At 35.4% G+C, this 55057-nt stretch overlaps 4 protein-coding genes and 1 pseudogene across 4 annotated transcripts; 2 read left to right on the top strand and 3 right to left on the bottom strand.

Moving 5' to 3' along the window:
* Positions 1 to 6476: 6476 nt before the first annotated feature.
* On the top strand, positions 6477 to 7943 carry LOC143580922 (pentatricopeptide repeat-containing protein At5g59600-like). Its single transcript, XM_077063828.1, has one exon. The coding sequence runs from the start codon at positions 6477 to 6479 to the stop codon at positions 7941 to 7943; it is 1467 nt and encodes a 488-aa protein (XP_076919943.1).
* Positions 7944 to 27757: 19814 nt separating this feature from the next.
* LOC143580913 (prolyl 4-hydroxylase 1-like) lies at positions 27758 to 32004 on the top strand. Its single transcript, XM_077063821.1, has 12 exons — positions 27758 to 27822; positions 29264 to 29311; positions 29388 to 29456; positions 29716 to 29768; positions 30244 to 30309; positions 30462 to 30536; positions 30631 to 30705; positions 30791 to 30861; positions 30954 to 31005; positions 31092 to 31181; positions 31262 to 31354; positions 31883 to 32004. Exons 1-12 carry the CDS (start codon positions 27759 to 27761, stop codon positions 31988 to 31990), a joined length of 864 nt encoding a protein of 287 aa, XP_076919936.1. The 5' UTR covers position 27758; the 3' UTR covers positions 31991 to 32004.
* A 6087-nt stretch (positions 32005 to 38091) lies between these two features.
* Positions 38092 to 39332, bottom strand: LOC143580921 (protein SHORT-ROOT pseudogene; annotated as a pseudogene).
* A 2363-nt stretch (positions 39333 to 41695) lies between these two features.
* On the bottom strand, positions 41696 to 43184 carry LOC143580911 (uncharacterized). Its single transcript, XM_077063818.1, has 6 exons — positions 43177 to 43184; positions 43136 to 43143; positions 42920 to 43049; positions 42676 to 42826; positions 42295 to 42429; positions 41696 to 42216 (listed from the first exon to the last, which is right to left on the bottom strand). The coding sequence occupies exons 1-6, from the start codon at positions 43182 to 43184 to the stop codon at positions 41800 to 41802; spliced, it is 849 nt and encodes a 282-aa protein (XP_076919933.1). The 3' UTR covers positions 41696 to 41799.
* LOC143580912 (uncharacterized) lies at positions 43143 to 45742 on the bottom strand. Its single transcript, XM_077063819.1, has 5 exons — positions 45640 to 45742; positions 45317 to 45408; positions 44638 to 44837; positions 43767 to 44048; positions 43143 to 43307 (listed from the first exon to the last, which is right to left on the bottom strand). Exons 1-5 carry the CDS (start codon positions 45740 to 45742, stop codon positions 43232 to 43234), a joined length of 753 nt encoding a protein of 250 aa, XP_076919934.1. The 3' UTR covers positions 43143 to 43231.
* Positions 45743 to 55057: the final 9315 nt, after the last annotated feature.

The following is a 55057-nucleotide window of genomic DNA, read 5'->3' as shown; positions in this document are numbered from 1 at the left end:
TAGTGTTTAATTGCATATATTCAATATTTGTGTATTGCATATGTGTAGTAGTGTTGTAACATATAGGAAAAACTCATATTTATTTTGGGCTAAAGTTGTCAACTTTGAAAGTTGAAGGATTAAAAAAAATATTCTTAAGATAAGTCATAAGAAAAATGAAAATAAGAAAAATAAGCATATTGTGTTAAGAAAATAAGAAAATTTCATCCCATATGCAAAATGAAAGAAAATGGAAACATCCCACCTGGATATAAATAAGGAAGTGAATTTTCATCCCATATGAAAACAAGGAAAGAAATGGAAATTCTTTATAAGAAATCAAGTTTCCATAAAAATGTTTTAATGTGGCTAACCACTCTCCATAGTCCTAACGGAGGGTGCGAAGCACGCGCACGGACACGGACTCGGGCGATGGGCGTAATGTGGCGTTTTAATGGCGCACTATGCACTTCACACGCTCGCATCACCAAGGGCCGCTTTAGTATATTTGGAAGTATTTTTGGAAAATGAAAGTATGATCAAGAAATGGCAAGTTATCAAAGACAACGGACTAAAAATAAAAATTTGAATTCTGGAACCCCCCAGACACATGACCATCGCGCTACGTGATGGTACTCAATTTCGGCTATAAAAGGGGAGGCTTACGGCATTCCATTCTCACACCACAAATCACACTTTTACACACACTAAGCCTCGAGAAGCGTGCTGACCTCGTGAAGCGTGCCAAGCTCCGAAGCTCTGACGTTTTAAACGGTAGTACGTGAAGTAGAGTAGAAGTGCTACTCGATCAGTTATAGGCATTGAACTCCTAATACCCGTGTGAGGTAGGGGTTATGTTTAAATATTATTTTATTATTATTATATTAGCTTAGACTATAGTCGGGGGTATAGCCCAAACCTTGATCACTGTTAAGTATAATATAACTTTTCATAAGCAAATGTTATAGTCAAATTATTGTTTCTTTATGATTAAGAAACGTAATCATTTACATGCAAATGGTATAGTTAAAATAATATTTCTTAATGATTAAGAAACACACTATTCATTTACATAGGTTATAGTTAAAGTAATGTTTCTTCTTGAAGAATAAATCTGGTATAAATGTTTCTTTCTGAAAAAGAAACCTGATATATAATTAATAAATAAACAAAGGGACTAAATGTCCACATGTTTTGTAAAAACAAATAAATTGTCAAGGTTACAGCTATACAGACTACGGGGTCTGAAGCTAGATCGTTGATCTAGATATTTATACAAATGTTAATCTCGTACTATAGATCCGATTTAACAGTAATCAATCAATCAGAAAGCTGAAAACAGAAACATGAATCAGTAACAGAAACTGACTTACAGACAGGGGTCAGTAACGAAACTGATCAATATACAGGAATCAGTGCCAGAAACTGAATACAATCATAAAAGGTGAATACGCCCCAAACTTTTATAACTCTTTTAGAGTCTGAACTGTTTACATAGGATTTATGAATCCTTAAAACTTTGTGTTACAATAATAAGAAACGGGCATACTCAGATTAAAAGTATACATGTGTCTGGATCCATACATACATGGTGACTCGGAGTTCCCCGAGGCCATGCATATCATCTAACATGCCTCTGGAAGTCTACATGACTGTTCAGAGAAAGGATATTGTGTATATGATTAATCGTACATATACTTAGGGTAATTTTAACCTAATTGAGTTGGGTGCCTAATGAGTATTGTCACAAAGGTATTATTATTGTTTATACAATGATATTATTGAGTCAGCGTCATTCACCGGCTGTGTGCCGACATATTTTTCCCCTACATTTCAGGGAAACTATAATGAATAGAACTGACATGCAAGATTGATAGAAGATTGGAGACATAGTCATTAGAGGTAATCTGATTTCTCATATATTTATTTAAAATAATTATAAAGAATTATATTTTCAAAAAGACAAGTATTTAAATTATCAAATGGGTATTCAAATCCGAGGTTTCAATATTATAATATTTTTTGAAAAGACTTCAGCTGATATTTTATTATACAATATTCAACGGGTATTCTGACCCGACATTTTTATATTATATTTTTAAGACTTCCGCTAAACAAACCCGCAACTCTGATATATGTTCACAACAGATACCAACTAACGGGCGTCGCACCTAGGCCCTAAGTCGGGGTGTGACAAGAGGTGTATTATTTGGAAAAAATAATAATAATAAAATAAAAGTCGGTGTAGTGCACATGTGCGTTAATGTTGTATTACACATACGTACTAATGCGTATTCAATGTGTGTATTAGTCTTATATTGCATATATATAATAGTGTGTATCAAATACGTGCAATAGTGTTGTATTCTATGCAATGCACACTATAATATATGTGCACTACACCGACGAGGTTACTAACAAGTTTTTTTTTTTTTTTGAACCAATGACAACATATAAGAATAATGGAAAAAAAAACTTCAAATTTTTTTTTAAAAAAAAATTAAAAATAATTTTTTTGGAGTTTTTAAGTTTTATTTTTAAGAGAAGTTTTCACTTTATCCCACACCCGAAGAGGATAACTCAGAGTCTCAACAAACTCAATATTTGTGATTGCTCAAGGAGATCCCATCTTTTAAGCATACATGTTAAATTTTATATGTTTAATTGTTCAAGTTTAGTGTATAAACTAGTATCTTGATCCTCGCATTGCGGCGGGTTTGTGTGTATACAAAGAACGTCTAAAGTGCTATTGTTAGTCCTTCTTGTTGGCGGGGCATCTCTAAGTACACCAAGCTAGAGCGAGTTTTGTTTTCTTGGAAGTGACGGTACTGCTAGTGGTTGTCTTAGTACATGACGTTGTTTAACCTAACCATCTTCTCCTTTCGATGGAACCAAAATGGAGGTCTCCTCCACATATTAAGCACGCATAAGAACAAATTTCATTCTTACATTAATATTCAAATGTTTGACTTGCGATTATTAAAAAAAATGGATACAACCTATAGAGCAGGATTCAGTATCCTGAATGGCAAGACCTAATTTGTTCATTTATATATATGCATTAGCTATGATCATATACAATGCATGATAGTAAAAACTCAAAGTGACCCAGATTTGGTGTCTGTATCAATTTGCAAGTCATAAACCGAGACTTGATTCAGTTGTGCTTCAATAATGACCCTCTCACTCATGTAACGCCTACAAAGTTGAGGCATGCCATAAACTCAAGCTGCAAGATTTCACAATTGTATTAATATTTTCATATATTAATTATAAACTTTTAAAAGTTAAATGTAATAGATCTGCGATTTCGAGTACTTACCGGCTTTTGGTTTTGGTGTTCATTGTTTTCCTCCATTTTGGCCTGCATTAAATCATGCCATGCTTGAATCTACCTTTAATAATGGACCTTAATTACCTTATAATATGTTTCAAATTAAAATGTATATAATGTGATATACATTCTGGTGATATAAAACTTGCCTGTGAATAAGCAAAACGGTAGCAGAGGAATCCATTTCTTTATGAGCCGTATCTCTATCTGCACAGGTTCATCACATTCCTTGATTTTCAAGACGGGTTTGGTAGACATTGGTGAGCACCTACATTTAGTTATTGGTAGTTAGCTTGTTCTTATTGTATAAAGAGTGGTTTGTATAAAATGTGTGTCCATTTTCGGAAGCCTCAAACATAACGAAGACCACAAAAAACAAACCTCAACGTCAAATGTTTTATTAGTTATTGAATAAACCAGGAGGCAATTAAAGGTGTCCAAAAAGAATTAACCTCTAACATTACATGAGCATAGAATTTAGAAACTAAACAATAACAATGACAGCTACATGAGTACAAAAGCATTCCATCAAAAACACATACCTAACAGCAAACTTTAAAAATATCCCATAAGCAATTCATGGAACACCTTATGAGCACGTTTGGAACAATCAAAATACATGATTTCATGTATTCAACGAATAACTTATAAGCATACTAAGAACAATTAAAATACATGCATCTATTTACAAAGACTAAGCGCACCGTACTGGCCGGGCCACCAGCGGCTCGCAAAAACTGCAGCTCGATCATAATTTTACAAATGAAATAGATTCAAACAAAGAAAAAACCTAATCAATCAAAAGATAATTTCACAAATAAATTAATCTGATTAGTGAACAGTAATCGATTATTACTGGAGAAGGCTGGCGTTAAAGGAAGGAGTTCGTCGCAGATGCTGCGGTAGATTTGTTGGAACCGTACTATGCGTTGAGAATGTTCACCGGCGTCTCTAGGGCACTCCGTCAACTACCACGCTAAACTATTGAATTGATGCATTTAGAAACAAAAATGAATTCAATTGACTGCTTTGCTTCTCTAAATTCAAAAGAAAAAGAGTTGGGTGTTGTGTGATGTTTACCTTCAGATATGTAACTTTGGAGGCCTAGTTGAAATCAACTGGCAACTCATACAGTGCCGAATATGTACAAGGAGCAGGGGCGGTGGTGGTCGATGATGAGTGTGAGGCCAGAGCTCTCGATTCTTCTTTGGATGAAAGAGACTATAATGAAGCACACGTGCTTACCCGGGTACAGAATCTTGTACAACCCACAAATTACAAAACCTAGTGTACAAATTAGTATACACAATGTACAACCTTTTATGCAACATAAAGTTGCAAATTGTATATATATATATATAATAGGCAGCCGATCCTCCCACACCACTTTGGATCTTCATACACCACATTTTTTCCTATACGGTCATATAGCACCTGAATAATGTCAGATTGTGTCGGAGATTGTCGTTCATTGTTTGTAGTGCCTATAGCCCTATACGATCGTAGGGGCGTATAGAGCTATACAGTCGTATAGACAATTTTTTTTGAAAATTTTAAATATTAATACGTTAATATGCCAGTATAGACCTATACGGGCGTATAGGGTTATACGGCCGTATAGGACTCGACGGAGAGAAGCTAGGGTCACATGGATGATGGATTGGATGATTCGCAAGGCGACGGAGGAGTGCATTCCAGTTCCCATGGTGCCGGATATACCTGGTTCACCACCGGCACCGGAGCCACAGGCGCAGGGGCCACCACCACAGTAGTTCTTATTTTATTTTCAGTATGTGCACTATTATGAACTTTATGTATATGAACCACGTGTTAAAAACTTGATGTATTTTAGGGTGAACTGTTTACATTTATGCATGTAGAACATGTGTTTGGAGCATGATGTATTTTGAGGTGCACTTTTATTTTTATGTATGTGGACTAGATGTTTATCAATATGTTTTGGCCAAAATCCTAAACGGCAGTGGTTGGTCAAAGGCAGGCTGACGTTTTCTGCAAAAGTTTTCTATACGGTCGTATAGCCCTGTACGACCGTATAGGTGTTATGGTGTGTCAGATAGCCCTATACGAGCCATTTAATACCTATACGACTCGTATAGGTCTATACGGTCGTATAGGTTGAAAAAAATTGTTTTTCTATACGGTCATATAGCCCTATACGACCGTATAGGTGTTCTGGTGTGTCAGATAGCCTTATACCAGCCATTTAATACCTATACGCTCGTATAGGTTAAAAAAACTGTTTTTTTGTCCCCCTGTCGGTAATGCGTAGCCTATACGACCGTATATGCCTATATGAGCCGTATAAACGTATGGGGGTGGTGTAGGAGGATCACATCCCATATAATATAGGCAGCAAAGTAAATACGGATAAGGTTATGAGTTCACTAATACCTCACAAGGACGACAATACATAATATAACACGATAACAATTAAGTTTTGAATCGGCTAATCTAATCCGCTTATTAAACGTATCCAAAACATGAATCGCTTAAGAAGAGGGTTGACCCCTTAACCCGTTAAAAAGAGTTTTAGGGATAATGACCAAAATGTCCATTTCAAAGTTACTGTTTTATCCATTTAAATCTGGTATCTCCAAAATGTTCACTCCAAATCTAATTAACCCGCCTAAATAATAATAATAATTACCTTACTAGATTTTAAACCAACCATGTCACACCAACTGTTACAATTTAATCGATATGTTTTTCAAAAATCTAGTCGAACCATCTGAATTTTTGTTGGCGGCCCGCTGTGTTTCAGTCATGCTGTCATGGATGTCCCTAGCGATCCGACGTGATAGTAGTAAAAAACCAGTGGCTCAACTAGATACCAACATGTGGTATAACCTGATTATTATCTAAACAAGCTGACTGATTTTGAGATGAACATTCTAAGAAAACCATATTTCAATCGACAAAATGATTTCATTAGCCCGTTAAATACTGGGTATTTTGGTCATTTTCCCTCTATAATAATAATCTTATATATCCTTTCAATTGAAACATTTGTCATCAAAGTATGAACTACCACAAACACATTTCATCTCGTCACTTTGCCAACTTATTACAAAAATGTTTGAAATCAAAATCTTTAAACCCATGCAAACAAATCCATGCTTTAATCCTAACATCAAACACCAACATGAATTCATTCTCTCTACATTCAAAACTAGTAGCTGTTTACTCAGCCTGCAATTGCTTCACATCCGCATACTCAATGTTTCAAATCACCCAAAATCTTAACATATTCGCATACAATTGGATCATATTCTCATTAACATTCAACGGCCGGTTCAAAGCAGCAATAAAGTTCTTTAATTTACTTCAAACATCACAAACCCTAGTTCCCAGTAGCTATACTTTTTCGTTTTTGTTAAAGTGTTGTGTGGGTATGAGGGATTTGGGTAAGGGTAAAGAGGTTCATTGTATGGTGAATAAGTTTGGGTTAGGCTTTGATTTGGTAACAGTTAATGGGTTGATTGATATGTATAGCAAATGTGGGTGTTTGGGTTATGCACGCCAACTGTTTGATAAAATGCCTGAACCGGACGTTGTGTCGTGGACGAGTATGATTTCGGCGTATTCGAATGTGGGAAGGGTTCAGAATTCGAGGTTTTTGTTTGAGAGGATGAAGGTGGCCGGGTTGGAACCGAATGAGTTTACGTGGAATGCGCTTATTACCGGGTATGCTAGAGTTGGTGATTGTGACGGTGCGAGTGAGTTGTTTGATAAGATGAGTAGAACCAGGTTGATCCCGGATGTGGTTACGTGGAATGCGATGATTTCCGGGTTTGTTCAAAGTCAACGAGTAACGGAAGCGGTTGAGTTGTTTAAAGACATGTTGGCAGCCCGGGTGAAACCCAACCCGATCACCATCACGGGTTTGCTCCCTGCGTTTGGGTCAACGGGCTCAGTTAACAACGGGAAAGAAATTCACGGGCTTGTTTATAGAACACACATGTATGCTAATGTTTTTGTAGCGAGTGCACTTATAGATATGTATTCGAAATGCGGGTTTGTTAAACACGCGAGAACAGTGTTTAACATTATGCCAGTTAAAAACATTGCTTCATGGAATACAATGATTGGGTGCTACGGGAAACACGGGATGGTTGATTCGGCTATTGAGTTGTTGGATAAAATGGAGGACGAAAACGTGGAGCCGAATCAAGTCACATTAACATGTGTTCTTGCTTCTTGTAGTCATGGTGGGTTGGTCAACAAAGGGTTGACTTTGTTCAAGTCAATGAGGGAAAGTCAACGGGTCGAGATAAGACCAGAGCATTACGCGTGTGTTATTGATATTCTTTGTCGGAGCGGTGAAATTGATGAAGCGTATGATTTGGTTCGAGAATTGGGTTTGGAAGTGACTGATTCGGTGATTGGTGCATTTTTGAACGGGTGTGTGGTTTATAACCGACCCGATTTGGCGAAAAAGGTTGGTGAAGTTGTGATGAATATGGAGGTGAAGAAACCAGGTGGGTTTGTTACTTTGTCTAATGTTTATGCTGGTGAAGGAGAGTGGGCTAAAGTTGAAGAGTTGAGAGATGTCATGAAGTTGCAAGGGGTTCAAAAGCAACCTGGGTTTAGTTCTGTATACAATAAATAATATATAGGTTTTGTTTTAATGTAATTTTGATTTTTTTTTTTTTTTGGTTTTGGATTTGTGATTTTGTTGTTTTACATTATTCTTTGTTGTTTAATTGGTTACTTCTTTTTTATAGACAAGGTCAATGAGCTTGGTTACTTAAGGTTGTCAAGTAACCCTTGATATGAGTTTCAGGTTAAATGGTTTGATTTGAGTTATAGTTTTGACTTTAACAAGACAAATAGGTGAAAATTTAATATTACAGGTCAAACTTTGTAATACTAATAAGTATTTTATCCGGTGTGTTCCGTCGGAGCAGATTGGTAAATTTCAGACGGTGGTAAAACTCAAGCGTTGTCGGTCTCAAGCGTTGAGATGGTAAGTCGACACGAATTCGGTTGGTTTCGGTTACGTGTGTTATTGACTTATTGTACTGGTACTAAAAAAAAATCTTGAGGTGGACCAATGGGGTGGAGTCAGTTGGTAAAACTCGAGCGTTGGCAACACCCAACCGTTATCGATTCCGGGCGTTGAGATGGTCAGCCTACGCGAATTCGGTCGGTTTCCCTCACATTCATTATGGTACCTAAACTAAAAAAATAAGCATTCGGTTGGTTTTCGTTACGTTTATTATAGCATTAGAACTGAAACAAAACACTGTGAGTTTATGCTAATCGGGTCGGTTTCCGCCACATTTTTTGCGATACCATAACTGAAACAAAATTGATTTTCGATCGATTTTGTTACGTGCGTTACGGACATAAACTAAAAAAAATACCACCAATAAGGTGACGCAAAGTGGCCCAACGAGGACTTTGCGGCTCCAAAGTTTTAAATTATTATATACTAGATTTTATCCCTCGTATTACGGGGGTTGTTTTACATTATTCGTTTTTAATATTTATATATGTATATTTGAATTTTAATTTTATTTATTGTAAGAAAGTTAATAATTAATATACTTGAGGTTTGATGATAAAATGGTTTCATAAATAATGATATGTTATAATCCGGTTTAAAAGCTATCTGGGTTTGGTGATACCCATTACCCGTTTATTTTCTTTATTATAAAATTGTTTTTTAATTATAAATAATATCTTTTTTTTAAAATAAAATAGGATATAATTTTTAGTATATCCCAATTTTATAATATTTTCATATCAAATATTTTATGAGATTAATTTTTAATATAATGAGATGTTATAACCCGTTTAAGAGCTATCTGGGTTTGGTGAGACCTTTACCTGTGAATTCAGGTCAAATGCGTGAGAAACCTTCATTTACAAATAAAGCAATCCGATGACTTGAGAGAATGGTTGTTTTACATTTTTTGTTTTTTAATATTTATTTTTTGGATTTTAATTTCTTTATTATAAGAAAGTTAATAATATATTTAGGGCGCGTTCGTTTCACAGAATTCGTGGGAATTCAAAGGAATTGGAATTAAAATCCCATGAAATGGCGTGTTTGTTTCGTTGGAATTGGAATCTTACTTTCCTTTTGATGCGTTCGGTTGTCAAGGAATTGGAATTGGAATTCAATACCTTCAAATTCCTTTAAGTGATGGGATTTTAAATCCTTCCAAAATGTGGAGGATTTTAAGTGAATTCGTTGGAATCTTTTCTCGAGTTTTTTTTTACGAGAACAACGAATAAAATATTTTGTTTTTTTACTTTTTTTTTTCAATTTATATTTTGAGTTATTATTTTTGAATATTTTTTTGAGGGGTTTTTGATCTTAATAGAAAACCCCTAAAAAATCATTAAAAAAATCATAACACAAAATATAAATAAAAAACAAAAAAATCTAAAAAAACTAAAATGTTTCCGCCGTTATTCTCGTTAAGAAAAAAAAAACTTTGATTCCAATTCCTTTGTCAAACGAACACACCAAGAATGGAATTGGATTTCAATTCCTATTGTAATGTTCAGATTCCAAATCATATCCTTCCAATTCCAAATCCTATGCAAATTCCAATTCCAATTCCATTTCATTCCGTGAAACGAACGCGCCCTTAGGGTTTGATGATAAAAGGGTTTCATAAATAAATGATATGTTATAACCCGTTTAAAAGCTATATGGATTTGGTGACCCATGACCCGCTTATGTTTTTTTACTATAAAATTGTTTATTAATTATAATAATATCTTTTTTTTAAATGGATATTAAATTTTAGTATATCCCTATTTTATAGGATTTTCATATCAAATAATTGGTAAGATTAATTTTTAATTTAATGAGATGTTATAACCCGTTTAAGAGCTATTTGGTTTTGGTAAGACCCATACCCATAAATTTGGGTTAAATTAATGAGAGACCTCCATTTAAAAATCAAGCAATCTGGTGGCTTCCATAAAATGGGGGAGCGACCACATCGCGACACGTATGATTTTAGGGTTTTCGTTTATATATATTATATAGATAATGATAATAATGGTAGGTTTGGTACGTGAAATTAAGGGTGACCAGTAATCATACCGTTAACTAAACCCGAACTGCAAATCGAACCGAAAGTCATCGAAAACTGTCTATCAGTTTTTTTACCCTTAGTTAGCTAAACTGAGCCATTTATATTTCATATATTTCTAGCCTTTTTAACTAAAATCCATAAATTCAATAATAATATTGGGTTCCAATATGTAGAAACATAGATATTACATCAATATAGCAGGTAGGCGGGCAACAAGTTGCGCCGCCACCCCTTTCTGAATTGCAAACCCTAACCTGCTAAAGACATACCCCTGCCCCTTTGGAGTCGACACATTGCTATGCACAACCTGTTGGACCCTGGTTAGAAAACGGATAGCTTCTGGTGCCAAGGAGCCAAATGTATCAAAAGCCAGAGGGACAAAAACATGTTGGTTCTCTTCGCAGGCTTTAGCATGTTTCTCCACCTTCTTCGTTTCAGCCCTTTTCATTGCTTGCCCAGCTACAAACCCATTATCCCTCAAACCAGCTAAGGGAGATACCCCTGTGAGGTCAACACAAGCGTGTTTTCCCCCGGCCCAACCAAAGACGAGCAAATCTGCTGGTCGTTTCAGCCCTTTGGAGTCGACACATTGCTATGCAAATCTCTTTATACCTCTATTTCATGTTTTATACCTCCATCTTTATGTATTTGTACCTCTCATCATCATCATCATCGTACTCAGCATATCCTGTCAATAGCAAAGCTATGGTAGGGTCTGAGGAGGGTAAGATGTAGACAGCCTTACCTTTACCCATAAGAATAGAGAGGCTACTTTCGGTGAGACCCCCGGCTCGATGTATTTGTACCTCTATTTTGTGTAATTCTAAGCAAAAACTTTAGCTCAACTTTGGTTTTGGTTATTAACCATAATTAACCGAACCAAAAACCATCAAACTAATCAAATAAACTGAACTAATTAACCGAAAACCAATTGGTTATAAAATAGATTTACCAATGACTTTGGTTGAGCCTGTTAACCAGGCCTTGCACATCCGTAGGTGAAATTCAGTGTAGTTGTAATTTGAATTCACTTTTGAATCTTGGTTAGCAAATTTTGTCATAACTGGAATCTTATTTAACTTTTAATGCGTTTGATTGCCAAATGATTTGAAACTGAAATTAATTCACTCGTTTATTTTAAAGATTTTAATATTCCTTTAGTTTAAGTCCGTGTCACTTGATTATTTTAAAGATTTTAATATTCATTTAGCTATTTAGCTTTAGTTTAAACCAAAGTGTCTTCGGCCTAGCGGTATCAGGATATTGGATAAGACTTTGCAGTTCTAAGGAATTGTGGGTTCATGCACCATCATTGTAAAAACATGTGATTTAAAAGTAGAATAACAAAGTGTGTTTATTGCCGTTAAGAAAAATATTCTTTAATTTAAAGAAACTCAAACAAAAAATTGAAAATCTCTATCAAATGTTTAAAATCTCGCTCATTGACTATCTAAATCTAGCCGTTTATTTCCTAGAAATGAAACTTGAACTCTTTTAGAACACAAGTCGTTGGTTCACATGGACGTTAAACATCGGCCAAATAAGCCCCTTAACACCCCAAACACACGCCGCACATGCTTGCTAAGGGATGGGGGAGCGTTATACTGGGGCACTGCCCTCTTTTCCCTTTTCTATTAAATCATTAACGCTCATGATACCAAATCAAGTGGGGTAGGCTCCAACACACCAATCAATTTTTTTTCTCTTTTTTATGTTAAATCACAACACATAGTTAAAACACTAGTTAGTTTATGAATTCAAGTGTAAATGACGTTAACGTGACACTTTAACAATTCGATATGAGAGTGATATGCACGCACGCAAGACAAATTGACCGAGAATCAACTAACGCTTTACTAGCTAGCAATAGCATTATTATCTAACTAATATATTAAAGCAACACAATTTTGTCCACATGTCATTCACCTAGGTTGTCCACATAGGCTTCCATGTCATCAACCTTCCATAAATATATTTTCTACATATTCACCATATAATTTTGATCAATGATATTGACTTTTATAATTTTGTAACTTATTAATGCAATTATGATATTAATTATTCTAATTATTGTTAGAATTATAAAACCTATTAAATTTACTATGTTTAAATTGTTAATCGTTTATTCTTTAAAAGGCACATGCTTCGTTCAAAAATAATAACGCTCCCCATCGTTTGTAAACAGATTCTTCGCCTCATCTATAACCGGTTCTTCATGATTTGTCGGTTTCATAATCCAAACAACATCAAATATGTTCATCGTTTGCAATTATCAGGTATGATTTATATTTTAGTGTTTAATCGATTTTTGTAAAGAACAACATCAACTTGATTCACTGTTATTGGATTTAGGGTTTAACTGCACAATTTTTTATACTAACCATTAATATATTTGATATTTAATCTATTCCTATTAATCGATTTATGTTTTAATCTACTTAGGGTTTAAAGGTATGATTTTTTTTTTAAATTATCGGTTAATCGATATGATGTTTAATATGTTTGTTACTTAAAATTATGTTTATATATTGTGATTTTTTGTTCATAATACGCCTTTTTCCATGTTTCACTGATATTAATTTATTTTTATGACTTATCAATTTAAAATTTGAAAATCTTATTATATATGGATAGGAACCTAACTGTTATAATAATTAAAATATTAGTTTATTATATTTAACACATTCCTTTATTTGGTATAATATTAGTTAAACAATAGTAATTGATTTAACGAGCATCTAATCTAACTAATATATTAAAGCAACATAATTTTGTCCACATGTTCTTCACCTAGGTTGTCCACATAGGCTTCCATGTCATCAACCTTTCATAAATCTAATTTCCACATATTCACCATAAAACTTTAGTCAATGATATTGACTTTTATATTTTTGTAACTTATTAATGTAATCATGATATTAATTGTATTAATTATTGTTAGAATTAAAAAATTTATTAAATTTACTAGGTTTAAATTGTTCATCGTTTCTTCTTTAAAAGACACATGCTTCATTCAAAAATATCGTTTGTATCAAATTCTTCGCCTCATCTATAACCGGTTCTTCATGATTTGTCAGTTTCATAATCCAAACAACATTAAATATGTTCATCGTTTGTAATTATCAGGTATGATTTATATTTCAGTGTTTAATCAATTTTTGTGAAGAACAACATCGAATTGATTCACTATTATTGGATTTAAGGTTTAACTGCATGATTTTTTATACTAACTGTGACATCTGACCCGATCCGACCCGACCCAGGTACCCGTTTCTCTGACCCGATCTCTTTCTTTTATGATTTAATATTTATTTATACTTATATTTTACTTTTAATAATAATAATATACTTTTCCTTCCCGCCTCTTTCTCTCTCTTTCTTTCCGCCGTTCCGTCCCTCTCCTCTCTTTCCGCCTTCTTTTCCCTCTTGTCGCCGTCCCGCCCTTACGCCTTGTTTCCCTCTTTTCTTCTAACTCTTTGCTTGTCCTTTGTCCCTTCCCGCCTAAGGTTGTCTACGCAGCTCCACGCGCCAGACCCCTTACAAGGAATCCTGCGTGAAGACCACCTGTTTCAGCGATACGCGAGACGAACTCTTCTCGCAGCGCGCTAAGGATTGTAATTCTTCTCGCAGCGCGCTAAGAACGGTAGTTCTTCCCGCGACGCGCTAAGGATTGTAGTTCTTCTCGCAGCGCGCTAAGAATTGTAGTTCATCCCTCGACGCGCGAAGAATTATAGTTCTTCCCGCGGCGCGCTAGGAATTTTAGTTCCTCCCGCGGCGCGCTAAGAAATGTAGTTCTTCCCGCGACGCGTTAAGGTTGGTTCTGTCTGCCTTCGCGCTCGCGCTCTCTTGACCTTCTGTGTCTGCCTTCGCGCTCGATGCCTTCTCGCGCTAAACCCTTTGAGTTTTCTTCTGTTTAATCTAGCCGTTGCTTTTGAGTTGTCTTATCTTTTGAGCTGTTGACCTAATCTGCTTTATGTCTGAAAAGTTACTTTCAGCGCAGCATGCGCACCAACCCCGTTGGTTGGCAGATAAAGTGACTGACATAATCTTTTGAGAATCTGCTTTTGCCATGCTTGACCAGCAACTTTATCTGTCCTCTCCCATGCCTTTTTCTGAATCCTGTCAGCCTTTTTCCCTTTTTCCCTGCTACCATATCTTTTGATATCTTTACTTTTCAGAACTTTTTACTGTTGATATCTTTTCTTTTACTTTTGGAGATCTTTTCTAGGGTTTGTGTCCCCTAGGGTTTGCCTATATATAGTACTATTTTCTTAACACTTCACACACTACACTTATTCTCTTCCTCCCTTTTTGCTCTCTGCCGTTGTTCTTCAGCCGCCTCCCTCCTCTCTTGCCTCCGTTTTCTCCTCTCCTCTGCCCTGTTTTCCGGTAATATATTATATATAATAACCTATTAATTATGCTAACTTATAATCAGGACTTAAAACAGATCGTTAAAACAATAATCTTTAATTATAGGTTAACTTGTGCTTGTTTAAAGTTGGTTCTTGCTTTATCTATCATCGCATCTTTATCAAGTGAGTAATCTCGTACCTAATCCCTTTTTGCTTTTAATGTTTTGGGATGTTCATGTGTTCATACAAACTTAGAGTCTTAAACTTGTTTATGAGCTTTAGTCGCGCAGTATCCCATGTGTTGAGGACGTTTACTTGGCTGTTTATTTGTATGTGTGTATCATTAACCGCTTTGTTCGGCCTATTCCGCAGTTTTCATGGATCCATTAGATGAACACGGGAGACCTATCGTTTACGGTTTTCTTTGTTTACACTTGCACAGATGTTTTTCTCGTTTTTGTGCTCAATTGGGAGCACGGATTGAACTATGAACTATGAGCTATGATCTATTTAGGCTTGATCACAATCTGATTGCACCCTTGTTAAACACCAGACATACGCATGTTGCGCGCAGATTTATTGCTATCTATGTATTGTATTAAACTTGATTTCTCACCAACACGCAAGTGTTTGACGTTTATTTTAACACATGTTCAGGTTTGCAGTAGCCGTTTTGGAGCTTGTGGACACATAGGACGTTTTTACTTTTGGACCTAGATTAAAATGTATCAAGACAAGTTATTGCTGTTCGAATATTTTGATTTATAATATATTGATTTATGTTGATTTATATTATGTGTTTGCTTTGCGCGTGCGCGAATGAATGTATTTATTAAATATTGACACCCAATAGTGTCACGAGTAATGAAACAATATGTGGCGCCCCGATGTATAATCCGCCTTTGGTCGGGGTGTTACAGATTGGTATCAGAGCTCGTTGACTTTAGGATAGGTGGTTAGACGTAACGGCCTAGAATACCTAAGAGTCCCTTCTCGCGCATGAGAGAAATCTCATGTTTGCGCGCTTATTGTTAATTACTCGTTATTTATGAATATGCTCGCGCTTGCGCAGTATATGATTTTATGTTTTATTCCGCGATATTTCGATTTTTGTGAATTTCGATTTTTATTGATTTTACTTACATATTCGTTTGTTGGGATTGAAAATCCGAAAAGTCATGGTGATACATGAATAGTTGATTTTCAATTTCCATTTACGATTATGTTCTGAGGTTGGAGACTTGAAAAGTCATGGTGATACATGAATCGTCAATCTCCAATACTCGTTTGCTCGTATATTTTAAATTGGGAATTCGGAAGGTCATGGTGATACATGAATTGTCGATTCTTGATTCGAATTTGTTACCTTTATTAAGTCTGCATTTAGGATCATTTATTTTACTTTAACTGTTGACTGTAACTGACTCCGTGAAACCAAGCTTTATAAGATTAAAACTTTGCGCTAAAACCAAGATATTAACTAAAATTAAAATTTTTATAGAATGCCTCCGCTATCTCGCCGATTTCAGAGAAGAGAAGCCTCGCGCATGCGTAGACAGCAACGTTCCCAGGAAATGGCCGCCGCGATAGCCCAAGCCTTGAGCCAAAACAACACCTCGAGTTATAACATTAAGTCCTTTAACGCGGGTAACCCTCCAAAGTTCACAGGTCTTGAAGGAGCCACCGTGATGCTCCAGTGGCTTGAGAAAATAGAAAACACTTTCCTTCACACCCAATGCCCCTCAGACAGACGAACCCTATATGCTTCCAGTGTCCTGGAATCCAGAGCGCTTACATGGTGGAATGGAGTAGCTCATGCGCGTGGCGCAGAGGCTGCTTCTAGCATGACATGGGAGGAATTCAAGGAAATTCTTACGCGAGAATTCTGCCCTCCCAACGAAATTAAGCGCCTGGAGGAGGAATTTTGGAATCTTAAGCAATACAGCGGTGAAGCGCGCGAGTACGCGACGCGCTTCCATGAACTAAGTTTGCTTGTCCCTCACCTTGTTACCCCTTCCCGCCGAGCCATAGAGAAATTCCTTGGGGGTCTCCCCATGGAAATTCAAGATTCTGTATGGGCCAGAAACCCAGCTACCCTCTCTGACGCCATTGAGTTGGCCGCTGTGCTCAGCGACAACCATGTCAGAGCAGGAACCCTGTTCCTGCGGGGAACTGAGAAGACCAAACTCACCAAGACTGCCCCTGAACCAACAGAAACCAAACCTGAACCCTCAAACCGTAACAACCTCAAGCGCAGGCGCAAGGCCTATGCGCTTACCAACCCGCCCATTGTCCAGCAACCCACCTACCAACCTCCAGTTTACGCGCCTAACCCACTGTCAGCCTACCCAACTCCCCCTGTAGTTCACAACTATGCCCTAACCAATCCAGCACTCCCTGCCCCACCAACTAAGAAACCTTACACAGGAAACCAACCCCTTTGCCCAACCTGTAGACTTCACCACCCAACTCAGACCCCGTGTCGACAATGTAACCGATGTGGCCGCATTGGTCACTCAACCGAATACTGTAGAGTCCCTCCCGCCAACCCAATTGCGCCAACACCACCAGTCTACCCGCAGAACCCACAATCAATCTACCAAAACCCACGACCCAGGTCGTGCTATAACTGCGGTGATCCCAGTCATTTCCGGAACGCGTGCCCGAGACTACAAGTGCAAATCACACAAGCGAATCCGGTGAACCAGATTTCAAACCAAGTGACGCGTGGACGAGCTTTTAACATAACCGCGCACCAAGCGCAAGCGAATAATGACGTAGTTAATGGTACATTTTTGCTTAACGGATTTTATGCTTCTATACTTTTTGATACTGGCGCCGATCGAAGTTTTATCTCTCGCGCCTTCGAGCAGAAGCTTGCGCGACCGCGCAACGATTTAAAAGAAAATTTTTCAGTTGAATTGGCTAATGGTGAAACTGTTTTAATAAACTCAGTGATTAAAGATTGTACGCTTAACCTTAACGAAAACGATTTTCTGATCGACCTCATCCCCATGCCTCTTGGAAGCTTTGATGTTATCATTGGTATGGACTGGCTCTCGAAGAATCGCGCCGAAGTTATTTGCGCCAAGAAATTGATTCGCATACCTCGAGAAAATGGTGATCTTCATATTTACGGCGAAAAACCCTCCAGTGGTCTTAAACTTATGTCTTGCGCCGAAGCCCAAAGACTCATGCGGAAGAAGTGTGTTGCATTCTTAGCCCATGTGGTTAAACCTGCTGAAGAGAAGAAGCTTCGCGATATCCCTGTTGTGCGTGATTTCCCTGAAGTTTTTCCTGATGATCTTCCTGGTATCCCTCCCGCTCGTGAAGTCGAGTTCCGTATTGATCTTGTCCCTGGTGCTTCCCCCGTGGCTAAATCTCCTTACCGTCTTGCGCCCGCTGAGATGCAAGAATTGGCAAGTCAACTTCAAGAGTTGACCGCTAAAGGATTCATTCGCCCTAGCTCTTCGCCCTGGGGTGCTCCGGTGTTGTTCGTTAAAAAGAAAGATGGATCGTTTCGCATGTGTATTGATTACCGCGAGTTGAACAAACTCACCATTAAAAACCGGTATCCCTTACCGCGTATTGACGACCTCTTTGATCAACTCCAAGGTGCCTCTTGTTTCTCGAAGATTGATCTCCGCTCTGGCTATCACCAGTTGCGCATCCGCGATGAAGATGTTCCGAAGACTGCTTTTCGAACTCGTTATGGCCATTTTGAATTCTTGGTCATGTCCTTCGGTCTAACCAACGCACCCGCCGTTTTCATGGATCTAATGAATCGGGTGTGTAGGCCTTTCTTGGATAAATTCGTGATTGTGTTTATCGATGATGTTCTGGTGTATTCTAAGACCAAGGCCGAGCACGAGCAACATCTTCGGTTGGTGTTGCAAAAGCTTAGAGCTGAGCAACTCTATGCTAAGCTTTCCAAGTGTGAATTCTGGTCTGATGAAGTACAGTTTCTTGGTCATGTTGTAAACAAGATGGGTATTCATGTCGACCCATCCAAAATTGAAGCAATCAAGAACTGGATTACGCCATCCTCTCCTTCTGAGATCCGTTCCTTTCTGGGCTTAGCTGGTTATTACCGGCGCTTCATTTCGAACTTCTCAAAGATCGCTTTGCCTTTAACAGCTCTAACGCACAAAGGTAAACCATATATTTGGGGCTCGAAGCAAGAAGAAGCCTTTCTAACGCTCAAGCGTTTGTTGTGTGAAGCTCCTGTTCTTGCGCTACCTGAGGGTAATGATGATTTTGTCGTGTATTGCGATGCATCCAACCAAGGTCTCGGTTGTGTTCTTATGCAACGAGGCAAGGTTATCGCTTATGCATCGAGGCAACTTAAGGTCCATGAAAAGAATTATACAACTCACGACCTCGAACTAGGTGCAGTTGTTTTTGCCTTGAAGATCTGGAGACACTACCTTTATGGTACTAAGTGTATCCTCTACACTGACCATAAAAGCCTTCAGCATATCTTTGATCAAAAGGAACTTAACATGAGGCAACGCCGATGGAACGAACTCATCAGCGATTACGAATGTGAGATCCGGTATCATCCTGGTAAGGCTAATGTGGTAGCCGATGCGCTCAGCCGAAAACCCTGCCAGCTCAACTGTATTTTGCCGCGCACGCAGCTTCACTTTGCGCCGATTCAGAGCAATCTTGAATCACGCATTCGCGACGCGCAGCGCGCATCCATCAGTAATGGTAACCTTCGCGCCGAGTTAGCGTGTGGCGCGGAAGCGCATTTTGTCCCTAATCTGAGTGGAATTCTCTGCTATCTCAATCGCATCTGGATTCCCTTTGATGAGAATCTTCGCGCTGATATCCTGAGTGAAGCGCACAAATCTCGGTATTCTATTCATCCTGGCGCTGATAAGATGTACAAGGATTTGCGCATTACTTATTGGTGGCCCGGTATGAAAAAGGATATTGCTGTGTTCGTAGCTAAATGCCTGACTTGTTCTAAAGTAAAAGCTGAACACCAACGCCCATCTGGTTTGCTCGAACAACCAGAAATTCCTACGTGGAAATGGGAATGTGTAGCGATGGACTTTATTACCAAGTTACCTTTGACAGCAAGCAAACATGATAGCATTTGGGTAATAGTGGATCGATTGACTAAGTCTGCTCACTTTCTGCCCATTCGTGAAAACTACCGTGTTGAGCATCTCGCGCAGCTTTATGTCAAGGAAATTGTCTGCCGCCATGGTACTCCTTTGAGCATCATATCCGATCGCGATGGCCGTTTTATATCTCGCTTTTGGAAATCTCTCCAATCTGCGCTAGGAACTCGCTTGGACATGAGTACGGCATATCATCCTCAGACTGACGGTCAGTCTGAGCGAACTATTCAGACTCTTGAGGATATGCTCCGATCTTGTGTTCTTGATTTTGGAGGTAATTGGGATTCGCACCTGCCTTTGATCGAGTTCTCTTATAATAACAGCTATCATTCCAGTATTGGTATGGCCCCATTTGAAGCACTTTACGGTCGTAAGTGCCGCTCCCCGATTTGTTGGAGCGAAGTGGGTGAAACTCAAATCACAGGACCAGAACTTGTTCAAGAGACAACCGATAAAATCGCCAAGATCCGTGATCATCTGCTGACTGCCAGAAGCCGACAGAAGAGTTACGCAGATCGTAGGCGGAAGCCTCTCGAATTTCAAGTTGGTGATCTTGTTCTCCTCAAGGTGTCGCCCTGGAAAGGTGTTGTCCGCTTTGGGAAGAAAGGTAAGCTTGCTCCTCGATATGTTGGTCCATTCAAGATTCTCGCGCGTGTGGGAAAAGTTGCCTACAGACTTGACCTGCCGCCCGCGCTCAGTAATGTGCATCCAACGTTCCATGTATCCAATCTCAAGAAGTGTTTAGCTGACGAGAACCTTCACATTCCACTTGATGAAGTTCAAGTTGATGAAACTATGCATTTCGTTGAGAAGCCTGTTGAGATTATGGATCGCGAGGTTAAGCAAACCAAGCGCAGTCGTATCCCTATCGTGAAAGTTCGCTGGGAGTCCAAGCGCGGAGCCGAGTTTACATGGGAAAGGGAAGATCAAATGAAGATCAAGTACCCGCACCTGTTCTCTGCGCAACCTACTTCGAGATAAATTTCGGGACGAAATTTCTTAAAGTAGGGGAGACTGTGACATCTGACCCGATCCGACCCGACCCAGGTACCCGTTTCTCTGACCCGATCTCTTTCTTTTATGATTTAATATTTATTTATACTTATATTTTACTTTTAATAATAATAATATACTTTTCCTTCCCGCCTCTTTCTCTCTCTTTCTTTCCGCCGTTCCGTCCCTCTCCTCTCTTTCCGCCTTCTTTTCCCTCTTGTCGCCGTCCCGCCCTTACGCCTTGTTTCCCTCTTTTCTTCTAACTCTTTGCTTGTCCTTTGTCCCTTCCCGCCTAAGGTTGTCTACGCAGCTCCACGCGCCAGACCCCTTACAAGGAATCCTGCGTGAAGACCACCTGTTTCAGCGATACGCGAGACGAACTCTTCTCGCAGCGCGCTAAGGATTGTAATTCTTCTCGCAGCGCGCTAAGAACGGTAGTTCTTCCCGCGACGCGCTAAGGATTGTAGTTCTTCTCGCAGCGCGCTAAGAATTGTAGTTCATCCCTCGACGCGCGAAGAATTATAGTTCTTCCCGCGGCGCGCTAGGAATTTTAGTTCCTCCCGCGGCGCGCTAAGAAATGTAGTTCTTCCCGCGACGCGTTAAGGTTGGTTCTGTCTGCCTTCGCGCTCGCGCTCTCTTGACCTTCTGTGTCTGCCTTCGCGCTCGATGCCTTCTCGCGCTAAACCCTTTGAGTTTTCTTCTGTTTAATCTAGCCGTTGCTTTTGAGTTGTCTTATCTTTTGAGCTGTTGACCTAATCTGCTTTATGTCTGAAAAGTTACTTTCAGCGCAGCATGCGCACCAACCCCATTGGTTGGCAGATAAAGTGACTGACATAATCTTTTGAGAATCTGCTTTTGCCATGCTTGACCAGCAACTTTATCTGTCCTCTCCCATGCCTTTTTCTGAATCCTGTCAGCCTTTTTCCCTTTTTCCCTGCTACCATATCTTTTGATATCTTTACTTTTCAGAACTTTTTACTGTTGATATCTTTTCTTTTACTTTTGGAGATCTTTTCTAGGGTTTGTGTCCCCTAGGGTTTGCCTATATATAGTACTATTTTCTTAACACTTCACACACTACACTTATTCTCTTCCTCCCTTTTTGCTCTCTGCCGTTGTTCTTCAGCCGCCTCCCTCCTCTCTTGCCTCCGTTTTCTCCTCTCCTCTGCCCTGTTTTCCGGTAATATATTATATATAATAACCTATTAATTATGCTAACTTATAATCAGGACTTAAAACAGATCGTTAAAACAATAATCTTTAATTATAGGTTAACTTGTGCTTGTTTAAAGTTGGTTCTTGCTTTATCTATCATCGCATCTTTATCAAGTGAGTAATCTCGTACCTAATCCCTTTTTGCTTTTAATGTTTTGGGATGTTCATGTGTTCATACAAACTTAGAGTCTTAAACTTGTTTATGAGCTTTAGTCGCGCAGTATCCCATGTGTTGAGGACGTTTACTTGGCTGTTTATTTGTATGTGTGTATCATTAACCGCTTTGTTCGGCCTATTCCGCAGTTTTCATGGATCCATTAGATGAACACGGGAGACCTATCGTTTACGGTTTTCTTTGTTTACACTTGCACAGATGTTTTTCTCGTTTTTGTGCTCAATTGGGAGCACGGATTGAACTATGAACTATGAGCTATGATCTATTTAGGCTTGATCACAATCTGATTGCACCCTTGTTAAACACCAGACATACGCATGTTGCGCGCAGATTTATTGCTATCTATGTATTGTATTAAACTTGATTTCTCACCAACACGCAAGTGTTTGACGTTTATTTTAACACATGTTCAGGTTTGCAGTAGCCGTTTTGGAGCTTGTGGACACATAGGACGTTTTTACTTTTGGACCTAGATTAAAATGTATCAAGACAAGTTATTGCTGTTCGAATATTTTGATTTATAATATATTGATTTATGTTGATTTATATTATGTGTTTGCTTTGCGCGTGCGCGAATGAATGTATTTATTAAATATTGACACCCAATAGTGTCACGAGTAATGAAACAATATGTGGCGCCCCGATGTATAATCCGCCTTTGGTCGGGGTGTTACACTAACGGTTAATAGATTTGATATTTAATCTATTCCTATTAATCGATTTATGTTTTAATCTATTTAGGGTTTAAAGGTATGATTTTTTTTTAAATTATCGGTTAATCAATATGATGTTTATTATGTTTGTTACTTAAAAGTATGTTTATATATTGTGATTTTTTGTTCATAATACGCCTTTTTCCAAGTTTCACTAATATTAATTTATTTTTATGACATATCAATTTAAAATTTGAAAATCTTATTATATATGGATAGGAACCAAAGTGTTATAATCTAACTAATATAATAAAGCAACTCAATTCTATCCACGTGTCATTAATCTTAGATGTTCACATAAGACTCCACATCATCACATTTTCATATAATTATTTTCCACATATTCATAATTAATTTTTGGTAACATTAAACTATTATTTTTTGAAACTAAAATCTTTTTTAATATAGTTGATCAATTAGTTATATATTGACTAGAAATTCGCAACCTTACAAAAATTGTTATTTTTAATTAAAACAATTCTACAACAACAATTTTACAAAAAAAAAAAACAATTAAAACAATATTACAAAATGCAAACCAGGAATTTTTTTCAAAGAGGATGGATCCACGGCAAACATTTCAATAAAAATAAAAAAAAACGGGGTAATTAAAACGGTTTCTAAATTAGTCAACATGTCAAATTGGTTTATTATTATAGTTAGATGTCTAATTTTTGGTAATTCCAAAAATCAAGCCCTGAATTTTTATTAGAAATTATATGCCGCATTTATAGGCTTATTATAGGGTTTTTGTAAGTCCTCCCGGGGCGTCGCCGATCGATACGAGATCAGCACGACGTCTAGGAGTGCGGAATCCTCCTAGACTCGTTAATGGTGTAGAAGATGAAGAACACGATTACACACAAACACATACACGAACAAACACACGAATGGGATAAACACATCTGCAGATCTTTTATATAATAACCAAAACACTTACATACCAAACATGAAAACAAATGACGGCCGACCCGAGGTGAGCTCTACCTCGGGCCGTCCCACACGACTCTCCCTCTCGGTTTCTCTCTAGACAAATAAACTGATCACTCAAAACTCCAACTTTCTGAATTCCCAAAAACCTAAACAAGACACACATATACATATATATAAACTTCGCGGGCTTGGGCTTGGGCCTGTAGGCGAAGTTGTTACAACTTCGCCTATGGCGAAGTTGTCCTAACTTCGTACATCATTTCCGCTGATCAGAATTGCATAGCGACGGTCACAAAATGCACCAACAGACTCCCCTTTGACCGTTGCTCTCAATTCTAACAAACACAAAAGATCATCTGTTACAAAACATGCACCAACAGACTCCCTCTTAACTGATGATCTTCTGTTTGCTCTTCAACCAACCGTGTCTGAAACTGTCTTGTAGCTTCACAAATCTACCAATCACCCAGCGTCTTCCATATCCGATCTCCCCTTCAGTGTAAGCTTCTCCGACTATATAGATTGAGGTCTTTGAAATGCATGCATCCCCGTGCCTAATTGATCATCTCAACCAATCACGTGAGTCCTTCTGACTTCACAACACGTGAAGTTGGGCTCCCTCCACAACTTCACCAACACGTCGGCATACGATAAGGTTTAATCTTCAACTACTCAACATCAAGTGATCAATTTCATCACAAAACCACCTTGACAGAATCTAACACACATGACCATTAATTAATCCGAAGCATCTTCAATCACCAGAGATAACGATCAAGAACATAAACACTTTAATTCCCGATTAAATCCAACTTGTTCCAGAATTTTCACTCTAATAAATAAGCATCGCGTTTCAGGATCTAATTCTCGAACGCCTTGAAAATAACATAAATAATATGCTCTGACCGCAATCCAGTAATGACAAAAACCTTCAGTTCAATTTGACTTTCTTCAGTTGGTCAACCTCGAACAACAACAATTTCATTGCCCACAAACACCCAAATATGTGTCAATATCCAGTTTCAATCAATATCCCATTCACAACCTCAACTCCATATCCAGAGTTGACACGTATTTGTTCACACGTAAGACCAAGAGATAACAAGTTTCACTCGTTGACGGAACAACGTCTTCGGTCTCACAATAATCGTGTACACCTGGCCATACAGACGAGAACTCCAAACACTTTTTTTTTTTTAACTTCGCCTAAAGTCAACTTCGCTCCTCCTTAACTTCGCCTGTCCATAACTTCGCCTGTCCAAAACATCGCCTGACAGATAACTTCGCCTGAGATAAGCGAACTTGTGAGGTAGGCGAAGTTGTGGATAACTTCGCTTAACCTTATATCTTCGCCGAAACCCTTACAAACAGTAGCGGCAACTTCGCCTGAACCCCATAACTTCGCCTGTAGCAGCTGTTCGGCCAGAAACGCATCAGAAACGTGCCAGAAACACCAAAACGCAGATCTCGAACCATAGCATAAGAGCCTAAGGCTCTGATACCACTTGTAAGTCCCCCCGGGGCGTCGCCGATCGATACGAGATCCGCACGACGTCTAGGAGTGCGGAATCCTCCTAGACTCGTTAATGGTGTAGAAGATGAAGAACACGATTACACACAAACACATACACGAACAAACACACGAATGGGATAAACACATCTGCAGATCTTTTATATAATAACCAAAACACTTACATACCAAACATGAAAACAAATGACGGCCGACCCGAGGTGAGCTCTACCTCGGGCCGTCCCACACGACTCTCCCTCTCGGTTTCTCTCTAGACAAATAAACTGATCAATCAAAACTCTAACTTTCTGGATTCCCAAAAACCTAAACAAGACACACATATACATATATATAAACTTCGCGGGCTTGGGCTTGGGCCTGTAGGCGAAGTTGTTACAACTTCGCCTATGGCGAAGTTGTTCTAACTTCGCCTATGGCGAAGTTGTCCTAACTTCGTACATCTTTTCCGCTTATCAGAATTGCATAGCGACGGTCACAAAATGCACCAACAGACTCCCCTTTGACCGTTGCTCTCAATTCTAACAAACACAAAAGATCATCTGTTACAAAACAAGCACCAACAGTTTTATTTATAGGATGTATGTTGCATTATATTGAATTCGATTTATTGTATTTATTATTTAATTAAAACGGTTTCTAAACTTACGGTGTTTATTAAAAATAAACATCTCCATATGTAGTATATAACATGCGCTTATAGATGCATTATCCACATTAAAACAATCTTCTGCCTTTGAAGCTTTTACAAAGTAAGTTCTTCAACTGTTGATTATAAATTTTATATTTAAACGAATTATTTTAGTAAAGTCTTTTATCGTTTGATTTAAAACAGATTACAATGGAGGTTCAAAGCTTTACAATGTTGGATGAAATTGATGATCTCAAAACATCTCCATCCACAATTAAGTTTAGAGTTTTGAGAGTATGGACCGTCAAGGATAACAAACACTCCAAACGAGGACTTCTTGATGGAGATGGTCCTCATGGATCAATCTGTAAGTTTTTTATTGTTTTATATTTTCCTTTCTCTATGCTACTCTTTTCATTAATTATCTACACATGTTTCTTCTTCTTCTTATTATTATTATTATTATTATTATTATTATTATTATTATTATTATTATTATTATTATTTCATGACAGGAGAATCGAATGCAAGCTACGGTTTTTGAACCCGACATTTTTTGTTTCAAAAGGTTTTTGAACGAAAACTCTACACGGGTGAAAATATAAGTTTAAACATGGTATGCATTTGTAAGCTTAGTTTTCAAATAATATTACAAAATCTGTTACTAATATGTTTTTTTTATTTTTTTCAGGTATAATGATTCATTTATGTTATATTATTCCTTATTTACTGAATTATTTATTTATAAAGTATTTTCTTTTTATCCTATAGACATAGTTTAACATATTTTGTAATATCTGTTGGTAAAAAACTTATGTCAAAATTTGTGTTGATTGAATATGTTTTTTACATTTTATATTGTTTCTTGATATGTTTTCTACCGTGTGTAACACGGGTTATTATCCTAGTTATTATATATAATAATTAAGAAGTTTGGCGACGTAATCACGTGATTGGACCACGTGGCCTCACGTGATTGGTCGGCTTTTATGTTTTATTTTAATTTGTTTTTCATTTTCAAATTTGCGTCTATTCGCCGCCGTAAAATACGAGTTTTTTTTAATTGTTGACAGTGTCAAATGATTCCGGTCAAATTCACGTCAGCTCAAGGTCGCAACCTAAGGTTTTTTTCCCCGCGGTTTTTTTTTGTCCGTCGATTCTAGACGAATTCGCGTCAGGTCACGCCACAACGCGTGCATATTTTTGGTTTTTGCCATAGTCTTTTTTATGTAAATATGTTAATTTATTGCATTTTAAGTGTTGTCGAATTAGCTTATTGCTTTAATTTCAGTGTCGTAACCTGATGCCAACCGAACTCGTGTTGGTTCACCACCAAAACACATGGTTTTCAGTGTACGATTTTATGGTTTGCTTTATTTTTGGAGCCGTAACGAGATATCAACCGAAGTGTCATCGGTTCGTAACCACAACGCGTGATGTTAATTTGTTGTATTTTTGCATTAACAAAGCATTGGGGTGGGGGGGGGGTTATTATGGTTTCGTAATCCGGTACTAGTCGAATTCATCTCGACTCGCAGACGCACTGCACGATTTGATAAGCCGAGTAATAAAAGCAAGCGTTATAATAATAGTAAACAAACAAACAAACAAACAAAGAGTAGAGAGAGAAAGAGAGAGTCAAATTTCAAGAGGCAGGCAAATCCCGTCCGATCGGCAACGGAACATCCGGCATGGCTTCTGCAATGAAAATCGTTATCGGTCTACTCACACTTGTCACTGCTGGAATGATTGTCGGTAATTAATCCTTACATCGTCACTTCACTATTGAAATCAATTAATTTCTCTGTAATTTACACAAACTAAATTGTAATAATAAGATTAATAATGTGGATTATGCTAAATTTAGTTCCTCGTATTGCGTTTATATCTTCAATTTTATTTTACGATTTTTTTAATTTTATTTTGTTGGTTGGTACCAAAAGTTTTAGGTCAAATCGTTAGTAATGGGGCGTGCACGGTTCGGTTCGGTTTGGTTCAGTTATTAGCTTCAATCAAATTAACCAATCGGTTATCAGTGTATTTGGTTAGAAATATGAATGGTTCGGTTGGGTTAATTTCGGGTACAGAAAGTAACCGATAGTCGATTTTCGGTTAATTCCGGTTTGGTTTACGGTTTTCGGTTCGGTTTTTGATAGGGGTGTGCACTGTTTGGTTCCGTTCGGTTTGGTTGTTAGCTTCAATCAAATTAACCAATCGATTTTCGGTTTATTCGGTTAGTTTTTTTGGTTTTCTGTTTGATTAATTTTGGTTAATCACCAAAATCCTATTTTTGCTAAAATTGTTACTGAAAAATACATGAAATGGACTAATGGAGATAAATATATATACATGAAATGGAGGTATAAAAGCTAGAATTATATGAAAATATTAATGGTTCGGTTCGATTAATTAACCGCAGGTACAAAAGGTAACTGATGATTGATTTTCGGTTAATCCCGGTTGTGTTCTGTTTGATTTTCGGTTATTGAAATCAAAACCGAACTGTCAAAAGATAAAACCGAACCAAACAGAGCCGTGAATAACGGTTTGGTTTCAGTTAGTTTCACGGTTTGGACGAAATGTAAGATCGAAATTAGCACGCTTAGTTTCATTTAAGGGTGATATATATAATAAAAATGTGTAAGATAACATATAAAACAATTTTAGCGTATGGCAATCTAAAGGTCCGGCCCGGTTTTATATGTGTTGAAATTTTGAGACTGACCGACAGAAAATTAAGAAAAAAAACTTGACAGTGAAACCAAACTGATGACAGGTTTGGGAGGTTTCATGGTTTCAAACGGTGAACACCCCTAGATTATTTTGCTGTTGTTGAGAGTTATTTTAATTCGTAAATGTTCATTTGATGGTAAAGGTCATAGTTGATGATTAGTGATATGTTCCTAAAAGGTTGGTCAACGTAGCCATCTTCTATAGAAATATTTTTGTAACTCCAAAATATTTCTATTCTATTGCTTTCTTATAATTCAATGCAGTTATCAAATTCTGTTTTACACTAATATACAAATTTAACACTTTTTCATGTGTATCTTAATGTGTATTTATATCATTTGCCAAAGCTGGAAAATGAAAAGTACAAGTTAGCCAATGGGCTGAATGTTAAACACTATAAGATAATACTATATAAGATGTAAATCACCGTGTATTTAATCTTGCTATGCTGATCGCAATGCAGGAGCTTTGCTTCAGTTGGCGTTTATTTGGAATTTGGAAGATTCACATGGTATAATATTATCTCCTTTATAAGATCTCAGATCTGGCATGCAGGAGTTTTTATTTTTATTATTTTTTGTTTGTAGGCTCCGCGTTTCCTTCCTTTAGAAGAACACTTGTGGGTCGGAATGTTGGTGGCAATCAGTTGCCTGCAGGTCGGTATGTTACATTTTATTTTTCGCAAGTATATACTTTTTGTGAGTTACTAGTATCGTGAATCGTTTATATTTTAGAATTTTGCAGTTAGCTTAAGTACAGTCAGTAATTTATTAGTTAGATCCTTCAAATGTCACCAGTCCTGCCAAATTATTTAATGTTTATATGTTTAATAAGAAAAATATAAACGGAAATAAAGAAAAATTCTATGCAATTATTCTGTCTCTGACTTTGTCTTTTATTCTCTTATGGTTTCAGTTGCATCTGGCTGGTGGAATGACACAGACGCTGCCATTTTACGCATCGAATATGTATGTTTTTCATCTAGATGCATTTTTACTAGTTTTATATTGCAATCTTATGTTAAATTAAAACCTCAAATTATTTGGAATTTTGGATGCTAAGCTAAAAATCACTGAGATCCACATTAAAGAAATATGCTTTCATATGCTGCAAAACTGTAGACAAAAAAGTTTATATACATATACGTTGAATAGATAACCATGAAGTTTAGCAAGAATTTATTTTTGTTAAATGAGTAATGCAAAGTTCAAAATTGCATGGATAATGATATAATCCAATTTATTAAAGTAGTGTTTTGTCAGTAATTATCTATAAAAATTTTTGTGAAATAAGAAAATAATTCATAGCTCAGAAGAATGAAAAGAAACAATGTAGCAGTGTTTACTCTAAATTTATACAGTATCATTTCATCTTAAATTCTTAATATATATTTTTGTCACATTTATATTATATTTATGTTTTTTGTTTTCATTATCTATGCAGGTTAAACCTGAAGTAGTTAGCTGGTCCCCACGTATCATTTTGTTCCATAACTTTTTAAGCTCAGAGGTACACAAATAATGTTTTTACATTGTTCACCATAGTTTTCTAGGTTAGCCAGTATTGCTGTGATTTGTTGAGTATTTTAATTTTATTTTTCTTACATTCAAAACTTGATAGTTATTATTGAAGTTAACTCCTGATTGTTGTGACCATTGTAGGAATGCCATTATCTTAGAGCAGTAGCCAAGCCCCATCTTCATGTGTCAACCGTTGTGGATGCAAAAACCGGGAAGGTATGTTAAAGATATATATAGAAGGGTGTTTTTAATTTAAAGGACTTGTAAAACAGGAATTCTTAAATTTTTATTTCTTTTTTGTCTTCAATAGGGAATTAAGAGTGACGTTCGAACAAGTTCGGGCATGTTTCTAAACCATGAAGAGAGGAAGCACCCAATGATACACGTGAGTATATATACATATTCTAATACCATTTATCATTTGATCCGTGCATTTGAATATTTTATATATTTTTTATTTGCAAAACCAGGCTATTGAAAAACGAATCTCTACGTTTTCTCAAATCCCCATTGAAAACGGAGAGCTGATTCAAGTGTTGAGGTGAGTGTTTTATTTGATGCGTTTAATCGGCATTAATTTACAGGAATACTAATACATTTTCAGCATTAAAACTAATATCTACAGAAGCACAGGTATGAACCAAATCAGTTTTACAGACCCCATCACGACTACTTTTCTGACACGGTAAACAAATTTATATATCCATCTTTCAATCTACCTAATTTGCCCTTTAATCCTTTAAAATTGAATATGTTATTATTTTCTTGTAGTTTAACTTGAAGCGTGGTGGTCAAAGAGTAGCTACAATGTTGATGTATTTGACTGATAATGTTGAAGGCGGAGAAACTTTTTTTCCTATGGTAAGAGTTGAATGCTCACCTTTAAATCAGATGTGAATATTATATTATTTTCTTGTAGTTTAACTTGTTTAAAATATCAGGCTGGTTCAGGTGAATGCAGTTGTGGTGGAAAAACGGTGAAGGGACTTTGTGTAAAACCGAATAAAGGAGATGCTGTGCTTTTCTGGAGCATGGTTTGTTCTTTTAAAATTGCTTATTTACCCTTTGATAATACTAAAATATAATTGACTAAGGGTGTAAACAAGCCGAGCCCGGCTGAGCCCAAGCTTGATTAGGCTTGAGCTTGGCTCGCGAGTTTTTTTAAAGCTCGGGCCCGATTTGTTTATTATTGATTAATTAAATTATATACATTTTTAATTATCTTTATATATTTGAGAAAAAAGTCAAAAACCTTAAACGAGCCTGAACTTGGCTTGAGCTCGTGTAGTATATTAAACTAGCCAAAGCTCGGCCGTTCAGTGTGAAATTAATACATAGAAGTCAAAAGGAGTTCAAAGTTAAGAGTACATAAAGCTTGAGATCGGGCTCGATAATTAAACTAGCTTTATTTGAGGCTCAGGGTCAGCTCGTTTCAAGCTTTTTATCGATCCAAGCTCGAGTAGCTCGTGAACAGCTCGGCTCATTTGCACCTCTAACTATAATGTTGCATAATGTATTGTTTTTGGTTTTATAAAAGCCTAAACATTTGTGAAACAATGCAGGGGCTTGATGGGCAATCGGACCCGGACAGCATTCATGGAGGTTGTGAGGTTCTCTCTGGAGAGAAATGGTCTGCTACAAAATGGATGAGACAGAGAGCTACTTCCTGAAGATTATTATTATTAGCATGCCAAGTTTATTGGTGATATTTTACAAATATAGTGTCTAGTTTTTTCTTTCTTTTTCTTTTTTCTTTTTAATTTATGAAGCCAATACAAACAAGTAAATTGAAACAGTCAAATTTAGCCTTGAATTTGGACACTTAAAGTCATGCAAAACTCGTATAATAGATGCCAAATTTTGTTTTAGCGTGATTGGTTGAAGGGCTTGGCGTACTAGCTTTTGTGACGATATTACTCATCGTGTTAATGGGGTTGATATGGGTTTAGGATGTGGTTGCTACTTGCTAGCAGGTAATGCTATTTAAAAAAGGGAAGGCAAACAGGGATGGCTTCCCTGTTGTCTTTTTATGGCGGTTAGTTTTACGATAGGCGAAGGCGGTGATGATGGTTAGGGGGGGCAATGGGTAGGTGGCGGTGGCAAACACCAACTGTTGACAAACATAAACTGATGGCTGTAATCCATTTGAGGTTTGAACACGTTTTAAACAAGCTATTCTATGTTAGTGACCCAAAACAAAAAATGAAACATTTATTTCATTTTCACTACATTCTTATCTTTGTTTTGTTTTGTAGATATTTTAGAAATTTAAATCTCGATTTCATTCATGTAAACTAAACATTCTTCAAATGGTGAATAAGCTCAAGTAACTGCTGTCGCCTACCCTGTTGCCAGTTGCTGTATTACTGCCACCATATCTGCCGCAACCGCCAATCACCACTATGACCGCCGTCTCTCCTTGGTTGTGATTAGTAAGTGGTACACACAATGGTAGATTCCAATTTTCTATTCAGATTGTTTTGTCGCCATCAGCCACTGGTTCTCAAACACCGTAGCCTCCGACCGGCTTGTCAAACCAGCAGGTCTCCGAGAATCATGAAAAATTTTTGAGCCGAAGACGAGAAAAATTGGGCCTTAAATTAAATTGTAACCCGAGATGATGAAGGGTGGCAATGTTATAATTTATTTTGTATACATACGTTATTTCGTTCTTACACGTTATATTACATTCGTCCTTGCGCGTGTGGGTGCCTTCTAGGCTGTTCTAGCGCGGGGTTATGGTTAAGAGGATTCTATACCACACCGATCAGGTTGGGTAGCCGGTAGCATGTCAAAACGAGGAAGCCTCAGAAATTGGCCCAATGGGTTAAATTGAAACCGAAACAAAATAGAGAATTAACCCGGTTAGGTACTTTAATAGTTTGATTGGGCTGGAAGCCTGGTTACAATAATATCAATATACCATGGGCCATGCAGCCTATGCTTTAGAGTAGAGGTGTGCAAACCCAATTTTTTTATTCCAAACCGAACCAGTTTGGTCAAATCATGGTCCAAACCGGTTTGACTCAAACCGTTCAGTTTAGAAACCGGTTTAGGAGCAAGAAAGGTTGAACCGGTCCAACTCAATTTGTTTCGGTTTTGAACCGGTTTAACCGGTTTGGTAGTTCAAAAGGGGATCCGGTCCCAAAACTAGCGGGCTATGTCGGTTTGGGACCCGGTTTTTTGTCAAACTGGGTCGGGTTAGTTTGCAGTGAACCGGTCCCAAACCGTTTTTTTACATCTCTACTTTTGAGTTTAGTGACTGCTAGCTTGCTAGGCTGCTATTTTGGTGTTTCCACTTTGTTAGCAAAATAATAATCTGGATACAGAAATTTATTAAATGTTTTTATTTTGTTAGTAAATATCATTTTCTATAAAAGTGCAAGCAACGCCAAATTTTTATAAAGAATGTTTTATACGTGCATTGATAAATGATAAATTTGCGATTATATATCATATCGTCTTTTTCATGAAAATAGACATGATAGTGGACTAAATTGTTCTACTTTAGAAAAAAGTTGTGTCTTCCACTAGGTCATGTTGGGAGAGGCATATATGTATATACCTGCCTATATAATGCTATTCAAGTCACCAGACAAAGAGGCAACCATGGGTTTGGGTTGGTATGTTTATATCGATGATCGATCATATATATGAATTGGTCTCATGGCCATACGCGGTCGGAAGCCTTTTAAGTTAAAAGCTGATAAACAAAGTACATGTTTGTAGTATGCTGCTTTCCTTCAAAGGATATTTTGTATTCAGACAGATGAAATTCTTAGCATTTGTTCGTTGATAGTAATCCTATACGTCGATCTATAGACCTGATCGAATCGATCCGTAACAAGTACTCCAACACTTAGATTTACTCAATGGTTTAAAGTCCTATTAATTTGTTAGCCTAAATTAAATGTTCGATACAAGTTTGTTATAAAGTTTAAGTCAGTTATGTAATTAGAGTAAAGTTTGTTTTTGTTTTAACTGAATACATGTTTACAAGAAAACAAACCCATCATATGGTTTTGGTGATAAGTTAAAAAAATGGTTGTACCTTTTCTTTTGTTTTAATTGAATACATGCTTTCTTACTATGCGTGTTGTAGTGCAAGCACAATCGACATTATTGCCGTCGAATCCAAAACATTGTAGAATGTTTTGTTGTTTTAGAAATTATTTGCCAACTCATGTTCCAAGTTGTTAGAATATAAAAAAGTGTACGTTAAGAAAAACATTGTTTATTTTGTGTCAAATTATGTGGTTCTGGAACTCTAATAGGCCAATGTAATTGTTCTTTGTAGGAACACGGCTGCCCTTCGCAAACTTTTAGTGTATGAGCATGGAAGCTAGCTAGACCTCAACATGTACCATATGAATATTAAATGCAAAATAAAATAGAAGTGTTACAATGAATACGACATATATACGTATGTAAGCACATGAAAAGACCAACAACGAGCATAGTGATATATTGTTTACGCAACATGTTTATTAATTGTGTAGAGTCTAATGACATTAGAGATTTGCAGTATTCAGCTATGCATTTTATTTTGTTGGACTAGGGTTGCCGGTTACATATGCTTGATTACAAAGTTTTGGTACACGACAAAGGGATGGTAGCGCCGTGCCATTTGTGAAATCTAAGAGAATGCGATTTTACATATGTACGTATGTATGATATCTATGTGAGCATGTACTATACATGTGTATGTATCTATATGCCATCGATTGATCAAGTGAAAGAGACATATTCCAAGATACAATATTTATATGTATATAAATGTTTTGTTATACTTTTAACTTTGTTTTAAGAAAAATATTTATATGCATATGCTTTTGGGTGGGGAAAAGTTAAAATGCAAAGCCAGACAAAAATAAAAAGTGTGAAAATGATTTGTGATCACACAAAAACATTTAAAAAAATAAAAAAATAATACTAAAAAAATCTTAACTCAAAATATAAATAAAAAACGAAAAAAATTTAAAAAAACAAAATGTTTCCCCCGTCATTTCCGTTCCAAAAAAAATCGCCAAAAAGACACAATGCCGAAAATCAACAAACAACACAATGATAAACAAAAAAAAGACACAATATGTCGCAAAATATAATACAACACCGAACAAAATATAACACAATGTTAAGTAATATAACACAATATCAAGAAAAAAAAGACACAACCAATAACGATAATAAACAAAAAATACAATGATAAATAGTTAGACACAACGATCTTTTTTTCCTTAACATTGTGTCTTTTTTCGAGATTTTTTTTTGTTATTTTTTATTTTTAGTGAGCGACGAAGAAGGTGGAAACATTTTTGTGTTTTTATATTTTTTATTGTTTTATTAAATTTTAAGTTATGATTTTTTAATATATTTTCATTATTTTTAAGGGTTTTTTTTTGTTTGCTACAACAAATCATTCACATTTTTCTAATTTTTGCCTTCTTTTACTATAGGACTTAAATCCAAGACCTCTTAAACTCTTTTAATCTAACGCGTTTAATTGGTTTTAACGAATTTGTTTTATCTTTTATAGAATGAGTTGACCATATGCTTTGTTAATTAATAGTTTGTTAAAATAACTATATGAAATATGAGGCTTATTATAAATTTAGAAATTGTTTTGTTAATTTAACGTTTTAACTTTATTGTAAGGGAAATATTTATATATAATTGTCTGGTTGATTTTTTTAGAAGGACGAATTTGTTTTATCTTTTATCATCTACTATAGGATTTAAATCCAAGACCTCTTAAACTCTTTTAATCTAACGCGTTTAAATGCCTTGTCTTTGGTATTGGTTTTAACATTACTTTTTGGTAACTGTTTACACATAATCGTTTGTTAAATAAACTTTAAATACGAGTTTTATAAAATAAGCTTCTTTATACCTTGTTTAATTTCGTACTACTTAAAAGAATAAACCCTATTTTATTTTCAAAATAAATAAAAATTGATGTCCCCGCAGGCCGTAACCACTTGTAAAAGCTAATAAAAAATTGATTTAGCGTTGGTGATCCTATCTCGTGACGAAAACATCCTAGTTTGTTTATAACTAGTATTTTACCCGGCGCATTCCGGGACAAAATGGGTAAAACCCGAGCGGTAAGGCGATTCTAATTCAGTCGATTTTAGTTACATGCTTTATGATATCGGAAATACATACCAAAAATAAAAATAGAAAATAAATAAAAATTTAGGTGGACCAATGGGTTGACGTCGGTCGGTAGAACTCGTTCGGTCGGTTTTCGTTACGCTATCGGAATTAAAACAAAATGAGGTAAGTCAACGCGAGTTTAATCGGTTTCTGTTACATTCGTTACGATACCGGAACTAAAAAAATTAAAAACAAAATTGGCCGGCCAGTTTTCGTTACAACACCGAAAGTAAAAAATAAAACAAAAGGAAAAAACAATAAAATGTGTGAACAAATGCGGTGCCGTCAAGTGATCCAATAAGATCCTTGCGACACCAAACTTCTTAATTATATATATATATATGTATATTATACTAATACTAATATAGAACTATAGAAGTTTACCCTAACATGATTCGAAGTTCTTAAATTTATATTATTTCATTTATAAATGCTTAGTTATAGACTTTATTAATTTCAAATTATGTAATATGTGTAACATGAAAATAGTTTACTCCAAATTATTAAATCTTAAAGTATGTACGTAATGTATATATTCATATAAATTTGGTTTACTACATTACTTATACCGTATTACATGTATGATTTATTAAAATAAATAATTTAGCTGGGAAATATTATTGTAAAATAAATTGAAATACTTAAAGGTGCATATATATAAAAACAAAGCAATTTGTATTTACAAATAGAGTGAAAGAACTGACATAAATAAATAAAGCCTTCCAACGTCATAGACATAAAATGCCATTTCCAAATATGTATTGGCTTCATGAATCTATAAACACACAAGAACACAACAACAAATATAATACATAAAACACAAGTGCAAAAGAAATTTCGTACACACACTAAAGTGCCTCCAAATATGCATGCATATATATCTTGATTAAATTGCTATCGATAAAAAATAACCACCTTCTTCTATCTATCTTCAATCTTCATGCCCTATAATCGAGTTCAACAAATCTATGAATTAGGGTTTTGCTTATAAAGAATGCACCTAGTTTCTAAAATGGAATATGGAGTGCATGCTTATAATACCTTATAATGAGCTTCTATCAAGTGACCATGTTGAAATATGCCAAACTTCAATTCAATAGCAAACAATATTAAATATTAAGGAGATGATACGTGTTAATTGTTGGTTGTTTGTTTTGTTGGTTGATTGCATGTCCAGATAAAGTTGAGGGCTTATTATGCAAGTCTTGGAAAATAGAGGGTTTGTTAAGCAGAGCTACTGGATTCTTTGAGAACTAAAGTTTAATTGGTTATCTCATTCGTCTATTTTATTTTTTTGTCTGGTAAAATTGGGGTTTGGTTTTTAGATGTCATGCGGATTGAGTCTTAAGATCAACTTGTATTTTTTTGATATTGGTGTTCTTGTGTGTTTATATTGTTCTCCATCACTTTGATGAGAGAATTGTTATATCTGTATAAACAATTTGGGATTTAATAAAATTGGTTTGGATATTTCGTGTGTAAATCCCGTTTCATGACACCACAACCTTAAACACACCAAATTCACGTAAGATTTGATGTAAGGCTACATGACATGAGCTAACTGAGCACCGAGTTTTATAAAAAGTAATAATTTGTAAAGTATAATGCACTATTATCATAGTTTCCAAGCAGAAGCCCAAACAACTGGTTTATCTTTCCAAGCTAACAAGATGCCCGAGTCTGCGTGTGAATCAGTGTGATCGAGCGCAAGTGACCATCCTGTTCGGTATCTCTTGAGCAATGCTTTTACATCATCCACCACATCATCGCTAAAACCAACAGGTGAAAACTGCTCTTTGAGCCTATCACACCATTGCTTTCCTTTTTCCCTTCTTTCACAATCTCCATAGCCAATATTCTCTTGATCATCACATGACAAAACCCTAATAATACTCCTCGAACACTCTCGTTCCAACATCAACTGCTCGTTACTCGTGTGAGTAAAGCTTTGTTCCAACATCTCAAAGTACAAAGCGTAGAACCTTAAACACTCTTCAAAACACTTGACAAAATCACTTCTAGAGTGAGTAAAATCGGCTTCTTCTTCAACCACGGTCACCACTCGGCTTTAACGAGCTAAAAAGTCGAATCACATATCCCCTTTCCTCAACTTCAACTCTTGTTAAACCTCCAATGCAATTCACAACAATAGCTTCATCATCTTGCACATCTAACTCTTGTTTAGTAAGTTGACATAACGACCGGTTTGATCCAATACTAATCATGTTAAGCACAAACTGGACACCCATCAATCACGCAAATTTCTCCATTCTTTGAGCGATCTCTTTCATGACAGATCGCGCCAAGGCATCCGTGACAACCACGGTTAACTTTAAGCTAGGTGTCTCATCACTTCTTGTGGCTAAAGCTTCTAGCAAAGTAGGCCATTGGGTGCAAAGTGTGTTGCTAATATCTATAATATGAAGTTTAGTCACACCATCAAAGGCTTCCAAAATAACACCGTTTGATGCAACATGACCAAAAGTAGTCCAAGGGGAAACCTCTTGGAATTTAAGTATAAGTGTTCTAGCAGAATCAAAGCAATGGAATTTATCCGTGACCGATGTTAATGTTTTGTAGCATCGATGGCCGGATTGGGTGGCTTTGCAAAAGAGTGCTTGCATGAAGTAATAAGCAAGTTTTTGTTCACAATCACCATAGGGTGAAGAAAGCTCGTTTAACATCCATAAAAGGTGGTTGATCTTGCAAGAATCTTTATTTGAGATGGATTGAGCACACTCCAGGAGAAGTTTGGAAGCCCATTTATCGTCGTCGGTGGCGGCTAGACCTCCGCTAGAATCCGAATATTTGTGGGTGGTGGTGGTTTGGGTAGGGAGAGAGGTGTGTTTTCTTCATTGAAGTGAAGATTTGCGTGTGAATAATGATAAATTGTATATTGCGTGCAGGCTATCAACATTTTCATTATATATGTAGCTAGGTTCCTAAATTTTCACAATTTGTTGGATTTGTATCGATTTTTTTTAAATTTGACACTTTTTGATAAACATATACAACAAAGTATTGATGAAGTTATAAATTATGTAATTGTTAAAAATAGCATGTTATCATTTTAAAATAAAATTAAGAGTTATAAATGTTCTTTTTTCAACTAATAATGTTACATAGAAAAGTAGAAAACCATTTAAGAAACCTAATAATTTTATTATCTCATCTTATCATTTGATATTGAATGCATCTTTTAAGAAAAAGTGTTGATTAAAACTTGTGGATGGTGTATATCTTCTGTTATTTGTAGTCGCCTCATCTTTGTGTTATGGGGCCACTCCTATTTGAATAATTATTATGCGACAGCACCACTTTAACAAATACAAGCTTTATTTATGCAGGTCACATCCCATGATAGATTATAAATAAATAAATAAATAAATGAATTAATGATAATGATTTGTCAAATTAATCATTATAAAAAGAAATCTATGGTATATGAAAAATAAATATTATTGTTTGTTTTGGTTGCATGTTTAATTAAAACATTTTACTACTGTTGTAAACTTGTAATTTATTAAAACTTTATTAACTGTTATAACTTATTAAAAGTTTTGATTAAAACTTGTTATAATTATATTATTATTGATGTCATTGTTATAATTATTTAAATTCTTCACAAGAAACTACGGCTAAGACTTTTCCTTTTATATTTGTTTAAAATCAAGTTTATTTTAAAATTGTAGTAAGATTATATATAAATTTTGGATTCTAATGACTAGGACCAGCAACATAATATGTTTGATAATTAATACTGAGAAATAAAGTTGGTGAAAAAACCAAAATTTGGAAGCATCAAATCGAGTTGATCTTCAATATTAAATTTGCACAAGATGACAATAAGTTCCTACTTCATCTTATGATCGGAACATATGTCGTTTCTGAGCTATAAGGTTGTATTTTTATAAGAATAATATAATATCTATTTTAGTAATATCTCAACAAAATTTTGCTAACTAGATTTTGGAGGATGTTTAAATTGCCAAATGTCCAATAATGATTGACATAATTGAAAATTTGCAAACAATAACCATGAATTAATTACTAGCTGATCTGTTTCAATTAAACGTGTAATTATAAACCATCCAAGTACACCGGTTAAACCTTCTATAACTATATGAGGAGAAGGATATCACCTTTTGCACCCGTCTATTATTTGGAGTTCCAGACTTGGAGCCCAATCAAGCTCATCCACCTTTTTCGTGTCTGACACCTTTCCCCTTATCCGGACTTTCACAATGGACCCCCATTATGGATGCTCTAAGTTACTAATCTTGGGGTATAAAAAAATCGTAAAACAAACCTAAATGTTTCATTCAGAACAAGAGATGGGCTGGGTCAAGCTTTAGCCTCAGAGCATTCTCAACTCATCATCTAAAATTATGTGATGAGATTTTACAAATTATAGGGTGAGATTTTGAGTGGTTGTGAGCGTAAATTATAGAATGGAGAAATAAAATGTAGTGATTTTTGTAAAATCTATTTTTACAATAGTTACAACACATATCATTAATTTATTTTTCTAACTTTTTTATAAAATCTGTTTTTCTACAAAAGAAAAAAAATAAAATACAAGCTATTTTTACATAAATTATTTATTTAAATTTATTTATTTTCTATCACAAGATTAAAGAGAAAACCACCTTGTTACTTAGAACGTTGATATCATTTACTTATAGTTATAAAAGTAGTTTTAGATTATTTAAAGGTTTGAATATTTTTTAAGTTATGCACATGTTATAACATTTATCAAACACATTCAATAAATCATAAAATGTTTGTATGCATTGTTATATATTGCCATTCAAGCGTAAAAATGCTCCATATGTTGGAGTTAAGACTTAAGACTCCTTTAAACCCGATATGAGGTCTATTTGCGTTATAAATTCATAAAAGCCTTCTCTTTGCCTTACGTAATTCCCATTAACCGAACCGATAATAGTTAACCGAGTAGGGGTCTGAGTTGACCGATAATATCCGGCGCTCCCCTGGTAGGAAGCTGTGATCGCTCCTCTGATGAGTTCATAACATGATGTAACCAATCACCCTTATCATAAATGAGATGAACGGCTCGCCACGCTACGTCTAGAAAGATGTACCGGTGACACAAATCTAACTAAAAAGGTTTCAAAAAAACAGGTTTTGTTAACAGAAATACTTATAAACTAACCACTTCCATTTAAAGGAGCCCAAAATTTTCCATTGTCATTGAACAAATTTCTTCCTTAATATTTTTACATGTTTTCTCTTGTTCATGCTAAAATCAATACTTACATTATCTTTTGACTAGAAAGCTTTTAAGCCACGTTCAAATCATCTATTCATTGCTAATTAAACCATCTTTTTCCTTTTCTTCTGGTCTTCCAAGTTCAATCACATTATCTGCATGATGAGGCTTTACTGATCCATCCGAAAACCGATGGGTGCGTTCATAGTACGATTCAGCAGTCCACGTAAGAACCAAGAATACCATTGCGGTTGACAGAAACACGAGTCCTGCCCACACGATCTTTACATCTCTTTTTACTGGTTTGCAATGGTTTTGAACAATTTCCGAAAATGCATCTTTCACTGTCTGACAGTTAAGGAGGCTTTCCATTCCCGGATATGAATTTAGAAGTATTTGTATTGAACTTGTGTATGCAACTGCTGTCCTAAACTCGTTTCCTGATATGGGAATCCCTCCGTTGCAGATTCCGTCCACGGGATCCACACATGTTATCAACCTCAAAAGCTTCAACCAACAAATTTAAAATGTCAAGAAAGTGAATAAAATAATAATTCTAGTATGTCTACATTATTATTATTGTACCTCAGGGATGTCACCTATACGAATATCATTCTCCGAGCAGTTGTTTGGCTGGTAGTTATAATCTGGTGGCCCGGAGAACGGATTGCATACTCCAAAAGACGAATCTTGTTGTAATCGAGATATGTTAGCATTCACCTGCAGTTTTCCAACAATTATTTTGTTACAATAATTGTTTTGTTACAATAGCATGTTTTGCTCAAATATTTAGAATATTATTGTAATATATAATATTTTTTTTATAATCTAAAAATGGGGTCAAAAAGTTGTTTGCAAGTCAACCCGACCCATTTAAAAAAAGAACCGTTTTGACTTGTTACCCAACCCGATCATGTTGCCATCTTTATCCAGATATGATAACCGCTACTAACCGATATAAGATACCTGATTGACTAGATTGTAAACTCCAGCACTGACATCATTAAGGGCTGATTCTACTGAAAGTAACTGATCACAAGGAAGGATTGAGCTTAAACTGTTATTGTAAGGATCTTTTTGGAATCCTTCAAGCGCTGTGCATGTGTCGCCCGCAAATCTAATCGAAGAATAGTTTCTAGCCCGTTTAGTTCACAATGTTTGTGCAAAGCAAAAGGAAATTAAAAAAAATAAAAATAATAAAATCTTATACCGTGATATAAAGAAGTATGCGCCGAAGAACACCCAACATAGAACAGTGATTAACCAACACAACACGATCAATCTGCACCCGTTACAGTTTAGAAAAAAAAAACATGAGAAACTTGGATATATGATAATTTCTTTATTCTTTATTGTTCATAGTTAAATGAAGGAGTTATTTTGCAGGTCGGACTTACATGTGAAGAACTCGTCTTATTTTAATGACTCCAACGGCTGCAAGCCACAAAAAAATGTTAGTAACAAAACCGATACATGAACTGAGTGAGATTTACATGCTGATATAGATTTATAGTAGACTTCTTTAGGTGAAAACCGTACCTGTTAATGCAATCACGGCAACCAAATTCAGCGCGAAAATAATTGTACTTACTATGTACCTGCAATAATCATAAGCACAGTACTGTTTAGCAACATTAAACCAAAAGGATTTTGCTATAAAAATCTAATAGACATTTGGTTGGATTGGTAATAATGCTGCCTCTTCATTGAAAGGGTCCGCTTTGAATCTATACTCGTTTTATAATTTCGTTTACGGCTGGGCGTCAAAGACAATAAAAAGTAACACACTACATGTTGGGGACAAGTTTTTGAACTGACGCAGAGCCGAAGCATAAATAAAAAAGAGATAACGCCTCGATAAACTTTAAAAAAAGCCCGAATGCCACTTGAGTCGACTTGTCAAGACTCAAGACTTGAGACCCTTTTGTTCATTGGTTATGAGCCCTATACCTCCGATCATATTCATAGCCCAAGTTATGCTTGTTTGAAGTTTGCGCCTTTTTTGCAATGAATATAAGCAATTTTTTTATTAAAAAAAAGGCAGTAGAGTAGCTTACAGAATGCGAAGGCCGAGATCAATCTTATGCCGATTCTTTCTAGCTTGTCGCTCTATATCATCGGCTGTAGAGTCAAGTCGCCTAGAAGTGGATTCAAGGAAACGAGTGGTGGACGCATCAACATTTGTTCCTTGTAAGTTGGCTCGTGTCATATTCATGGCTTCGGTTGTGTTATATATAGTCTTTGACGCGTTATCGGCTGTATCTATAATTATATCGATGATCTTGTCTGCTCTAGAATGGAATTTGGTATTCCCTCCAAGTGCTAAACTTGTTCCAACTCTGAAAATGAACGTAAATTATAAGGGATGTTTTATTCAGACACCAGTTTGTCAGCCATGCATGAGTTGTATAGGCCTATACGATATGCACATGTATGTAGGTCATACCTACTCGCCACCTATGCCTATATGAGGTGAATAACCCTATACGAGGCGTATTGTTCCCGGTGTCTCGTATAGAGTTTCAAGCCTATACAAGACCCACATAGGCCTATACGATTCGTATAGATGACTCGTGTGGGTGTCAAGTGTCTATATGACTCATATAGGTGCATTTAGTATGGTGCCTATATGACTCATATAGGTGTTTATATGACTTGTATAGGCGGCCTATACGAGACTTATATTTTATTGATTAACGTCTCCTAACATACTATATACTCTCCCATCTATCTATGCAACCTGTATAGGCCTATACGAGTCGTATAGATGCCAGGTGGTGTCTGGATATATCCTGTTGTCTGAATATCACATGCCAATTATTATTCAGTTTTTGAAACTATCTACAAGCAATAAAGTACAACCCTTGACGCATGTGAATATGTTATATACAACTCGATAATGCATGCCAAACGGAGTTGAAGGCTTACATGGCTAAAAGAGCAAAGAACACTGCAACAAGAATGTGCCAAAGATAATATTGTTTGTGGGATGTTGGTTTCTTGTGTTTCTTTAGTTTCATGTTTCTTTTGCAACAAGTGGTCACTATAAGAAATATAACGAAAACGACGCCGCATAAGAGCCATAGGGCTCCAAGAACATATCCTGCTATTCCTGTGTATGCAGTTGACTGAAACAATATTGTAAACACACAATGTTAGTATAAGTAATACATGTAACTAACTTATAATAACTTCGGATTAAAAAATAAGATAAATATGACCCATCATGCTATTATAACATATAATAGCTTATTATGGAGCGGTCACGAGAAAACTTTAAAAGTTGCAAGAAACTTTGAGAAATCACTTTTAAACAAGAATTTTTTATATATTTTTATTCTTATTATATCTTATTAATCTTTGCCGGAAAAAAAATAAACATATATATAGTAATTAGCGAGTTACATATATGTAACTTCGCAAGCTACATAATTTTTCCTCTATAATACTAACCTTATAATAAAAAGAAACGAAAAATTAAAAAAAGTTAACCGGTTGGTATTAATTTGCTCGGTTTTCTCGTAACTTTTTAGTTTTCTTATGAACTCTCCTCTAGCTTATTATATCTCATTTATTGACACACAGAAATATACGCTTATTTACTTACACTCCAGTAATGAACGTTGGTAACGTCGTACCCTCCCTTGTACTTTCTAAGGTTTTCCAAAGGATCGGGCCTGACCGTGTCATCCCTTGCTCCTACATAAAAGAAAAAGGCATTATGTTTATTTCGTTTTGAAACTGATTAGACAGGATCGGATAGGCTTTTTTCACAAAATATATGCACATCTCGAGAGTCTATTCGGTTTGAGTTCAACCGGTCTGACCCGGTTTTTAACATCCCTATCTTAAGATTTAAAAATTTATAGAATGAAGTCAGGGACCCTAAAATGTTTTAAGAACTTCTATTTAAAAATATGTGTAGCTGACCTGTTTGGGTAGTGGTATTAGGTTGTCCTTGAATAAGTGAAAAGCTTGAAATCAAAAGCAATATCATCAAAAACCATATGCTTCTGCTCCATTGTCCTTCCATTTTTAATTTGTCCTGCACTTTTGTAAGATTCATATCTATTAAAATATACTTTAAACTGCTTTAGAATAAACGCTTATATATGTACTTGCTATTATATACTTTAAAAACTATAAGATTTTCAACACTTCTCATAAAAGTTATTTTTTTAAACCAACACCTATGGTATGTTTTTCAGAAGCGGTGTAATGTTGAGAACTGTGAGATCAAATAAGACAGTAACATAACTGCTTTTTCCACTATTTTTTCTCTGTCTCGTCAAATATTCAATGCATTAAATAAAAGTGCTTTACACTATACTCGTTCAGAAAATTCAATAAAAAGTTTGAATAAATTAATTTATCGAAAGTTGAACTTTTCCTCATATGTTTGTCTAAAACTAAACTTCACTCTTATAGTTATCAAAAATTAAACTGTATATTTTATAACCAAATTATATATCATAAGAAACTAATCTTCTACTTAAAAATACAATTTATAAATTCAATAAGGAGTAAGTTTTGTTAAATTATAATAACTCATTTAAAATTAAGTAAATAAAAATTTATAAACAAAAAAAAAAGAAAAAAAAGGAAAAAAGAAAACACAAACAATTTAATATTAAGCCCACCAACGGGTCCAAGTCCAACCCAGTTCTCTCTCTGTCGGTGGCCTTCTCCAAATATCCGGTCATCCTTCATTTTTTCCGGCTAACTCATAATAATAATAATAATAATAATAATAATAATAATGTCTCCCAACTTTCACAAATCAAATAATTAACTTTGCAGAAAGAAATATCTCATATCTATAGGAGTTTGTTAATTCATTAGAGCACTGTTAGTGTTTACATCGAAATTGAAACAGAAGGCAAACGGATAACATGACACGTAGGACACGACAGTGATGCAAATAAACTAAAACTATCAAATGAAAAAGGTGTATAACAACTCACCGGAGAACAAGAAGCTTTCAAGTAATTATCACTTAGATGTATTAACGTATGAACACAAATATCTTCTAAACCGCCGCCATCGATGACTTAAACGGCCTGTTTAACTTTCAAAACGTTCCCCTACAAGTAAATATTGCTAATCTTCCAAACGAATATTTTCCAATTATATACAAAACTATGAAATATGAAGCTTCAAAAGCAACCCAATTCAAACCATGTGTTATATACACTTTATATGCATGTGTATATGTGTGTGTAGATACATATATCATATCATGTGTGTCTAGAAAGTAGAAAGTCACAAATGAAGTGTGATTTTCGTCAAAAGCATGGGTCAAAGATAATATTAGAATATTATTATATCCACACAAATTTATTATTTATTTATTTATTTTATTCATTTCCAAATTGCACGGCAACTTCAAATTACAAATTTACGATCGACTCCCTCACGAACAGAGATGAGCTTGATATCGGTACCATATCGAAAATACCGATAGCAAAAATCATCAAAAATAGAAACCGGGTACCGAAAACTTTCGGTGATACCAAAAGGAAAAGTTGGTAAATATATCAGTATTGTACTGCTCTCAAAACCTAAAAAATAGGTACCGAATTAATACCGAGGATACTTAATTCAATATCTATACAGTAACGGTTTGATACGATACCCGGTACCATTAACTCACCTTTACTCACAACTCACAGGTCCATTGATCTAACTATACTATTAAAGCAATACAAGTTATCCACATGACATTTAACTAGACACTCCACATAGGATGTCTGTCACTGTTTCCTATTATATTATGATCCATGACCCGTTTTCTTATTATAACCCAGACCCGTAAGACTTTATAAAATTTTGAAAAACATATTATTGTGTGATACGGGTTTCGAACCAAAGACCTCATGTTTCAAACAAAATATGTTTACTAACTCCACTAAAATGGTAATTGTGCTAGATTTCTTGGCTTAATATATATAAATGTGATTTCTTTTTAAGTATAAAGCCAAAATTATATTTAAATGTTAACATTTTCATAATTCACAATATGGCATTGTCTTATCATATCTTTTTAACACAACCATTTAAGATTGCGCATCGTTTCTCTCTTTATTTTAAAAATCATTATATAAAACAATTGAATTTACGTATTTCATATAATAATTTTTTATTTTTATTATATTTTTCAGATGTGTGAAACACGAGCTCTAACCTAATAGTATTATTAATTCAATAAGATTTATTACATGGGGTCCAGAGAAAATTATTTATTTAGATCCACATTTTTCTCCATGAGCATTATTTTATGAAAACTTTTATTAGTTTTTTTATGATGTTTAATACGTGTACATATGTACGGTCGCATTAAGTACTACTTTTTTCTTTTTTTTCTTTTTCTTTCCTCCTTTATGGACTACAACTAAAAGATCTGATTTATTTTTGTTTTTTATTTAGATTATGTAATTGTTATAAGATAGCCATTCTCTAACTTATATATATATGGGTGTAAACGAGTCAAGCCGCTCCTAAACTATTCGAGATCGGATCGATAAAAAGCTCTAAACAAGTTAAGCTTTATCAGGCTCAAGTTGATTCCAAACCTCAAATAAATTTCGTTTAGTTATCGAGCTCAAACTTGTATGTGAAGCTCGTTTTAGCTCGTAGAGCCTTAACGAGCCTTGTGAATATTTAATTTTATCTCTTTTGGACTTCTAATTATTAATTTCATACCACACATGCGAGCTACGGTTCATTTAAGGTACCGCATGAGCTCAAGCTGTTTACAATAATACATAATAAACCAGTTGTGTCGAGCCCAAGCTTGAAAATACAATTCACTAACCAAGATTTAGAAATGCAGCTCGAAACGAGTGAAACTCAAATTCAAACTCTCGTAAGTCAAAACAAACCGAACTCAAACCCAATTGAGCTCGGGTTCGACTAAGCTATTTTGTAACCTTACTTACTTGGTAGTTTAAAAGTTTAATTTCTGGTCGATGTTTTTTCTAAAATTCTTTTCGTAAAAGAAGAAAGTTAAAACAATAATAATAATAATAATAATAGCTATTATTATTTTTATTATAACAAATTCTTTAGTAAAGTCAATATCAACGGCCATGTGGGCCTGGGTGAAGGTCTAGAAAACTTTACAACTGTATAAATCTCCACTATAATTTTTTATTCTTGTTGTCTTTTTGCAAGTTATAATTAAAAAATTAAAACTTAAATAAAATAAATGATAAATCAACAAATATTTGCCTTTTAATGATACAAAACTGACCTATAAAATTTGTTATAAAATAGCTAAGAACACTTTTAAGTTTTAACTGAATTTAATACTCTAAAAAGTTTACTGAAAACTCAAAGTGCCAAAGTAACAAAGTTAAACTTAAAAGTTAAAACTCATCATCTATCATGACTTGTTCTTGTGGGACCCATATATTTGAAAAACATGATGACCAAAAAGAAAACATAAAATTGTCAAATAATAAGACTTTTGGGGCAAGAACGATTCAAATGATACATCAAAATAGGCTACAATGTTACCTTTATTTCTTTCTTTCTTTAATTTTCATCAACTCTCTATTGGTCTATATGCATCGCCATTCGAATATTAACTCTTTCTCTCAAAAACGATGGTAGCGTTTTGTATTACCCATATAGGTTCAACAATAAATAATCCTTTTCTCGAGAAATATTAGTTTAAATTTGGTTTATTTTTATCAAGATTCATGATTTAATGCTTTTTATCACAATTATGAAACAACAAAATTAAGTAGTGTTATATTTGATTGATGGTTATTTTTAGTTAAAGTCTCAACTTTTTATATGTGTATCAACTTTTGAAGAATTAGATACACCGTTAGTTATAATGGATTAAATGCATTCCTACATACATGTGCTTCCAAATATATCAGAATAATGAATAAACATGAGAAGTTGGACACGTCATTATCACGGGTTAAACACACTTTTATCTGCCTTTGCGTCAAAACTCGCTAAAACATGTGAAGTTGGACGTACCACTGTTTAAACGCGTGTCAAAACTCATTACAACAACTATTCAAACTAGTGAAGTTTTAATACGTGTCAAATGATTTTGAAACATTGTGACAACTTGTATGGTTGTATATCAATCAATCAATCAATCATACCCAGTAAAATCCCACCGACAGCAGAGCTATAGGTAGGGTCTGGGGAGGGTGGGATGTAGGCACACCGTACCTCTATCCAAAGGAATAAAGAGGTGGCTTCCAGAGAGACCCTCGGCTCTAAGAACATGTGTATGAAGCAAAAAAGGAAATCAAAGTTTAACAGTTATATAAAAAACTACTACTAATTATAATAATATTAATAAAAAGGTCACAGTTTAACCGCAATATAAAAGCTAATAATAATAATAATAAAATATGTAAGGGAAATACCATTATGGTATGTGACCTAAATAAGTTAAGTCTAAGCCTTAAGGTATTCAATTCTCTCTAAAAATCTTTAACTTTAATTCTACTTCTCCACGAATTCCTATCCTCAACTTGTATGGTTGTATGCTACAAATTATTTAGCATTCGTAGTGCTACTATCTGATCAATGAATCCAGTGCCTGCTTGAGGGTGGTGCAACCCGGACAACCGGTCGGGGGTACTTACTTTTCTGGGGCACAAAATTTTATATATATTAATTTTTCTTATAGAATATAAAGAAATCTTAATCCCCTTGTTATGTATTGGGCCCAATTTTGTGTTCCTTAATCCATTTGTGTTATTGGGCCCCCAAACTAATTAAAATGAATGAACTAAAAAAAAGTTTTTCAGTCACGGTGGCATCCACATAAAGAAGTGTTTCAAATTAAAATTTGAAGTTATTAAAATCTTATTTACGATCCACAATGCCCAAGAAAAACATAATGGATTGGTGATGATAGCTATCGAGAGCGAAGTCTTAGATAATATAAACTGCGAAGAGGTGATCAAACAATTTGCTATTAAGAATGCTATGAGAGCTTCATGAATCGTCGGTTAGCCGTTAGTTATTATTGTATTCGAGTTTATTTCTATATTTTTGCTATTTTTATTGTTATACCGTTAATGTCGGTTAAAAGAATTATCTTATATATTTCGTTACTTGTTAGGGCCTACGGGCTTTTTTTTTATATGTTTTACCTAGGTATTTGGATTCTCATAGACGGCCCTGAATGAATCGTTGTAAATAGCCTGGTGCTCATACCTTGTTAAGCATGTTGGTTGTTTGTAACCATTATATATTTAAATACTCGTTTTTTAATATAGGGTGGGTAGAAAAAGTTAGAAATCATAGATGGAATTAATTTAAGGGGGAATTACATGTATCTCCTTACTAATTTAACAAATTACATATATACCCAACCTAAAACTTTAATTACATATATCCCCTTTGATGTAGCAAATTACCAAGTTACCCTTTTCTTATACAACCTTATCTAAACTAACTGATAGAACAAGCCGGAGAAACCACTAATAAGCTTCCACGGCTGCAACGATCATCCTCGCTCTTACCGTATCGGAGGACAATCGAGACTCCATGGGATGAAATTGTTCAATTCCTAAATTGATGTTGCTTCAGGTTGCCAACTGTAACCTAATCGATGTTGCTTCCAAAGCAGAAAAATTATCTAATGCTTAAAACCCATAAAACGACTTTAAAATTCAACCAATTTCACCTCACTTAAAAATCAAATCCATAATTGATTGCACTAGCTGGGATGAACCGAACCACTGAATGTGTGATTTAAATATATGAAATTAATATGTGATTTAATGCACACGGGTCTACGCTTTGAAACTGAAGTTAATATGTGATTTAAATGAATATGTAAAATTATAGTTTTATTAAAATGAAGGGTAAAATTGTCATTTAGTAAGTTAATTTTAGTTAAATGGGTAAATCTGTAATATAGATGTATAAGGAAGGGAATATATGTAATTAGAAGTTTGAACTGGGTATATATGTAATTGATCAAGTTAGCAGGGGGAGATATGTAATTGCCCTTTAATTTAAGGGTTGAGTGACACGATTACACGTTTGTAACTAACGGGGCAAAAGTGTAAATGTAACTGTACCTTTGTCCTTTTATTTAAAGAGTGTAAAATCCAAACAAAAAGAAGTTTCAACCCATGAATTTAGTCTTCAATATCATTTAGTTATTTATTAAATAAGTTTTTAATTTCTAAATGTACACAAAATTAAAAATTTTATTCTCCATAATTTGATATTGACAATATCAACCCGTGTATTACACGGACTTTATCAAACGATAAAAATTAAAAGGTCCTTTATTTCAATTGTGATTCTCAATTAATTTAATGTAGATTTAAAGAAAAAACAAATGGGTTAACGAAAATTACTAAAATAGCATGGTTTTGGAAACGGTCCGGGTGTGGATTTGCAAGAAATTTAAAAAATGTGCTAAAGTTGCGTAGTTGGTCAAACTTCAGGTATGAAAATGACACTATGTTATAACCCGCTTAACAAAATGATTTTGACCCATGACCCATGGATAGCTAGATAGAATGAAATGAGAGATTAGAAATTAGAAGAAATAGGTTTGACGCCTAAGCTTCAACATTTTCTTTTATTAGTATTGTAAGATAAGATAAGATAATATGGATAGCTAGATAGAATGAGATGAGAGATGAGAAATTAGAAAAAATATAGATTTGACACATAAATTTCAACATTTTCCTTTATTAGTATTGGGATCCTAGAGGTCTCATGTTTGAAACCTGACTCAAGGGGGTTTTCTCACAGTGGTGTGAGTTTCCTCCTTGATGGTGTTCTTGAGTGGGTCAGGCATGGAGCGTCAAAATCAGTATGGACAGTTGGCATCCCGTCTCAGGAAGGCTCACTCAGGCATTGACGGGATTCAAACGCTATTATAAAAAAAGTATTGTAAGATTAACAGCCAAATTGCACAATCTTCTATTGTTCTTTGGCGGCTTAATTGAAGCCATCAAGCATAGCACAATTTGATCACACTGGATTGATGACGTCATCTATATTTTTTTAAGTGTTAACCTTGACTCTTTTAGCTATAAAATACCTTTTTTTTATTGACCCATTAAGATTAAAAAAACCAGCTCATAATCCAAATAAGCCCGCTAATGTTTTTCCAAAGTTGACAAAAAAGATTGGTATTTTCATGCCTTTACTGTAATTTATTGCAGAAAACTATGCCATTTTTTTTCAATTAAAGTTATTAATCATCGCTTACAACGCGTTCGTTACATACTTGATATCATTAGACTTCAAGTCCTTTTGGTGTTTCTGTATAATTGATGCGCACCTATCTTAATTATGACAATTTTGAATGTTGTGTTGTGACCCTTAATCCCTTATATTGTTATCCGATGTCCTATAAGCATCTATAATATCTTAATCATTTTATTACGTTTTACCTATCACGTGGTATAAAAACATGTCATTATAAAAATATTACAGTCACCGACATTTTTATAACCAAAGAAATTCTAAGCACTAAAAATAAACGATCTATATTGCTAAAATCCTTATGTAATATGCATAGAGAAGACATTATGCGATTAACAATATATAAGTGAAGTTTAACTGTTTAAGTTGCTAATTTTCATAGTCGTTCAATATATGTTAACAAGTGTACTAACAAGTAGTTATTTGGACATGATGTGATGACTTACACGTAATGCTTGGAGTGCAAGATTAGATAGTTAGATGGAATAGATCATTATACTAGATTGATATTTGTGACCAACATAGAAATTGATAAAATCAAATTTAAGTATTTTAATTCCATAATAAAGCTAGCTAGCTTCTCATAAAAGTTATTACAGTTAACCAATTGTTTATTAGTCATATTATCTTCCTTGTACTATTAAAGCAAACAACAATTTGCGTATTACATTATTCTAGGTTCTCTACCTAGATTTCAACTATATGTCATGTCACAACTTTCTCATCTTACTAATTGCCAACTCACATTCTTCCTGTTATTTAAATTTTAAACAATAACATTAAAAACCTTAATACACATTCTTCTTTTCCTCTCCCTCTTGCCGTTTAACCAATTCTCTCGAACATCAATCACAATTCGTAGCAATTATCAAACCCCAAATATTATCTTCTGTTTATCCGGTATCATAATCCTTTACGCTATTGTTCGATTCTCATTATATCTCATAAACTAAATTATAAATTATTTATTGGATTACATCGAAACAGAAGGCAAGCGGGCAACAAGCTGCGCCGCTACCCCTTTTTGAATCGCAAAACCCAATCTTTTAAAAACTATATTTGCTGATCTTGGAGTCATAACATTACTATGCATGACCCGCTGAACACGGGTAAGTAGCTCCACAGCTGCAGGTGCGAGGAAACCAAAAGTGTCAAAAGCAAAAGGAATAAATACATGTTGGTTGCAAGACACGCCTTTTCATGTTTTGCCATCTTACCTGAAGCAGCTTTTAATGCGGCTTGACCGACCGCGAAACCACTACTCCCTAAGCCCACCAAAGGAGAAAACCCCTGTTAAATCCACACACACGTGTTTCCCTCCTATCCATCCAAACACCAAAATGTCAGCCGGTCGAAGAGATGATCTTCCCTCCGCCGGGTCAGTCAGGAAATTCACAGGTGCTTCTTTCTTAACAGAAATTCCAGCTCGCCTGAATATATCAAAGAGCACATCCCTAACCAGATCGTGTCGGTACTTGAACCCCAGGAGCTCTTTACAGTGCACCGCGTGCTCCCCATATGAGTCTAAACACGCTTTACGACAAACAGGACATATCTCATCAACCATAAATAGAGGAATCATAAGGCGATACTTAAGGATACTACGATACTCCACTTGAGACATATGCTGGCCTAACCCATCTATAGGGATAGCAAGAAAGAAAATCTTGAGCATGTGGTGCTTGTAGACACTCAAAAATAGCTTTTTTGTCTGCTTGTCATGTTAAAGTGTGACTCCATGTCGTGAACAATTTTACTAAAAAGAGTGCTCGCCAATGCATGCTGGGCTTTAGAGTGGGTGGTTCTCTTTGTTAGAGAAACTGTTAAAATCGAAGCTTGGAATCATATCACGAAGACAAGCCAGAGCACAAGAATAATCAGAATCCATCCCACATATACCACTGTCTCGCAAAATATGATCCTGAAGCACCCATGATTAGGCTCTCGAGGCCACAAACGCATAAGAGGAAGCCTCTACTGCCGAATACAACCCCAAACCCTCATTATATTATTGTTTATTTTCATTTTATGTTTGTTCTCACTTTATGGTTTTCATTTGTTCCCTAAGGGTTTATATATTCTATCGGTTTCTTCTGTTAGCATCTTAATTAATTTTTTTATAGGATTGATTAAT

Source organism: Bidens hawaiensis, unplaced genomic scaffold (genome assembly GCF_021521415.1).
Source record: "Bidens hawaiensis isolate Kalapana, Puna unplaced genomic scaffold, B.hawaiensis_p1.1 tig00030763_1, whole genome shotgun sequence".
Taxonomy (NCBI): Eukaryota; Viridiplantae; Streptophyta; class Magnoliopsida; order Asterales; family Asteraceae; genus Bidens; species Bidens hawaiensis.
The sequence above is the reverse complement of the archived record's forward strand: the minus strand, read 5'-3'. Positions and strand labels throughout refer to the sequence as shown.

What these genes read in the sequence shown, in the direction of transcription:
- LOC143580911 (XM_077063818.1), bottom strand. An exon ending in GCATACTTCTTTATATCACG is followed by an intron (nt 42,827 to 42,919) that starts GTATAAGATTTT and finishes TTCTTCGATTAG; the next exon opens with ATTTGCGGGCGACACATGCA. An exon ending in GTATAGGTGACATCCCTGAG is followed by an intron (nt 42,217 to 42,294) that starts GTACAATAATAA and finishes TGTTGGTTGAAG; the next exon opens with CTTTTGAGGTTGATAACATG.
- LOC143580913 (XM_077063821.1), top strand. Translation starts at nt 27,759, where the DNA reads ATGGCTTCTGCAATGAAAATCGTTATCGGTCTACTCACACTTGTCACT. An exon ending in CACTGCTGGAATGATTGTCG is followed by an intron (nt 27,823 to 29,263) that starts GTAATTAATCCT and finishes ATCGCAATGCAG; the next exon opens with GAGCTTTGCTTCAGTTGGCG. An exon ending in CCATTTTACGCATCGAATAT is followed by an intron (nt 29,769 to 30,243) that starts GTATGTTTTTCA and finishes TTATCTATGCAG; the next exon opens with GTTAAACCTGAAGTAGTTAG.
- LOC143580912 (XM_077063819.1), bottom strand. Translation starts at nt 45,742, where the DNA reads ATGGAAGGACAATGGAGCAGAAGCATATGGTTTTTGATGATATTGCTT. An exon ending in CCAACGTTCATTACTGGAGT is followed by an intron (nt 44,838 to 45,316) that starts GTAAGTAAATAA and finishes ATATTGTTTCAG; the next exon opens with TCAACTGCATACACAGGAAT. An exon ending in TTCTTTGCTCTTTTAGCCAT is followed by an intron (nt 44,049 to 44,637) that starts GTAAGCCTTCAA and finishes GTTCATTTTCAG; the next exon opens with AGTTGGAACAAGTTTAGCAC.
- LOC143580922 (XM_077063828.1), top strand. Translation starts at nt 6,477, where the DNA reads ATGAATTCATTCTCTCTACATTCAAAACTAGTAGCTGTTTACTCAGCC.